At 39.9% G+C, this 72,089-nt stretch overlaps 2 protein-coding genes, 1 long non-coding RNA gene and 3 other non-coding genes across 6 annotated transcripts; 5 read left to right on the top strand and 1 right to left on the bottom strand.

Moving 5' to 3' along the window:
- The first annotated feature begins 36,614 nt into the window (after positions 1-36,614).
- Positions 36,615-54,152, top strand: LOC126354095 (tRNA N(3)-methylcytidine methyltransferase METTL6). Its single transcript, XM_050003483.1, has 6 exons — positions 36,615-38,166; positions 38,443-38,608; positions 44,282-46,574; positions 46,775-46,806; positions 47,111-47,137; positions 53,727-54,152. The coding sequence occupies exons 1-2, from the start codon at positions 37,493-37,495 to the stop codon at positions 38,603-38,605; spliced, it is 837 nt and encodes a 278-aa protein (XP_049859440.1). The 5' UTR covers positions 36,615-37,492; the 3' UTR covers positions 38,606-38,608; positions 44,282-46,574; positions 46,775-46,806; positions 47,111-47,137; positions 53,727-54,152.
- On the top strand, positions 46,399-46,479 carry LOC126357193 (small nucleolar RNA snR60/Z15/Z230/Z193/J17). The gene has a single exon (XR_007566160.1). It is a non-coding gene; the product is annotated as a small nucleolar RNA snR60/Z15/Z230/Z193/J17 (small nucleolar RNA).
- On the top strand, positions 46,627-46,709 carry LOC126357192 (small nucleolar RNA snR60/Z15/Z230/Z193/J17). Its single transcript, XR_007566159.1, has one exon. It is a non-coding gene; the product is annotated as a small nucleolar RNA snR60/Z15/Z230/Z193/J17 (small nucleolar RNA).
- LOC126357194 (small nucleolar RNA snR60/Z15/Z230/Z193/J17) lies at positions 46,963-47,045 on the top strand. The gene has a single exon (XR_007566161.1). It is a non-coding gene; the product is annotated as a small nucleolar RNA snR60/Z15/Z230/Z193/J17 (small nucleolar RNA).
- Positions 54,153-54,554: 402 nt separating the features above from the next.
- LOC126354096 (uncharacterized) lies at positions 54,555-66,906 on the top strand. Its single transcript, XR_007565264.1, has 2 exons — positions 54,555-54,922; positions 66,598-66,906. It is a non-coding gene; the product is annotated as an uncharacterized LOC126354096 (long non-coding RNA).
- LOC126354094 (uncharacterized) lies at positions 64,446-65,559 on the bottom strand. Its single transcript, XM_050003482.1, has one exon. It carries the CDS (start codon positions 65,540-65,542, stop codon positions 64,514-64,516), a length of 1,029 nt encoding a protein of 342 aa, XP_049859439.1. The 5' UTR covers positions 65,543-65,559; the 3' UTR covers positions 64,446-64,513.
- Positions 66,907-72,089: the final 5,183 nt, after the last annotated feature.

Genomic DNA, 72,089 nt, shown 5'->3' with positions numbered 1-72,089 from the left:
TGGTCCTCGCCGATACCTCAGGAGCAACAGTGTCCCTAATTTGCTGGGAAGTGGCGGAGCGGTCCCCTACGGCACTGCGTAGGATCCTACGGTCTTGGCGTGCATCCGTGCGTCGCTGCGGTCCGGTCCCAGGTCGACGGGCACGTGCACCTTCCGCCGACCACTGGCGACAACATCGATGTACTGTGGAGACCTCACGCCCCACGTGTTGAGCAATTCGGCGGTATGTCCACCCGGCCTCCCACATGCCCACTATATGCCCTCGCTCAAAGTCCGTCAACTGCACATATGGTTCACGTCCACACTGTCGCGGCATGCTACAAGTGTTAAAGACTGCGATGGAGCTCCGTATGCCACGGCAAACTGGCTGACACTGACGGCGGCGGTGCACGAATGCTGCACAGCTAGCGCCATTCGACGGCCAACACCACGGTTCCTGGTGTGTCCGCTGTGCCGTGCGTGTGATCATTGCTTGTACAGCCCTCTCGCAGGGGCCCTAGCAAGTATGGTGGATCTGACACACCGGTGTCAATGTGTTCTTTTTTCCATTTCCAGGAGTGTATTATATTTCACGTCTCTTTACAGCTGGTCAACATTGATGATCGTTGCCTTGATCAAGTACCAGGCAGGTGAGAAAGTGTATTTTAGTTAGTAGTGGCTACGTCTGCTGGATTTCTGTCCACATCCAGTACAAAACATTTCGTGTCATTTATAGTTCAAACGTGTGGGCAAATAATTCTTCATGAATAATTAGTACAGTGACGTTACTAATTATATTCCATTAATATTGCGGCTTCTATAGAGCGTTTTTTTAACTAGTTCCTTTAACGATCAATTTATGCAAAAACCAATCGTAACTCGGACATTTGGCAGATGCGGGAAAACCTTATAAGGAGGAAAAATACTTTGAACTGTCATAGACCTTTATTAGTCCGGACATTGTCTCAGAATATCTTGTTCATACAAACAGTTACTTTGTTTAAGGATTGCTACATAGTTTATGCGTCATAGTTGGTTGTTTCAGATTGTAATGAGATGGTAACGCTTTTGAAAATCATTGTAATCTGTACAAGAGTTAGGGATTAACTCATCTCTATTTACGTGTTTTTTCTAGTTTTTACAGTATCATGGTGTGATGTTACATTGTACTGATTTCCTTAAAGAACACTGTTGTCTAGTGGGCTCTCATGGTATCCATTTTGTATAGTCGAACGACTGTACCGAAAAGCGATTAGAGGATCCACTAGACAGCTACATTACGCTGGTTGCATGCAAATGAGGCAGATCACAATTCAGGTCGTTCGGATACCTTTGTACATGGTAGAACAGGGCTCAGGACATTCAGAATCCCCATCGTACTCTGTCATTGGTTCAGGTATTGTCAGTCCTTCCCCATTTAGAACTCGACATATGGCAGATGGAATGTTAGGATGGTTCACTGTCCACTTCTTCTTCTTAGATACTCCCTACTTTATAGGAGGAATCATAAGAAAGTAGCAGTCACTGACATGGTTAGTTCGCTCACTCCAGATCATGGGCACTGAAAAGGGCATTGAACGCCCTTTCCCATGCATCCAATTTCTAAGGTTGCTGGCACAAGGGTTGCAGATCACATGTGGAGCCCAGGGTTTACCCTTCTCACCTATTTTGCTCTCAAAATAACAACTGTAAGCTTTTTTAATCAGTGGAGTTATTTGCTGTTTTTGTGAAGAAACTGTCACTTCTCCACACATATAGCAAGAAATTTCAGTGCTGTTAACACAAACTTGTGGCATTTGTGTTAACGTCAGTAGCAGTCAACTTCAACAACTGGTAGTTAAACCAGAAACAAATGCACAAAAATTATTACATGCATTAATAAAGTCACTGAAGTTGATGAGGAGGGAGCCAAAAGAATCTCTAAAATTGGTATCAACATATTTATATCCAAGTAGACCAGGGAAAATAATATAATCCATTGTTACTAGTTATTATGACTTTGACAAACCATTATAATATTTGATTTTAAACTTAACATAAAAATCTGTATATAATTATCACACTGTAGTGAGATAGTGTAAAACGAAAACTAGAGAAAATTTTGAATTGTCTTTGTGATATTCGCGATCAGCACAATAGACTTGATAGGAATTGGCTATTTTCATTCAATTTACATTTTCATTGTTGCACAGTGTAATTAAATGATATAAAACATGTGGTATGACATTCTATTGTACTAATTGAGTTTTTTCGGTGAATGGAATTCTCCTGAGAGAAAACCAAGGTCAAACACCACACGGTATGCAAAAATTATAACTGGTTAACCAGAGTAATTGTTGCAAGAACATTTAAGAATGTCATCTCTAATGTAGGAAAGTACTCTAACTTATACCTCGCATGACTGCACTTGGTAACAGCTCGGTCAAAAGTAGTATCTGTACATTACCCTATCCAGTCATAAATTTGAAGCATTTTTTAAAGCTGTAGAGATTTGGGTTAACATTATTTTGATTTTTTGGATTGTGTATATAAAAATTACAAAGTGCAACAATAAGCTGAAATTCTGGCATGGACTACATCATGTACTGGCTGAGAAAATTCTCACAATTTCAAGATTAAAATTTAATTTTATTTCATATGTATAACTTTAAAATGGATTTACTAAATGGAATCAGTTAAAAGGGTTCTGCCTACTAATGAAAATAGTGTAGAGATATAAAATGTTGTCACGTGGGGTACACTGACAAATGATAGTGACACAGAAAATGTCATATCGACGACAGCTGGGGATATTACACAAATTCAGTTTATGATGACGACAATAATGTCTTACCTCATGATGCTACAATACTCATGGTAAAAGAGACTAATTCCGAAATCTCAAGCATTTTCTCTCAAGAAGGCAGAAAGACACGTTAGTGCGGAATTAGTAAATTTCAGTATCTCCATGTCATGAGAACTTGTTTCTAATATGATTGGAACAAGACACAGTAGGTACACAAGATGCTAATGCATCATCAGTGACTCAATGTACGACATGTACAAAGGCCACAATGCGTTAATGCAGAATTTATTTGATAATTTTTCTCCACAAATAGATACATACATTAATCCTTGTTCCATAGATCATGAATACGACATTTCCTAATCTTCCAGACTGTATCACTTTAACCCTTTCAGACCCTGTGGTTACAATTGTGTACATTAATTTTCACAACGTCTTAACTGCAATAGTAATATTTTTCCTCTCTTCGGAGCTGATGTACACATTTGTGAATGTTCATTCTTTTCACTGTGCACAAGTGCTGCCATCTGTTGTGCAGCGCTATAAAGATATCAACAGATTAATGTAGCAGTGCACAGCAGTTTGTGACTTTGAAAGTACCTGGTGGTCTTTAGTAAGCTATAACCCAAAATATAGTTGAGTACCAGTATTGTTGTTTTGCATGAACATTTATTTATTACAACAATCAATATTTCAAAATCATTTGTTTTAGTCAACAAAAAGAAGTGATGTTTTTCTGTGTGCACAATTGTAGCCATGAGGGCTCAAGAACATTGTTTTACATAACATTGAGTATCTACATCTACATCCATACTCCGCAAGCCACCTGACGGTGTGTGGCGGAGGGTACCTTGAGCACCTCTATCAGTTCTCCATTCTATTCCAGTCTCGTATTGTTCGTGGAAAGAAGGATTGTCGGTATGCTTCTGTGTGGGCTCTAATCTCTCTGATTTTATCCGCATGGTCTCTTCGCGAGATATGCGTAGGAGAGAGCAATATACTACTTGACTCCTCGGTGAAGGTATGTTCTCGAAACTTCAACAAAAGCCCATACTGAGCTACTGAGCGTCTCTTCTGCAGAGTCTTCCTCTGGAGTTTATCATCTCCGTAACGCTTTTGCGATTACTAAATGATCCTGTAATGAAGCACGCTGCTCTCTATGGGATCTTCTCTATCTCTTCTATGAACTCTATCTGGTATGGATGCCACACTGCTAAGTTGTATTGAAGCAGTGGGCGAACAAGCGTACTGTAAACTACTTCCTTAGTTTTCGGATTGCATTTCCTTAGGATTCTTCCAATGAATCTCAGTTTGGCATCTGCTTTACCGACGATTAACTTTATATGATCATTCCATTTTAAATCACTCCTAATGCGTACTCCCAGATAATTTATGGAATTAACTGCTTCCAGTTGCTGACCTGCTATATTGTTGCTAAATGATAAGGGATCTTTCTTTCTATGTATTCGCAGCACATTACACTTGTCTACATTGAGTTTCAATTGCCATTCCCTGTACCACACGTCAATTCGCTGCAGATCCTCCTGCATTTCAGTACAATTTTCCATTGTTACAACCTCTCGATATACCACAGCATCAACATGCTGTGTTCTGTTGTCTAGGAACTCTTCAATTCAATCACACAATTGGTCTGATAGTCCATATGCTCTTACTTTGTTTATTAAACGAGTGTGAGGAACTGTATCGAACGCCTTGCGGAAGTCAAGAAACACGGCATCTACCTGTGAACCCGTGTCTCTGGCCCTCTGACTCTCGTGGACGAATAGCGCGAGCTAGCTTTCACACGACCGTCTTTTTCGAAACCGATGCTGATTCCTACAGAGTAAATTTCTAGGCTCCAGAAAAGTCATTGTACTCGAAAATAACATGTGTTCCAAAATTCTACAACTGATCAACGTTAGAGACATAGGTCTATAGTTCTGCACATCTGTTCGACGTCCCTTCTTGAAAATGGGGATGACCTGTGCCCTTTTCCAATCTTTTGGAACGCTTTGCTCATCTAGAGACCTACCATACACCGCTGCAAGAAGGGGGGCAAGTTCCTTCGTGTTCTCAGTGTAAAATCGAACTGGTATCCCATCAGGTCCAGCGGCCTTTCCTCTTTTGGGCGATTTTAATTGTTTCTCTATCCCTCTGTCGTCTATTTCGATATCTACCATTTTGTCATCTGTGCGACAATCTAGAGAAGTAACTACAGTGCAGTCTTCCTCTGTGAAACAGCTTTGGAAAAAGGCATTTAGTATTTCGGCCTTTAGTCTGTCATCATCTGTTTCATTACCATTTTGGTCACAGAGTGTCTGGACATTTTGTTTTGATCTACCTACCACTTTGACATAAGACCAAAATTTCTTAGGATTTTCTGCCAAGTCAGTACGTAGAACTTTACTTTCGAATTCTTTGAAGGCTTCTCGCATAGCCCTCCTCACACTACATTTCGCTTCGCGTAATTTTTGTTTGTATGCAAGGCTTTGGCAATGTTTATGTTTGCTGTGAAGTTCCCTTTGCTTCCGCAGCAGTTTTCTAAGTCGGTTGTTGTACCACAGAGGCTCTTTTCCATCTCTTACGATCTTGCTTGGCACATACTCATCTAACACATATTGTACGATGGTTTTGAACTTTGTCCAGTAATCCTCAACACTATCTGTACTTGAGACAGAAGTATTGTGTTGAGCCATCAGGTACTCTGAAATCTGATTTTTGTCAGTTTTGCTTAACAGAAAAATCTTCCTCTTTTTTAATATTTCTTGTGTTTCCTTCACATGAAGTGGTTGTTGGAATAGATTCTTTTTATCCTGACCATTGTATGAATTTTGACTGGGATTTATTCAAGACATATGAAGTATGTTGTATTACTAGGTATTGTTATGAGCAACAGTTAGGAAAATAGATATAGCATCGAAGCTCCAGTTGATGACAATGTCGTTAGGTCTATGTAAATTATTATTTTAGGGAAATACCACTAGTGATATTTCAGTTCTCTTCATCATATTGAAGAAACAGTATTTCAACATTGAACGAGATGCAGATGCCATTTTAAGGATGCTGCTGAATGGAGAGGTGTCAGATTTCGACTTATCATCAGATGAAGAATCAGTTCCTGATGTAGAATTCTACTGTACTTCAAGAGAGAAGGAAGTGAGAGTGGGGGCTGACAAAATAAACAGAGGAGAAACCAGTGATGAGTCAACAGCAAATAATGAAAGTGGTGTGTGCAGTGACAATGATAACAACGATAGTGATATTCAAGACAGTGATCCACTTACCAACAATGAGCTAAGTGATTTAAATTCATTTTGTCAGAAAAAAAGGACATCAAGTGGCGTCATCATTCTCTCTCTATACTGGATTCATATTGCGAATGGGAACAATGTATTGAAGAACAGGAAATACTTTCTCCTTCAACTTATTTCAGCAAGTACATTACCAATGATCTGTTCAGTACTGTGGCTGATATGACAAACCTACTTGCCTTGCAGATTGGAACAATTAGCAATTTCTAACAAACTACACTAACGGAACTCCAAATCTTGTTTGGGCTTGATTTAATTATGGGAACTCTAAAATTTTCTAGAGTCCGAATGTATTGGGACACAACACTGAAAATGCAATTATTCTTGGACGGTATGCCCAGAAATAGATTCTTCCAACTCAGAACAAACTTACATCTTGTTAACAATATGGTTATACAATAAAGACAATTTCTATAAAGTTCAGCCTATATATACTGCCATCTGTAACAGATGTCTGTAGTTATCTGTGGAGGAAGAGCTTGTTGTTGATGAGGCAATGATCCCATTCATAGGGAAGCTGTCAGTAAAACAGTATGTGAAGGGAAAGCCTTCTCTGTGGGGTATCAAAATGTACATGTTATGTGCTAAGAGTGGACAAGCCTATGATTTTATTCTTTATCAGGTAGCATCGACTGAATTTCAGACACCTTTGTTGAAGGAATTTGGCCAAGGTCCGACAGTAGTTTTACAATTAACCTAGAGAATAAAAAACAAAATGGGTCATAAGATATATTTTGACCATTTCTTTTCTTCATACAAGCTTTTCCAAATGTTGAAACAAGAAAAAAATTGTGTGCTGCTGGAACTGTTAGAGTTAATCGTTTTGCAAAATCCTCCTCTAATACCAGATAAGGAGGCAATGAAGAAGAAAAGGGGATTTTCAGAACAAATTTGTCGCACAGATGACGTAACACCGGTAAAATGGGTTGACAACAAAACAGTTGTTCTCGGCTCTAATTTTATTGGAAAAGGAGAAATTGACAAAGTTGAACGCTGAGGCAAAAGGAAAGTAATTATGTTACTATCGATCGACCAGAGATTGTAAATTGCTAAAACCATGGCATGGGCGGAGTTGATCTTTTTGATCAATTGATGTCATACTACAGAATTTTTATAAAGCCAAAGAAATGGACACTCAGTACTATTTTCCATGCTGTAGATTTTGCCTTGGTACAGAGCTGGCTCGAATACAGGAAAAATGCCAATGCAGTGGGTCTGCCAATGAAGAAAATAATGGATCTCCTACAATTCTGTATGAAGCTGGTGGATGTTCTAGTGTTAAGTGGGATGGATACCTCAAATAGAAAATGAGGCCGAACATCTGCCACACTTCCAGATACACTTGTTCAAAGACGATGAAGAGAAACTAGGCCTCCTGAAGAGATTCAGCATGATGGAACACAACACTTGCCTCTTCATGAAAGTGGTGTACTGCCTACTAGGTGCAAATTTCCGGGATGCAAGGGACGTTCACGAATAAAATGTGAAAAATGTAACATACATCTTTGTTTGTGAAAGGAAAAAAACTGTTTCCGTTCATTTCATGTCAATTAGAACCACATAATGAACATCATTTCTAACTAATTTCATTTTTAATTAAAACTGTGGTGAATTTTGCATGTATTTTGTGTGTAAATGATTCAAATTTATGTGTAATGTTTAAATAAATTAGTTTTGTCTGCTATGATTTCAGTTTTGATTGAGACTCAGTGTTCACAAATGTGTACAAAATTTTTATAGAAGGTGGTAACATATCTTTTTATAAATGTGCTTCTATAATCATAAAAAAATCATCCAAGTCCATTACAGTATTTTAAAAAAATTCCCTCTTCTAGAAAAATTGAGGTCTGAAAGGGTTGACATAAGTTTTCTTTACACAAAATAATTAATTGTTATTTTTTTGCAGTTATTACTTCATATCTAAGAATTCATTTATGGAGTATAAGGAATTGTCATTCAGGAATTCCTTTAATTTGCTTTTAAATATTGTTTGGCTATCTCTGCCATACTTTTAATACTATTTGGCAATTGACCAAAGACTTTTGTGGCAGCATGATTCACCCCTTTCTGTGCCAAACTGAGATATAATCCAGAATAGTGAATATCATCTTTTCTTCTAGTGTTGTAGCAATGCACTTCGCTGTTATTTTTGAATTGGGATGTGTTTAATGACAAATTTCATAAGAGAATATGTGTATTATGAAGATACTGTGAATAACCCAAGTTACTTAAATAAATGCCTGCAAGGTGATCTTGGATGGGCTCCAGGTTTTATTCTCATTACACCCTTTTGCACAATGAATACTTTCTCTCTTAATGACGAATTGCCCCAGTATATGATACCATATGAAAGCAGTGAATGAATATAGGCATAGTAGGTTAATTTCCTGATATGTTTATCACCAAAATTTGCAATAACCTGAATAGCATAAGTAGTTGAACCTAACCATTTCAGCAGATCATGGATCTGTTTCTTCCAGTTGAATTTCTCATCAATGCACACATCCAGAAATTTTGAGTGTTCTAGCAACAGACTTCCGTTCTTAGTCGATATTTATCAATGGTGCTATGCCATTAACTATACAGATTTGAATAAACGGTGTTTTTTTCCAAATTTAGTGACAGTCTATGTCCAGGAAACCAGTTAATAAATTAATGAAAGACATTATTTGCAATTTTCTCATTTGGGTGTGATTACTATACTTGTATCATCAGCAAAAAGAACTAACCTTGCATCTTCATGAATATTGAGTGGCATGTCGTTAATATATATTAAGAACAATAAGGGACCTAAGACTAAACCCTGTGGGACACCATTCTTGATAACTCCCCAGTTAGAGAACTCTGCTGGTATTTTCGGACTACCTGTACTGTTAATTTCAACCTTCTGCATTCTTCCAATTAAGTATGAATTAAACCATTTGTCCACTGTCCCACTCATACCACAAACTTATCTAGAAGAATTTCATGACGCACACAATCAAAAGCCTTTGAGAGATCACAAAAGGTCCCAATGGGTAATGTTAGGTTGTTCAGTGCATTTAATATTTGATCAGTGAAAGCATATATTGCATTTTCTGTTGAAAAGCCTTTCTGAAACCCAAACTGACATTTTGTTAATACTTCATTTTTACAAAATTGTGATGCTACTCTTGAATACATTACTTTTTCAAGAATTTTGATTAAGTTGTGAAAAGTGAGATTGGGTGGTAGTTGTTATCATCAGATCTATCCCCTTTTTATTCAATGATTGAACAATAGCATATTTCAGGCTATTTGTAAAAATGCCCTGTTTCAGTGAGCTACTACACATGTGGCTGAGAATCCTACTTATTTGTTGGGAACACAACAAACTAAAAACGTGATGAAAAATTTCGTGATTTTAAAATTAGAAAAAAAATTTAATGTTTTTAAGAATGACCTATCACAGTGGTTCGATAATTTAAGTCAAAATCTGTGCATTGATCTTTCTAATGATTTAACACGAAAACTTGCAGATATGGGGAAGAAATCGTGGATAGAATTTTTCACTGATATGTCTCAGGAGATAAGGAACCTAGATCAAATTGTGTTATCTACAGACGAAGACAAGAGAAAACAGCAGGTGAGATGACGATCATGAGTGATATACAGACTCAGATACAAGAGACTCAGTTGGAAATATACAAAAATTTAGAAACTATGGCAGGCACTTTTAATGAGTTGCAATCTTTATGCAAGAATAATTGCAGGAGCTGTCGATAAAACTGAATTATTTAGATTTCCGCTCTAAGTTCATAAAGAAAGCTCAGGAAAAAATCGAAAAGTAGGTAAAGAAGAAGGACAGAGTCAAAGCAGGAATACCATATAAGGGCATGATCCTCTCACAGAATGTCATACAAAATCATAAAGCCTTTGCTGAAGTAGTTGAAGAGGTACCAAATGAAAAGGAAACCGATCTGATTGCTAGGACTGAGCTAGGCTTAAAGGCAGCAGAAGAGAAATTGCAGGGTAGTCTAATTGATGGTATAGATGTCACAAGACAGACGCCAATAGCAAGTAATCAGGTGCAATTGGGCAGGATAGATAGCAGTAATACTTATTTGCTACCAGCTGTTCAGATGGAGAAGAAAGGAATACCAATGTCAATACCAGTTGCGCAGATACCTCTGACGTGTACTAATGTGTGTCTGAATAGTACCACAGTGGCAGCGGACAATGCTGCATGTTTGTCCTCTTCATTAGTGGATGAAGGTCTGCTCCATTATATGCAAATTTACGTTTTTTCAACAGAGGGTAAGAGAACGAACCCCATAGTGATTATCAGAGTTTTTTTGCAACGTGTTACCCTGAAACTGGACAGAACTGCAGAAGATTGGGTTTGTTGTGGGGTACACATAGGGCAATATTTTGTTGTGGGCAACAGATTTGGCTGAGAGAAGCTGTACCTATGAGAAATTTGAACAGGATTACTTGGACAAATATTGGTCAACATCAGTTCAAGAGAGGTTATGTCGAGGGGTTTTCAACCCCCCACCATTTAGTAGTAACCATGGAGGATGGAGGAAGTATTTTGAAAAATACGTAGACAAAACCAGGTATTGGACAAACCTGGTTTCCCACATGGACATACTGACAATATCGAAAAGTCATGTGCCTGCTCATGTTAGGGAAGAGCTGATCACTATACTTGAAAATGATATAGAATATTTCTTATGCGTACTCCACTTGATTGACCTAATATATGAAGAGGGGCCATCGCAACCACAGAATATTAATACAGAGTGTGTGCCTCTGCAAGACAGTCAATAACAAAATGGCAATGGTGGAATAACCAACACAGTTGACACCCATATGCCCCATGCAACAGCAATAATACAAGAAATAATTATGCAACCAGCGAAACCAAAAATAAAAATAAAGTTTCAAAGGAAATCACAATCAGAATTACAATAGACCAGCTTATACTAAACAAATGGGTTGTGACCAACAAGTTCACAATGCACACACAGCAGGTGGTAATAACCAATAATATTAGTGGCAGGAACCAACCACAAATAGACCATCCATTAGCCCACAACCTGGCAGTTACAGGAGAATTTAATATATCCAATGGGTCAATGAGAATTTAATTCCAGGATAACATAGGACACGAGCTGGAGAGGTCAAACCCACAATGTGCAGGTGACTGAAGTTACTCACAATGAAGAGGCTAAAGCAGCGACTAACCAGGAAAACTCGAACAGGTCATGACAAGCCCCCATTTGCAGATCAATAAAAGGGGTGGGGCATGCAATTTACTCCAGATTAGTTTCTCAGATATGACCAAGGGTAGGTATGAAAGGAGAACTGTATTGAGAACGTGTAAGCAGCTTAGACAAGGATAATGAGGAGTCAGTGCAAGCTGTTATTAATGCCCGCAAATGTGATCTAGATACACCTGTAGTACTTGAAGAGGGTGTACTGATAAGGTCTGTTTAACAAGCTGCAAAGATGATGTCGTATACCAAATTTTCTGGTGGAAAATTGTCATGTTCTGGCTACAGTAGGGTACAAGTCAAAATCATTTAAACTTCAGACATTAATACCCATTAAAAATAGCAATTTTTCGCTAAAATTATTTTTCTAGTAGTGGAGAAACGTGCAGTAAAATGTCTTGTTGGAATGCATACCTTAAGGCAATAGGAAGTACTGATTGACATAGTGCATCGAAAATGTATATTTACAGACAACAAACAGACGTTATCAGTAAAGTTGATTAAAAGCCAGCACAAATGAAAGTGCACTCAGACTGAGTACAGATATCAGAGTACAATTGTCGTATCCAAACCTACTGTTTCGTGATACACAAAAGGGTGAGCAGGTGCCTGAAGAAGATATGAACCCAGAAACTGTCTAAACCAAGGTAAGTGAATTCGCTTGTTTGTTAGAGGATCAGTAGGAGGAGTTACAAGAAGTGATACTTTGCTACGTGCAAGTTTTTAAATGGCTCCTCAGGGTAACAAAGGGTTACGAGCATAAAATGGTCGTTTACCAGTATGGGACATTCTGCTTTTCCTTATATCCAATTCCTTGGTCAAAACGAGAACCTTTGAGGAAAGAAATTCAAAGGATGATAAATTTGAGGCTCATACATCCCTTCTATTCCCCTCCTGTTGTAGTCCTATTTTAGCTGTTGGCAATCCTGACGGTAGCATCAGGCCTGTGTTTGACACCCGAAGTAGAAACAAAATAATAAACGCCTCACAATAACTGATTTAAAAGTGCCGTACTGGCGAATAGCATTACATGAAGATTTAGGAAGTACACCTCCTTTCTGTGTGGGTGCAGGAAGTATGAATTTTGTGTTTTGCCATTTGTCTTGAACGTGAGCATGAATGTTTTCATTTCCACATTGGACAAAATTTTTCAACTAGAACTTCTCAGTAGAGTCATTTTCTTCGTTGATCTGTTGGTAGCTACTACTACATGGAAGGAACACGCGAGGCGTTTGGTACAGGTATTATACTGATTTGCAGAATATAGTATCACAGCTAATTTAATGAAGTCTGAGTTTAGAAAAGAAAAGGCAAAATTCCTCAGTTGTATTATCTCGTCACAGGGTATACTACATGATACGAGGAAACTAGAAGAAATCAAAAAATTTTCAGCATCACAGAATAGAAAACAACCCAAGGTATATTTGGTTTTGGTTCCATTTTTTAGGGAATTCATAATGATGAATTGCAGAATCTTTCGAGGAAAAACACTCTATGGGTATGGACCGATCAATCTCATGCAGACATTGACAAAATAAAGGAATGCTTACTGCATTCAAACATACTACACCGTCCCGACATGTCACAGGATTTTTGCTAGATTACAGATGCATCTCCAGAGTGACTAGGAGTATGCATATTTCAGATCATTGTAGGTGATAGGGAACTGACACCTAAGATAATCAATTTTCGTAGTTGAACACTTTCTGAATCCGAGCAGTTATGTTCCATGACAGAGTGTAGGGCTCTCAAGGTTATAGGGGCATTTAAAAAATTTGAGTACATCTTAGGGGCAAGCACACCAAAGTCTACTATGAACATCAAGTACTCTCCTTTCTGTTGACATACAAATTTTTACATCGAAGGTTATCCAGGTGCTGCATGTACTCGCAGGAGTTCAGTTTTGAAGTCATATACATTACAGGTGATTGAAACATTTGTTCTTCTTTGTGTCCACAGTACACGTAGCATCCTTCTCCAACACCACATTTTGATGGCATCAATGTGGCTCTCATCACTACCATTCATTGTCCAGGTCTTTCATCCATATAAAACTATAGAAAAAACCAATGCTTCTACCAAGTGAATTTTGTCAAAGTTAACCCAAGGCCTGAATGAATGCTTAGAATTAGCAGGACATAATTCTGAAATTAGGGTTCTGCTTTTGCAGGAAAAGACACAACAACCATATTAAGTAAAGATGTTTGAACCAGTGCAAGAGATTGAAACTGTTTGAAAATAACGACAAGAATTTGAAGAAGTTCTGTCCTATATACAGGGGAGTCCTGTTTCGTCAGTGTATACCAAATCAAGAACAGCGGTGTGTATGTTTACCAGAAAGTTATGTACATTATTTTATTTTGTATACTCACAATGTATGGGGTCGGTATGGGGTTTCCAAATGCAATAACAAGATAAATACGTTCTTTTATTTTCTCAACTTTCAGAGAAGAGTTCTTTAAGTAATTTGGAAATGCATTGCTCGCTTAAGGACAAAGCACTCGAATAGGTCCAAGTTGATTGAACTACATCCTCTCTCTCATTAGTCGTTTTACTCATTGCTGAGTGTCATGACCCTATTTCCTCATTCATTATTACGTAGTTGAAATTTCAGACAGATGCTTCCATCCACACCGATCTTCTGGCTTTCTTAATATGATGTGAAGAGGCAGGCTGGTAATTTTCTTTGCTTGATCTGGCCATCTGTTTGCTGCTCTCCCACATGGTCTTTTTCCCTGCATAATGGTCTTCTCTAAATTATCCCCTTTCCTTCTCAAGAAGTGCCCAAGAAGCTGAAGGTATCTTTGGCCTTCTTGTGATTTTGAGTTCTTCTGTTATTGAAACATTTGTTCTTTATTGTGTCCACAGTACACATAGCATCCTCCACTAACACCACATCTCTACGGCATCAATATGGCTCTTATCACTACCTTTCATGGTCCAGGTTTTGCATCCATATAAGAATATAGGGAACACCAATGCTTCTACCAAGTGCATCTTCGTTGTCTTGGTTATTGCCCAATTCAGAATTATCTTAGTGAATTTGACCATTGTGGCTCAGCAAAGAATTATTCGTCCTCTTATCTCTTTATCACACTTTCCTGTGCAACTGATCAGAGAGCCTAGATACACATAATCACTCACTATCTCCAGATTCCTTAAGCATCCTGTAAGTTGGTTTTGATCTATCCCTTGGCGATTTATAACAATTAGTTTTTTTCATGTTTATCTCTAGGCCAAGGTTTAGACTAATATCTTTCACTCTTGAGAACAGGCTACCAAGTTCTTCTCACTTCCTGCTATGAGTGTAGTATCACCTGCAAGACGTAAATTGTTGATTTTCCTGTAGACAGTTGAACTCCCACATTTTATAGAGCCCATAAAAACTTTACAATTAGTGTCCCTGGATGCTGTCAGACCCTATCCACAAGGCAATGTAGATGCAAAATATGTTTTCACAGAATGCGTTAAGTTGTATGCAGTGTGGTCTGTGACCACTGGTTCTATTATTAGTAGGACTCCAGAATATTATCTTACAAGAGTGGGAAAAGTGTGGATATTGTTAATGGACAATGCATCACACTTTGTAGCCGATAGACAGAAGGAACTTACTAACACAAACAAGATAAAACATATATTAGTATCCAGATTTCACCTCGAGGCAAGCCTAATAGAAACGATTGGAGAAGAATTTGATACTGATATTTATCGATCACACACATACACCGCTGTAGGTCTTGTCATATTATGAAACAAAAAAATTTTAAAACTAGCGTCTCTAAACAAATCAGACAGGCAATTAAAAACAAAAACAGAAACAAATCATACAGACCAAGATACAAATCATGCACATAACCAAGTAGATTCTAAGTTTATATTACATCTAGTATATCCAGTGGCACATGGCTTCATTCAACTTAAGTTATGCATGTCCATGAATTCATGAAATTCATGTACTCATAACACTGTAAAAGCTTTCACTTATAAGAATTTTCTTAATCTCATTTTTTAAAATGTGCAGCTTTGGTGTTTTTTAATTCTTAATGGAAGGGGACTAGAAAGAATTTTGGGATGATATATTGCACTTTCATGCTACTAGGCTTTCTTATGTACTTCTTTATAAAAGTCATTTCTGTGTCTAGTTTCATGATCATGATAATCATTTTTCAAAGAAAAGAACTAGGGATGCGATTTCAAAAAGCGCATTCTTTCATAGCTATATGTAGGTGGAAAAGTCATGAATTTCAGTTCTTTGAATATTTCCCTACATGACTCGCTAGGTGCCATCCCTTTTATAATTTTAATTGTATGTTTTTGCATACTAAAGGTGTGTTTTACTAGACTTGAAATACTCCTAAATAAGACACCATATCGCAGTGAATATACAAGAATACACAATATGCACTCATCAATGTTTCTTCATTTCTTTTTAGCATTCTAAATATGTAACATCGTGTACTTAATTTTTTATTGAGCCATTCTACGTTTTTATCCCATTCAAACTGCTCATCAGACCGAATTCCTAAAAATTTAGTATTCGAAACATATATTATTTCTTGTTCACACAACTTCACTATTATGTTAGTGTTCACTTTATCTGCTGTATGCCTGAAATTCATCCATAACGTTTTCGTCTCATTAACAAACAGACTGTTATCTCTAAACAATTTCACTGCTTCTTCAGATGTTATTTCTTCTTTTTATATAAGTCAGTCACATTCTGAGATTTAACAAAGAGACTAGTATCACTGGCAAAAACTAGAGCATCAGCTTGTGTCAAATAATTTGGTAAGTCATTTATGAATATCAAGAACAAGAGGAGTCTCAACACCTTTTTTTTTTTAAAAAAAAGCAGTATTTCACACAGCATTGTTTAAGAAATTTTCGAGAAACAAGACAACTTAGAAAAAGGTCTGTAGTTTTTTACATCATAAGGATAACTGTTATTATATAATGGTGTCTTCTTGCTAGCTTAGGTTCTCTAGGAACACTATCAGTGCTGAAAGAAGCATTATTTATATCAACAAGTAGAGGAACAATACATTTGCTGCATTTAATTACTTTATCTGAAATGCCATCTATACCATAGAACAATTTATTGTCGAGTTTGCTAATTGCATTCTCTACTTTTGTATCTTTACAAGCTATAAAAAGAGTGTTGTGATTTACTAATATATTATGATCTGCCTTCATATGACTCTTGGTTTTTATAACATTTTGTGCTATATTTGTATAGTGACTAATAAAGATAGTGACAATATGTAAAGGATCATTTGTAGTTTTGCCATCAGTTTTAATAACAATGTCGACTTTTTTCTTCTACTTCTGCCAAAGTTTGTATATGTCACATTCCAAAGTTATTTCCTTTTTTGTTACCCTTGTTTCTGTTGATCTATGAATCATTGATTAATTTTTTGATCATTTAATGACTTGCTTGTATAATTCTCCAAAACTGTTTACATACTATTTCACAGCTGGATTTTGTCTAGTTGATTTAATTAACTTGCTAAGTTGCTCTTAAGATTTTTCTCATTCTCAGTGTTATCCAATTGTTAGTTCTGCTTCTTACTGTAATTTTAGTAACAGGGAATGCCGATTCATAGTTTGTCTGTAACAAGCTAAAAGTGACTCAGGCATCATATATACATTGTCGTATTTATTCAAATGGGAGTCTGAATTTTTTAACACTGTATTAAATATTCCTAGCACCCTTGTTTATATGTCTTCTGTGGATATATTTCACACTTTTCCTGGAAATTATGCTGCATTCACTATTTACACTAAATCTTATTGCTTCATGATCTGAGAATCCACTGTCAATGACTTATGCATTATGATTAAAAGTTTGCAAGTCAAAAAATTGTAGTTTTAGAGGTCTTTCCTGGTCTAGTGTATTCATGGACAGTTAATGGTAAATTATGTGAATATACCAAATTGTTGAGTTTAGATACTTTTTCATAGATTATTTGATCTACAACTACAAAATATTTTCTTTAAAATTCCATAATTTACTCACGAGTGTTTGTATACTGTCTGAAAACGCCATAAGTTGTCTGATGGTGAAGAGTATATGCACACAATGATTATTTTGGGTTCTTTAAGTGTGCAAACACTTTTTCAATATTATTTATGTTATTGAACTTAATTCTTTGCATTCAGTTCATGCTTAACATGTATGCATGTTCCTCCAGCTATAAAAGGCCCTCTACAGAAACTACTAATAGTTTCAAATATTGTTACTCTAGCAGTATAAGCTTGGTTTTCCTTTAACCAATGTTTGCTCACACATAAATCTGAAATAGCCTTTAGCTGTTCAAGCAAAAGTACTTCTAATTCAGCTTTCTTAATTGTTACACCCTCAACAGGTTTATATGCACCTACACATCCCACAAGCACGTGGAAAAGTTTGCATTTGTCTCTCCATTTCAACAAATCATTAACAACATACCACACACTTCAACTGATTTTAAACTTACAAATTTTTTTTAGTAGGAGAGAAGTCGTTAATTGGGAAAAACTATTGCCCAAGATACCCAGGGAATAGGCGTCTTTGATTAATCTGCAGGAAAAGGCTGGTTGGACGTAAAAGTCGTATGAAAAAAAGATTAGCATGCACTGTACAATAACAAGTAGGAGAAAAAGCACTACTATGAATGCACCGTAAAACTATGAAATATGGGAAGCTCAGCTGTTAATTAATTAATTTATTTATTTCTCAATCCGTCAGTAGACGATTTTGATTGTATAGATGTGGTCACATTGTATACAGTTTCCATATATATGTTACAGTCAAAAACCATTTTTAGTTATAACACGTTCTTACTAGTTAAAACTAGTTTATACTGAGCCACTTTGTCTAAACATGTTTTGCCTTGTTGAAACTAGTTTTAACTGCCTCTCGCTTTTGACCATCAGTAAATTCTAGTTATAACTAAGGCTATCAGTATAAACCAGTAAAAACGCATTCTAACTAAACTAGACAGAACTAGTTTTCATTAAATTTATTTTGAGGCAAATATTAACTAAGAGCAACAAAATGTTGATTGAAATAAAAAACAGCATTTTTGTATTGTGCAGTGCAATATTTATCGAGAATATTGATCCTACACCTAAGTCACTAATATTAACTATAGCAATACGAAAATAACCATACACTGAAGAAACATTTTAAGGAAGATTACAGAGCCATATTAACAGTATTAGTTATGAAAGTGGGTACAAAATAATCATACAGTAAAAGTGTATTAATTACTCGCACATTTGACAAAAGTTGCTACAGTCTTAATAAAAGAGAAATGTAGCAAAAAAATTTAACAACTTCATTTTGATTTTTTTTTATTGCAAGGCCAACTGTCGTGACATTTTGAGTTACAAAGGTTTCCTTTTTTCCTACAAAAGCACCTTGTTGAAATGCATGCCTTCTTACACACACAGAAAACAAATCCTTGTCCTGATCCTAAGGCTGCCAGCTTGGCAGCAGTTCTTTATGATACCTTTATCTCTGGCATGTCTTCCAGCAGCAAGAATTTCTCTTTGGACACGTCGAATTCGGCTCTGGAAGAGAACATTTAACTATCTTGTTTGAAAAGCGATTATATGCTTAATACATATTATAAAATATACACTCCTGGAAATGGAAAAAAGAACACATTGACACCGGTGTGTCAGACCCACCATACTTGCTCCGGACACTGCGAGAGGGCTGTACAAGCAATGGCCGTCGAATGGCGCCAGCTGCGCAGCATTTGTGCACCGCCGCCGTCAGTGTCAGCCAGTTTGCCGTGGTATACGGAGCTCCATCGCAGTCTTCAACACTGGTAGCATGCCGCGACAGCGTGGACGTGAACCGTATGTGCAGTTGACGGACTTTGAGCGAGGGCGTATAGTGGGCATGCGGGAGGCCGGGTGGACGTATTACCGAATTGTTGAACACGTGGGGCGTGAGGTCTCCACAGTACATCGATGTTGTCGCCAGTGGTCGGCGGAAGGTGCACGTGTCCGTCGACCTGGAACCGGACCGCAGCGACGCACGGATGCACTCCAAGACCGTAGGATCCTACGCAGTGCCGTAGGGGACCGCACCCCCACTTCCCAGCAAATTAGGGACACTGTTGCTCCTGGGGTATCGGCGAGGACCATTCGCAAACGTCTCCATGAAGCTGGGCTACGGTCCCGCACACCGTTAGGCCGTCTTCCGCTCACGCCCCAACATCGTGCAGCCCGCCTCCAGTGGTGTCGCGACAGGCGTGAATGGAGGAACGAATGGAGACGTGTCGTCTTCAGCGATGAGAGTTGCTTCTGCCTTGGTGCCAATGATGGTCGTATGCGTGTTTGGCGCCATGCAGGTGAGCGCCACAATCAGGACTGCATACGACCGAGGCACACAGGGCCAACACCCGGCATCATAGTGTGGGGAGCGATCTCCTACACTAGCCATACACCTCTGGTGATCGTCGAGGGGACACTGAATAGTGCACGGTACATCCAAACCGTCATAGAACCCATCGATCTACCATTCCTAGACCGGCAAGGGAACTTGCTGTTCCAACAGGACAATGCACGTCCGCATGTATCCCGTGCCACCCAACGTTCTCTAGAAGGTGTAAGTCAACTACCCTGGCCAGCAAGATCTCCGGATCTGTCCCCCATTGAGCATGTTTGGGACTGGATGAAGCGTCGTCTCACGCGGTCTGCACATCCAGCACGAACGCTGGTCCAACTGAGGCGCCAGGTGGAAATGGCGTGGCAAGCCGTTCCACAGGACTACATCCAGCATCTCTACGATCGTCTCCATGGGAGAATAGCAGCCTGCATTGGTGCGAAAGGTGAATATACACTGTACTAGTGCCGACATTGTTCATGCTCTGTTGCCTGTGTCTATGTGCCTGTGGTTCTGTCAGTGTGATCATGTGATGTATCTGACCCCAGGAATGTGTCAATAAAGTTTCCCCTTCCTGGGACAATGAATTCACGGTGTTCTTATTTCAATTTCCAGGAGTGTATTACAATGTGAGTACTAAAACTTAAAATATTAATTATTTACTTGAATAGTTAGCCACATTTTCAGTGCATTAAATCAATGAAGTAACGAATATGTCTGACATTTCTCCTTAATTATTGAAATCAATTCAGAAATACATATATGCAATACAATTTGTCAAGTATTCCATATTTCGTTCCAATCTAGTGCAAGCTCTCTTCATCTTTGTGAAGAAAAACTTCAGTAACATTTGGGAGATCTGCTTTTCCTCTGTCGATAACAGGAATCGGTATAATTATATTGTCTGTGATTTCTAGAGTGGTGTGAATTGAATCTGAAGCCACCTTCATTCTTTTGGCCTGTTTCATCAGGTTTTCATAAGCGTTTTCTCTAGCTGTTCGTATTTGAGATTGTCGTTTCGCAATGGCTTCAGCTTCTGGATCTTCATGACAAGCTGGGGTTATTTGAGGCTCTGCACTTGTACTAGCTACGGTTTATGGACGTCTTGATTGGCTGCTGCTGTTGTTGGAGACTGTATAGTTCTACTGGGAAAGCTTCTGCATCTTCTTGTCTGGTTGCAGCTGTAATCTGTCCATTGCTACTAGAAATAACCAACATCTCCTCTGAGTCGTGTGATAATTCCAGTTCATAAGGTGTCTCATTTACTGTATCTATCACATTAATTTTATTTAAAGCCTTTTTAAGATCATCTTCATCTTGTATCTCCTTAATAACATCTATAGGCAAACTCGAAGTCATAAGCCCTACTCGTGGTTCTGTGCCTCTGTAAGGTCTTTGTTTGATACCAGAATAATATGCCCAATTTTTCATAAACATAAAGAGAAGACCGTTTGACCAGTTGGTAGTAATGTTGTCTTGCATCCATGAGGCCAATATTTTTTCAACGTATTGGTTGGCGTTTTAACAGAACCTTGGCTTTCGCTGTGCCTCGGTTTTCCATGAACCAGTTTACACTCAGTTCAAAATACAGCCAGCTCGTTTATGACGAATTCTCTGCCATTGTCAGAGTGCAAAATAAAAGGAGCACCAAATGTCAAAAATATATCTGCTAAATGATGTGGCACTTCCTCTGCCCCCTTGCTTTGCAGTGTGCATAACAAAACAAATTTTGTCAAGCGGTCCTTATACACCATTATATACTTAAACCCACAATCTTCTTGAGTTTGCATGTCGATCAGATCAACTTGGCAACGACTGTCCATTTCTGAATGAAGTATATGTTTCGAAACATACCCCCTTTTCTTAATGCTCCTTTTGTGCTGACAAGTTTCACACATAAATAAATATTTATCATCTTCACTGTTATGTATGCATAATTTCTTGAAGGTTCAACCTTTAATCTGTCTCGACCTTTATGACCAGCTGCCTGATGAGCTGCTTCAATAATTCGAATATTCCTTCGACACATAAGTAGTACATTACAGGCACTTTTCTTGTCACTAACTTCCTGGTCCCACAAATATCAATAACCTTGAATCGATTTAATCTTCTTTACTGTTTCTGTGTCTTTTTCTCACCTGTTTGTGTTTCTTCAATTTCGTCCACTAATTTATCATGTGATTCTTTTGTCACAACATTATAGCGGTTTTCTCTTTTGTCATGTTCTTCAATCTGTAACATCCTTCTTACAAATTCTTCTTTCCATCGCCTTTCTTGATTTAGATCTGCTTTGATAAATACATACAAGCTGATCTGCATGTGCTTAACCACTCGACCGTGTTGTTTGTTGTGGCGAAAAGCGCACAGTGGCGGGCCATTATCGGCAGCTGCAGCACTGCTGAGGCGTGGAGTTTCGGTGCCAAGAACTGTTCCTGCATGTGTAATTCTTTCCTCGCCTCTATCGCTTATTGTAGTGGCTCGTATTTGACACACTTACGTGCGATTGTTGTGGGGGCAAGTGATTATCTAACAACTGAATAGCTAACAATTCGAAGGTTTTCACAGTAGTAACCCTGCTGCAGAATTAAGAATTATTTATTATTAATTTTTATTCAGTGAGGAACGGTTTTAGTGGTAGATCTAAAGGAAACACAGTTTCTTGAAGAATATTTATTAGAAATGACTTTGTATGGTATAGCTCAAAGCATGGTATTGCACACAAACCAACATCGCAGTCTTCACAATACACATGTGTTTCTCTTCTTATGTTTTTCCCATTGTCATCCAGTTTGCAGCAACATTCGCCATTTTCGTGTCAGCCCCTTCTTGTTTTCACTATCTGGAATGTGTTTGGCTGTATGATCAATATTCCAATAAATATTGCATTGCACAATACAAAACTGCTGTTTATTATTTCAATCAACACATATTTGCTCTCAATTTCAATATTTACACCTAAATAAATTTAGTGGAAACTACTTCTGTCTAGTTTAGTTAGAACGCGTTCTTACTAGTTGAAACTAGTTGATACTGATAGCCTTAGTTACAACTAGAATTTACTGCTGGTCAAAATGGAAAGTAAATTAAAACTAGTTTTAACTAGACAAAACGCATTCTAACTAAAAACAGGTTTTGACTGTAACTTATACACATATACAACATACACCCACATTATATATATATAAGCATGGGTATATATATATATATATATATATATATATATATATATATATATGCGTGTGTGTGTGTGTGTGTGTGTGTGTGTGTGTGTGTGTGTGTGAGTGTGTGTGAGTGTGTGTGAGTGTGTGTGTGTGTGTGTGAGTGTGTGTGAGTGTGAGTGTGAGTGTGAGTGTGAGTGTGAGTGTGAGTGTGAGTGTGAGTGTGAGTGTGTGTGTGTGTGTGTGTGTGTGTGTGTGTGTGTGTGTGTGTGTGTGTGTGTGTGTGTGTGTGTGTGTGTGTGTGTGTGTGTGTGTGTACTGATACAAGTACACCATATGACATACATAAGACGCAATATGTAAATTATTACTCTATTTTAAATACCCATCACAAAAAAGTCTTTAACATTAACACTTTCATGACAAAACAGTGATCACAATCTCATCTTCACATTTTCACAATATTATGCTTACAGCATCACACTTCAGTAGTCTACACCACACATTGAGTAATCTCCACCATCTTACAGTCTAACAACTTCAATTTATAGCAACATGCCTTTCAAGGCCTCTGTGATGAGCAAAAATGGCTCTGAGCACTATGGGACGTAACATCTATGGTCATCAGTCCCCTAGAACTTAGAACTACTTAAACCTAACTAACCTAAGGACATCACACAACACCCAGCCATCATGTGGCAGAGAAAATCCCTGACCCCGCCGGGAATCGAACCTGGGAACCCGGGCGTGGGAAGCAAGAACGCTACCGCACGACCATGTGATGAGCAAAAAAGGGCTAGCAGCAGCAGGGTCATTCTTATATAATAAGACATTACATATATTGTACATTTGTTCTTACTGGTTTAAGGAAACATTTATGAAGGCCTGTGTGCTTGAACAAGATCCTCTCTCCTGTACAGCTTCTAAATATGCATTTAAACTACATAGGGTTAAGGTGCCTAAATGACCATTTAATTTATTTATGAAAACAGATGTCTGTTCAGTGCTTTTTATTCTGAATGGTATTTATTGTGTAAAATGCGCCCATCAGTTAAGGGACGTTTTTTAGGTAACTTGAGTCGCTTCCTGTGTAGATGATAATCATCCCTTCTTCTCATATTGTAATTGTCGATATCTCTGTTCACCTGGATACTACTACTTGCATTCACATGCATACTTTCAAATATATATATTGAAGGGAATGTCATGATATTGCGCTCTTTGGATTTATTCCTGCAGGATTGCCTTGGGGTCAGATTTGCACCGCATCTAACAGCCTTCTTTCGAAGCTTCACTAACTTATGGATATGCATATGTGCAGCATTTCCCCAGACTAAAGTGCAGTATAATAAGTGGGTGTAGACTAAGTCATACAACATTGTTAATATTATGCCTGTGTTTACTGTCCAAGACATCTTCCTGATTAAGAATATGTTGGTGCTTACTTTTGAGCATACTTTGCTGATATTGTCCTCCCATGTCAAATGCTTGGCAATGATGACTCCCAAGAATTCGTAATTCTTTACTTCTTTGAGAACTGCATTACCCAGTTCAAGGGAAATATTATCAGCCTCTGCAGGTTTATTCACTTGTATAAATATTAACTTATTCACATTTACAAACGTATTATTTGCGCTGGAATGTTTGTAAGCCTCACTCAGATTTGCAGAAGCATTTGAGTTTAGTTGTTTTCTATGAGTGAAGTGTCATCTGCAAACACTACTACATTGTCACCTTCTGTTGATATTATATCATTTACGTACAGAATGAAAAGAAGGGGGCCCAAATCTGATCTCTGAGGTACATCACAAATAACTGCCACAAAATTAGGGTGTGTGTTCATAGTAGCGCCACTCGTTTTGTGTTTGGCTTCTACACACTGCTCTCTGTTTTCCACAAATGATTGCTTACCCCTGATACCATAATAGTTGAGTTTGCGAATTAGTTTGCAGTGTCACACACAATCATGCCTTTGAGAAGTCAGGGAAAATGCCACAGGCTTTTCTTTGTTGAGCTAATGCTCCAATAACTTAGCCTACAAAGCTAGTTGTGGCTGTAGTATTAGACCTACATCTTTTAAAACCATGCTGTGCCTAGTTTACAATGTTATTCTTCTCTATAGAATTTAATATTCTGCTTTTCAAGACTGTTTTCATACTTTTAGAAAAGACAGGTGTGATAATAAATGGCCTTTAGTTTGCAGGATTTTACTTATCACCACCCTATAAATGGGCACTACCTTTCTCGTTTTCAGAAATTTAGGAAATATTACATTTTCGACAGTTGAGTTTATTACATCAGTCAGAGGTCTCACTAATCACTGAGAACAGTACTTTCCTACTCCAGTAGGTAACCCAGCAAGACCGTCTCTGATTTTGGTCTTCAGAGTGTTCATTATTTTTGCCAACTCTGTTTCACTTGTTGTCATCAGAATACTACAGTCTGCAATATTGAATATGTTATACATATTACTTGGCTTTTGGGAGCTATCGTTATTCTTTATAAGTTTTTCTACTACTTCAACATAATGTAGGTTAAAAATATTGCTGACATCATTTGAATCCCTACTTTCCAAACCATGTTTCTCAAAAATTAAATTACTATCTTAGCAAACAAGGTCTTTCCTGTAACCATTTAGGAATGTCCATACAGTCTTGGACATGTTTTTAGAAGTTGAAATTTGGTTCTGGTAAAATTTTGATTTAGTTTCTCTTATAATTCTACTGCAGGCTCTCTTCTTGTCCTTATATGTGTCAGTGTTAGCCTTAGTGTTGATTATCTGGTAATTTTCATATGCCATTTTCAGATCCTCACTTGATTTTATAATATCTGAGGTGATTCATGTCTTAATAACTCCCATATTAAGACATCTTGATACAATGGGACAAGCAACATATATGTAATAGCTTAGTTTTGAGCAAAAAATACTCACTTCTCTCCTCAACATTATTTATTGAGTCTGTTTCCTTCTGGGCTTCATCCTTTCATAATGTTTGTAGGCTACTGAAATTTTTTGATTTTAGCCATCTAGATTGTAGCAGAATTTTTTCACAGTTAACTTGTATTCCTGACATTTCTAGGTCTCGTCCATAGCAGACTGAGATAGCAGTGTTTGTTACTTGATCTGTTTGTCTGCTCTGACAAATATTAGTAATTATATGATCTGTCAGTGTTTGAGAGGTCTGGCAGCATCTTGTTGGGCTTTGTACATGTAACTGGCAGGTTTTGTACACTGGACCATTTGTAGTTACTAAAAGGACATATCCAGGTGCATATAGATTAGCCTACCCTAATACTGGAAACGAACAAAGGACTTTATCCACACAAGGCTCTAAGAGGATTTGTATACTAAAAGGATTGAACAAAAGTCAAACCTTACTTGAAGTATTGTAAATGAACAAATGAAGTATTTCATTGTAATATGTATATAACAATTGATCACTTAGTTTTAAGAGAAAATTTTCATTATATTTATTTAAATGTTTTTAAATGGAAGCAAGGTAAATTATAGTAATTTAAGATTTTGTTTAACGTCAAAAGGCTATAATAAGGCTAAAACTCAAACATGATTGCAGTGGTGCTGGATTATTCTAAAATATCTACATTTCAGAAATACAATGTTGTAATGCACATGAGACATGTGAAGTAGCCTTATGAGAGGGAGACAATGTGCAGGCATAGTAGGAGCTAACACATAGGTCAGCAACCTCAGCACATGAGCAGAAATAGTTCAGTCCAACATGCCACATAAAACACTGGATGCAATGCAAACTTGGCACCTAGCTGCCAAATAAGCTACATTCTGTAGGTTTTAATGTATGTTAATTTTATTAAAATGAAGGAGACTACACTATGAGGATAAAACTGATACAGTAAGGATGTTTAAAATAAGAGTAGATTTACAGAGGGAGAAAGACTTGCTAACTACTGAAATGTATTTAGAAACTACTCTACTATTTACAGTATATACAAATTTACACAATAGTTATATACACAATGGATAAAACAATGCAAGGAAAGTATCTATATACAATGAAAGAAAGAGTAATTTAAAATATGATCATGTTCTGGACAAAGTACGAAAGATAATGAGATTGTGCTCGTCTATAATAATACTTATTAATTGCAGGTGTAACCATAGTATAAATATGGAAGGAATTAAAAACAAACGTCAAAATGATGACCATGCTCTGAACATTTGTGATCTTATAAAAGAAGGAGTGGTTTTGAGAATTAGAAAGGAGTTCATGTACTGTATTTATATATCCATGTACTTAAAGTAAAAAGATATGAGGCTGAGGACAAAAATCATTCGTTAGTTAGACATTGACCGACTACATTCATACTTTATAAGTTGTTATTAAGTTTCTCTTCCAGGTAACGATGCATGGACATTCCCTGGCAAAGGCAGGGAGGAGAATTTAGTATCTCGTACCAAAGAAAATGGTCCACATTGCAATGTTAGTAATTACATTCATATAAATATGTGTATGAATGTGGCGGTGTGGATACGTAGTCATTACAGTACGTAGAATGTTGTTAAATGAAGTTTAGTTCTATTACTACAAAGGCAAAAAGGGGCCAGACCGCAATTAAAAAGTGCAAGCTACTCATATAAGCATCAAATATGAGTATACATGGTGCATTTACACAGGGTCACAACTTATTCGAACGTTCTTCTCAATATTTTTTCGGCACAACCTTCATAGTGACGTATTTAAGTATATTATATCCACAAGTGTGGTATCCTGAAGATTAGGTAGATTAAATTACACTCACTACAGGTACTTTCAAACAAGTAATATTAATAGTTTATATGACACCCCACTGTCAGAATTCTACAGTTAGTTCAGCAAACACTAAGTGAATAGTTTCACAAAGGTACAAAAAGTATGAACAAAGAGTTTACTCAGTTATTCTATGCTGTGTAGACGGCAGATGCCGGCAGCAGACAAAAAATGCTTCTTTAAATTCTCTGTCACCTTTCCTTGTAGATCAGTAGATGCTTCTGTAGCAGATTTGACAGAAGTGATTCAAAGCAAAGTTGTGTTGGGTTGTGTTGGTTAATGTGTAATGAAGATTTCTTCTCTTTCATTTGCAGTTTAGATTTACAGGTGCATGAGTCAAATGAAATGCGAGGAGAGTGGTTCATGTAAATCATCAAACAGTGTATATGTACACTGTGCTTTCAACCTTGAAAGCGAAAAAACGATTTTAGTTGGCACTCTGTGTCAGGTAATACTATTGCATCAAGATTAAAAGAGTTATCTGCTCATGATACATCAGTAAGAGACAAGCAGCCTTCGAATGGTTAGAGAAAATTTCAAGTATTGTGTATTTCAAATTTTATAAGATGTTGTTATGTGCGTTCTAAGGGTGAAAGTAAAATCTTAGGGGACATACAGTGGTACTGCGATATTGTGTTCTGCATAAGATATAAATGTTGTAATGAATCTAGATGTGAATATGTAGAAATTATACCATACATGTACTCGACACATCAGCAACATTTAGATGTACGCTTATGTATGCTTAGGTTAAATAAAATGATGTTGAACGGTAATCCTTATGTTGTATGTGTTATGTAGAACTATATGTGTATCGAAACTTCATAGCAGATTAAAACTGTGTGCCAGATTGAGACTCGAGCTCCGGACATTTGCCTTTCACAGGCAAGTGCTCTACTGTCTGAGCTAACCAAGCAAGAATCATGACCTATCCTCACAGGTTCAGTTCATCCACTACCTCGTCTCCTACCTTCCAAACTTCACAGAAGCTCTCCTGCAGATCTTGCAGAACTAGTATTCCTGTAAGAAATGAGGAGTGCTAGTTCTGCATGGTGTGCAAAAAAGTTCTGTGAACTTTCGAAGGAGGGAGACGAGGTACTGGCGGAACTGAACCTGTGAGGACGGGTTGTGAGGCGTACTTGAGTAGCTCAGATGGTAGAGCACATGCCTGCGATATCCAAAGGTCCCGAGTTCGAGTCTCGGTCAGCCACACAGTTTTAATCTACCAGGAAATTTCATTTGAGCGCACACTCCGCTGCAGAGTAAATATTGCATTTTATATACATGTATTGACAAAACAGATATCAAGATGAACTATTCAATTATCAAACACTTGACGTGTGCTATAAAAAGGTGTTATAGTGAGTGAAGGTGTGGGTGCCTGCAATGACCGAAATGTTTTCGGTTCGTTTGTAATGGCGATGGACGCGACACTTTGCTACAAGGGACCATATAAGATAAAAACGTTTATGGAGCTACTTGAAATTTAGTGAGATCTCGACATGATGCTGAATAAACAGGCTGGCCTCAGACATTGAAATATGTGACACACGATATGGTTCCAGTACCACAGCTCTATGTGTATTTTGATGACATGTACTCTGAAGTGCCAAAGAAACTGGTATGTGCATTTATATTCAAATGTAGAGATATGTAAACAGCCAGAATAAGGCGCTGCGGTCGGTAACGCCCATATAAGAGATAAACCGTCCAGTGCAGTTGTCAGACCGGATACTGTTGTTACAATGGCCGATTATCAAGATTTAAATTAGTTTGGACGTGGTATTGTAGTCAGCTCACAAGCGATGGGACACAGGATCTCTGAGGTAGCAATGAAGTGTGGATTTTCCTGTACAATCATTTCAAGAGCGTACTGTGAATATCAGGAACCTGGTAAAACATGAAATCTCTGACATCACTGCGACCGCAAAGAGATCCTGCAAGAACAGGACCAACGACTACTGAAGAGAATCGTTCAACGTGACAGAATTGCAACCCTTCTGCAAATTGCTGCAGATAACAATATTGGGTCATCAACAAGTGTCAGTGTGGAACCATTAAATGAAACATCATCGATAAGGGCTTTTGGAGCAAAAGGCCCACTTGTGTACCCTTGATGAATGCACGACACAAGGCATTACACCTGGGCGCATCGACACTGACTTTGGACTCTTGATTACTGGAAACATGTTGCCTGGTTGGACAAGTCTCATTTCAAATTGCTCACAGGTATGGAGACAACCTCATGAATCAATGGACCCTGCATATCAGCAGGGGACTATTCAAGCTCGTGGAGGCTTGTAATGGCGTGGGGCATGTGCAGTTGGAGTGATTTGGAGCACTGATACGTCTAGATACGACTGGCACAGGTGAAATATACGTAAGCATCCCATCTTATAGCCTAAATCAATTCACGTCCATTGTTCGTTCCAACGGGCTTGGGAAATTCCAGCAGGACAACGCGACACTCCACATTTAGAATTTCTGCAGAGTGGCTCCATGAACACTCTTCTGAGTTTAAATCTTAAGCTGGCCACCAAAGTCCCCAGACATGAACATCATTGAGCATATCTGGGATGCCTTGCAATGTGCTGTTCAGAAGGGATCTCCAGCCCCTCGTACACTTACCGATTTATGGACAGCCTTGTTGGATTCACAGTGTCAGTTATTTCCAACACTACTTCAGACATCAGTCGAGTCCATGCCATGTCGTGTTGTGGCACTTCTGCATGCTTGCAGGGGCCCCTATATGATATTAAGCAGGTGTACCAGTTTCTTTGGCTCTTCAGTGTAATTCGACATTATGTAAAAATTGTAAAAACATACTGTACTGCCTAGCCATGTTCCATCAACGGACTTGTAAGGCACACATGAGACAAACATTGCTTAACATGTGTGACTATAGCACTGTGATAGGCATGTAACGGTTGCTCCACAATGATAGAGAGCCAGAGACTTAAACTTCGAACATGTGCTTTGTCGTGGCATGGACATGGAAAAGTAAACTTTCAGCATATTTAACTAAAATTGTAAAATAAGAGCGAGCTGGCACATCCAGGGTATACAATAAAATAAGTTCGACCATCAATAAAGATATTTTAAATCCTGGTCAGGCCAAAGATACAATGTAAGTTATGGTTTTTTTGTAATGTGTTATGATTTTATGTAGAAAGCTCACCGCAACTGTATTCTGTCATCCAGTAATCGTGGACCACGCCATTAAACAGTAGGGTGGGGGCGAGGGGGGGGAGGGAAGATGGGCAGTTATATTGGATCTTATGTTGGTTTATCTATATATGTTTTGTTTATTTTTATCCATTCATTTGCTTGAGTAGTTTATGGGAAGGATTAAAACGTGGTATGCCCATAACAATTACACCTATGGAGCAAGTAAGAAATGATGAAGAACATTAATTTTCTTATGTTTGTAAAAACTTGTATCGGAGTTTCATCAATCTTGTACTGTCTTTCTTTTCCTGTCTATGACAGAGTGAGGATGTGGATTTCTGCTTAGTTCACTAAAAATGAAAAATTCATTAATTACATTAGTACAAAGTGAAGTTCATTTACTAGTTCCTTATTTCAGCTAATCTAGCTGTGTTACCAGTATCTGTAATACTTTGAAGAAGCAAGAAATTTATGCAGAGCAAGCTGGGAACCATAACTTCGTCTTCAAATAAGAAAATGTGGTAAATAGCATCAAGGCTCGAAGAACTATCATCTAACAATCCAATATTATACGCTGCAGATTTTGCACGTATACGAAAAATCATCAGCCTGACTGTCTGGAGTGTGAGTCACTATGGGTCAATTAGCTGAGACGCACAGTTCCGAGCACACTCACTATTGGTGCGCCTCTTGTTCTGCTCCAGGAAATTTCCATCACAATTATTATTCCTAAAATTATTAATTAATCAGTAGAGACTCTTGTACTATTCTGTAGTAAACATTTAATCAACGTTGGTGCAGTCGGCTTCAGGTGTTAACAATGGAGATAGAACTGAATTAATTTTATTTAAGACATTTTGGTACATTTTGTAAATGACATCTACCTTTGTGCAGGTTCCAGAGTTTTGCAGTAATATGAAACCCAATTAACGTTTTCAAACTTGCAAACATGCAATATGAAAAATGTGGTGTGCAATCAAAATCACCTACTTCTCCTGAAGACCTTCGTATATGTCATTTATTAATTAATACTTGGATGTTCATTCTGTTGAGTCGATATTTCGTTAGAAATTGTGGAAGAATCAGAAGAAACAGGAAATAACTTAGGCGATTCCGTGAATTGTGTTTGACACGATGATTATTGCCCTAATTGAAGTCCAGAACAAGAACAAAATACCTCCCAAGACCAAAGAAAGTATGTACAGTAATAGCTTTGAGTTAGAAGGAAAAGGCTGTGAAATGTAAATTTTTTGGTTAAACGAAGGAGGAAGAAAACGCTGAAACCTAAGCAGTGCGCAAAGCCAGTTTGATTTATAAAATATCATTATGAATTGTATAAATGGAAGAAAGGTTTACATCAAGTACATCATATTTGCCAAAACAAAATTCACAGAAGTATGAAAAAAATACTACACAAAAGATTTGGAACTGGTCGTGAGAGAAAAGCATCACTACCAAGAGAGATCTACGAAAGTGGGTACTCTGAATACCAGATGGGATGAATATTACTGATATCCAGGCTTTAACAGATTTGGGAAATTATATGGAAAAAGGAAGTCGAAAAATTACGAAGTTTACCTGAAGTAAATGTCTGGAGGAGATGTCATTGCTAGGTAATACTACAGAGAAATTTATGGCTGACATAAAACGAAGCTTCTTGTTACATATAAAATGCTGTGTATAAAGTCAATGAGTCAGGTTTGGTGAAAACCGCAATTTACCATTTCAAGTGAAAAAAGACAGAGTCGCTTGAGCAGTCAATGAGTGCTATGACAGATTGATATACAACAATGCCAGCGATAACATCAGTGGATTAAAATTTCCACAGTTTTGTCTCTGTCTTCAGGTAAATGGAGGCAAATAGGTACCAAAAATTTTTTTCTTAAAAGATTACTGTTCACTTGCAAAAAGCCTTATAATCGATGTAGAAAAATCTGGAAAAATTGGTGACCATAATGGTCAGTGTTACATCTGTAGTGATCTTTTAGCATTTTCAGAAAAAAATGCATTTCTTCTATTGAACGCTTCAACTGGATACAACAACACTTTTGTCATTAGGAAGAAGACGAAATCTGTATAATTTAGATTCCACCCAGAAATAGTAATATGAATCAGTTCTTCAATAACGAAGTTTTTTCTGCAGTGTGAAGCATTTTTCAGAAAATTGGCGGACAGTACAATTTCCAACAACTGTTTGTCATTTCGTGTTTATCTGTGGTGCTGTATTGTTAAATTACAGTCATTTCTGAATTGTTGGTTTGCTACACCACATTTTACAGGATTAAGAATAGTTTTGAACTCTAAAGTCACAAATAAATTACCATGTCATGGTAATATTCACTCAAAAACTAAAGGAAAAAATTATCGTTACACCGCAATAAAGAGATATACTTACAGCTCTAACTGTTCTGTGGTAATACAAACCTGAGCCCAGCTCACAATCTCAGTTTTAATACTTTTTGATGCATTTTGTCACTTCAAACGATGGTGTATTATTTTGTTGCAAATAATTGGTTATTAGACGTTGCTGTTGCTAGAATGATATTCCTATCAACTGTTTAGGAACATTTTCTCATTTTGTAAAGTATCTATTTACTTAGTTGAAGACTAAACCCTTTATTCTGGCATGCTGCTAAATTTCTAAAATAAACAAACGATCCAGATCTGTGTTGTCGAACAAAACAGAGCAGAATGACAGTGGAGCCACCTATCGGCATTTGCCTAAGTTCTTCGGCATTGGTGGGAGGAAACAACATCACGCAACAAAGAGTAGAGCGCCTTTCAACTTTCATAGCTTTTACATATGATGTGATCGAGTGCAAGTTGGCAGCTTCCGCGTGTAAGTGAGTAGTCGCGTGGGGAGGGGGGGGGGGGGGTAGGTTGATGATGTTCCTAGGTTCATTTGAGCAGTTGCCAGTGGGCTCCTGCGCATGCACAGAGTTGAATTCGCGTATGAGCAGTGCTTCTCCCATTTCTGCCTACTTTAAGCATGGCTGTTTGCAGTATGAGCAGTAACAGCAAGCAGCCAGATGCTACCCGGAAAAATTTTACCGGCGCGCCCAAGCTGCCAGATTCTGGCATGCGCAGAGCAATCTGTTATAGTGGGGAGGGGTGGTGGGGGTCGTTCTCCACGTGACCTGTGTAGATGTTTCGTCATATTGCCGTCCTGTCTTCATTTACAGCTCCCACATCAAATGAAAGCAAAACAGATTTCTGTGGCCGGGAACCATCAATTTATATTCTCATAATCATGAAAGACCAAAATAAATTAGTAGTTTCAATTTTCTGATTTTATGTTACTTTCGTGTTCTTAGCAATCAACCATTAATGTCTTAATGAAGTTATTTGTGTCAGTTTTGTAGAGAAATTTGATTCTATTAGTTTTATGCGCTGAGGCAGTTTATTTGAAACGAAGTGTTTCATTCTGCACTATTGGCTACTTTCAACTTCGTTCAATTTCAAGCGCAAATTTTCATTTCCTGGGACGAATGACATTGTACCATAATAAGGAACCAAAAATGAGAATACAGTACTGGGCTGTCAAGAAAATTGGTATCACAAAAACCACATTGAAAAGCTGAATATCAGGGACTTCAGAGCGCATCTGGACATAGAACTGTGCAATTAGAGTGCAAAGAAGCATTTTAATATGCTTTATGAAATTCTGATGGTGTTAGAGTAGTCTGATGTCCTGTTACTTTTATGACACTGTAAGATCTCTTAAAACTATATACGTATGAAGATGTGTGAACAAAGGCTTGAAGCTGATTAAGTAGGTAAATTTGGTCAGTAGTTTTGAACTAAATATTGTTTCAAATATATTTACAGTTGTAGCAGAATTTTATATATTTGCCTTCTGTAAAACAGTGTTTTTCGATCACAAGACACTTGTTTAGTACTTCCTCTAGGCCTGAAGTGATTTCTTAATTTGTTTTTACATCTTAAATTCATAGAATGTCATTCTATGCTAAATTGTAGAGTGGCACATACTGTGTTTTATCGCTTTAACTCCCCACATGGCTTTTTTTGAAGTAGAATATAAACTGTCAATTGCACGGTTTCTTGCCTCACAGACAACCTTGTTAATTTTTTTTACGCATTTTGAAACAGTCATAAAATTTATTGTCCTTTATTCTGGTGTAAGCTACACAAGAAACTTTCTTTTTCTGCAAGAAATTTGTATTCCATCTTACTGGCTTTTTGCAGTGCTGTGTAGATGTAAACCTGATTGGAAACGCTACATAGCAGTATTGCAGAGTACAAAAAAAATCTGTTGAAGTAGCCACTTAGGACAGGTTGTACAACGCCTGGTTAACTCCAAGGTCAGCTAACCACAGTATAAATTGGACAGCGCCGTATACGATGCCATTTTATTCTCTGGTTAGATAACACTGGAATAGCGATCTCGTTCAGTTAAGTTGGTAACAGCAGGAGAGTACTCTCGGTATTTTAACGCGATTTTTAAGTTTATTTTCGTCTCGCCGTCTGCAAAAAGAGCTCAATTAAAATGAGTGAAAATCGATCGAGAGCCCAAGACTATTCTCTGGAAGATGTATTAAAGCTTGTCGATATCGTGAACGATTTCACTAGCGTAATGCCCTTTTACAGTTACTCAGATACTATCTTGAAATAAAGCATTAATTTGACATTAGGCATCACTATTGACTATATAGGCAAAATCAAAGCCCGTTTAATGCAGTTATTAAAAATTAACGTCTGGAAGTCATATGAAGAATATACAGATAAACTGAAGAAGAGGTCAAGGTGTTTTCAGATGTGCTGGTGTGGATAATACTAATGTTGAGAAACAACACCTATGTTCCATAGTTACCTGATAATCTTACTGTGTTAAACTTGGCTTGAGTAAGCACAAATAGTTCACAGCCCTCAGTGAAGGATGGTGGGATACAATTTTGTTGCTCTGAAGCAAAAATGGGCCTCTCATCCAAATATATTCACTAAAGGCTGAAGTTCTTATTAGCTTATAAAGGTAACTGTCAACACCTGTTGTGTATTTGAAACAATTTTCTTGCCATCAGCTGTACATTGTAACTTTATTCTCTACCAGTTCTGGTGTTTTTAACCATCTCAAGGAAGAATACCCATGGATGGTTCAAAAATACATTGTGTAATTACTGCATTATTATTATAAAATCAGCAGTTGTCAAACAGCTGATCATCAAGATTAACGAACACTGCAGATTTTATAACAGTAATTACACAATGTATTTATTAAAAAAAAATGAAGTTCTGAGACTACTGTGGTGTTTACAAAAAGGATAATTTCCAATAGAAAACACTGTATCAATACTGACGTCATGTGTCTGAAATTGGGACACTACTGTTTTATCAAAGTGTTTTGCAACATGAGAATTCACGTGTTTGTTAAAACTGCCATACAAATAGTACCCATAACTGGTGTGGATTTTCGATTTCGTTATTTCTATTGTGGGACTGTCTTCTAAATAAAACGAGTCAATCGTTTCTACTATTGCAACAACTATAACACATGCCAGATACGCAAGTCTATTTTGAACGAATCGCCGTTTTAATATGCCTAATTGACAGAAATAACAAGGAAATACATTTTATACAATTTAACAGTATTACCATAGAAAACAGAGATAGTTTCACCTGTCCGCCCTATGTTCCAATTTCTGATGTACAAGATTGAAAAGACGAAGCACAGCTTCCTTTGACAAGCGATATCTGCATATAAATTCTGAGGCGTCGAATTCATCAAAATAATTCGTGCGGCGTCTCACTTTCTTCTCCTTCCTCATTTTTTTTTTAACACTTCAGCCAAATACTCGACTCCGCTGTCTGAATCTATGAGTATTCCTGACATACTTAAAACTTATTCCGTGGTTAAGCTCGCTAACCGGCCAGAAATCGCCGGCTAAGCTATTCCCGAGCTTATTCTCCGGTTAGGCGTTAGCCTGGGTTCGTACAACGCTTTTCTCGCGCTATTCCGGGGTTAGAGCTTAACCGGCTGCTAACTGGGCGTTGTACAACCGGCCCATAGCAAAATGTTACGGTACTTTGAACTAGGGAGTCTAGTTTTGAAATGAATAATATGCCAAGAACTGCTACCTTATTTGCATTCCTCATCTGGGTAGAACTGATAAAACAATTGCTCCAGGTACAACTCCCTTGGTCCTCTCAACAACATGCCGCACGGCAGCACATGGTCACGTGATGCCCCACCATGCACGAAATTCCATAGAGAAATGCGACGAAAAGCGTATGAGCAGAGCAGGCAGAAGCACGGGCTGCCTTCGTTATCTTTGTTGCGCATGCGCAGCACAGCCCGTTGTCTGGCCCTGTCTGCCAATCCAAACGAACCTTCTGTGAGAAAAATCGTGCCTGTGGAAACTTCATGGCGCCACTGCAGTTTGAGCGACATTCAGTGGCGCCATTTTAGTTGCTCTTGGAATCCGGACCGGAACAGGAAGTTTGGTGTGTTGCAGTCTACTGTTCTGGTGCATAGTGCTCAGGAGTTCATTTGGATTATGGTGCGCTGAGGGGTAGGTGTGTGGGATGTTCCGTGTTGGTTGCAAAGTTATTTCCTTTGTAAGAAAAAAAAATACTTGTTCTTACAGAAGCATTAATATTCTATGAGCTGTAATCTGTAAAACAGTTCCAGGAAACAGACTATTTAGTTAGGACGGGTGTGTTCATTTTGAAATGATAGACATGGACGCCCACGTGGAAGAGCGCGGCGGTGAAAGGTTAGTGGAAAGAACGTTGACAGCAGATGAACGTAGCAAATTAGAGAGTCAAAATAGCAGACTAGTTCCTCAGTTTCTGGCAACGAAATTAGAATTAGAAGCAAAGAAGAATTGGGATCTGTTTTATAAACGAAACGACACGCGGTTTTTTAAGGATAGACATTGGACTGTTAGAGAATTCAGTGAATTATCAGAGTGTTCGGCTAGTGAAACTTCTAAAGTTCTTTTAGAAGTAGGTTGCGGAGTGGGAAACTTCGTTTACCCATTAATTGAGGAGAAATTGAATTTGTTCATTTATGCATGCGATTTCTCGCCGAGAGCTATAGAATACGTGAAGTCGCATTCGTTGTACGATGAGACGAGGATAAAAGCGTTTCAGGTGGACATAACAACTGATGAAATATTTCATTTTTTGCAATGTGGATCAGTCGATATTGTAACATTGGTCTTCGTACTTTCTGCTGTTCATCCAGATAAGTTCTTGCAAACATTGAGGACATTATTTAAATTGTTGAAGCCAGGAGGAATTCTGCTGTTTAGAGATTATGGTCTTTACGACATGGCACAACTCAGGTTTAAAGCCGGAAATAAAATAGCGGAAAATTTTTATATGAGGCAGGATGGTACAAGGTAAGCACATTTTACATTGGTTGATAGTGTTTATTTAATGCTAACAAATCTAATAATTAATATCATGGCTGGAGGCCATTGAACAAGGTTGTATTACCAAGCGCGTTACATTACTAAAACTAGTTTACGGTAATGTTGTATTCATACAGTACATTTGATGAGCGTGATTAAACTGCTTAGGCAGCTGTAAAATTAATTTGACTCGTTTTCTATTGTAACTGTTGTATAACACCGAGTACTTCAATTTCTATGAAATTTATAACTTATCATTTACAGGAGCTATTACTTTTCGGTTGAAGAAGTTCACAAGTTAGTGGAAGATGCTGGATTTCAAGTCATCGCTAATTCATACATTCACAGGAGAACAGTTAACAAAAAGGAAGAGATTAATGTACCCAGAATTTTTATTCAAGGAAAATACAGAAAAGTTCCTCGATAATAGGTAAAGTATTAGTTTTATGATTTATTGGGAGGAAGGTATTCTTTTTGGTTCGGAGACTGTAGTAACAGGTGGTATTAAAATTCACTTCTGTATACTCAACAGGTGTGCTCCATTTAGTACAAGTTTCCTAGATCAAAATGGTTTAATACCTCAAGTTGTATTTAAGGTCTGTCCAGAAATCTGGGATTTGGGGCAAGCACTACACAGAACCTTTCCTTCACATTGTGTAAAAAGGTGGGCGAAATAATGTTAACACCACTACTTTCTTGGTAGTGGTTTATTAAGGGTTTGGACCCCCAATTCGCCTGTAATACAGCTGCAATTCTATTTCGGATACTGGTGTATAATCATATAGTCTGCAGTGGAATGTTATGCCACTGTTCGATAAGATCCCAACTTCTGTAGTGGCTAGGTGGAAATATACTGTGGGGTCTGCACTGTAATAATGCCCATATGGGTTTGATAATGTTAGTCTGGTGACTGACTGCTGGCCAGGGAAGACGCTGTGGTTCAATTCAATGCTGCTCATGATTATACTGTCTTGGCTGTGTGAATGGGTGCATTATTGTCCTGAAATGACATTGTCGGGAACAACATTTGAATCATGGGGTGCACTTGATGACCTATAATGTTCACATTATCGTTGGATGTAAGACAGCTTTTGAGAATGATGGGAACAGCAGAATACCATGACATGGCTGCCCACACCATCCTACTTCCACTTTCATACTTGGAATCAGGCAGTCAGGATTGTAGGTTTCTTTTGGCATTCTCTATGTGTAAACCTGGCCCGACATAGGAAATAACAAAAACATTGACTTGTCGTCCATATGATTATTCCACTGATCAGCCGTCCAGGATTTATGCTCCTGACACCATGTTTGCAACTTCTTCGCATTGGCTGTTGTTACTAATGGTCTCTCTATAACAGCTCTTTCTTGAATATTCATTTGCTTTATGGAATTCCCTGCAGGCAGTTTCTGTACAGATGGGGTATCAAAGTTCATTACTGGGCTCTGCAGTCATTTGAGTGGCTGTAGTTTTGTACTGTTTTGACACAATTCCCCTTTTAGCATATGACTGTCATTTAGTTTATATTTTCGCCCAGTATTACATTTAAATTAGTGTCTTCCCATGTTTTGTGTATACCATGACTGTTCAAACAGCCTCTTGACAAGTTCAGTAAGTTGGCTGTCTTGGTTACTGATGCTCCAGCTAATCGGGCCCCCACAATTTGCTGTTTTAAGAGTGCTGTTGGGTCATTCACTGCACATTGTTGGCCTCTGAATGCAAATATGAAGTGTAAACAACTTGCATTGATTGTTAGTCCAGACTGAATGCATACAGCCCAGTGTAACACGTCTTACCTGTGTTGTTGACTTGTCACACAACCACCCCAATCTTACCACTGTTCACATTATTTTGCCTATCCTTTTAAGTTGGCATTGATGATTGCATAGCCAGAGGATAGTTCTGGATAGCCTGTGAGAAGTTAGTTGACAGTATATTTTCAGTGCTTAAATTGGCTCACCATTGCAGTTTATTTTTTGAGGTGCCTTAAAGGGTAAACACAAGCGTCTGATTCCGCCCATCTGCTTTGACCCATGATGTAAGGGTGTTTTGTATGACATTGCAGTGTTGAGTTTGGGTTGGTTATGTTTGTGTGTGTGTGTGTGTGTGTGTGTGTGTGTGTGTGTGTGTGTGTGTGTGATGGCCAGCCTACTTTGCAGTGCCAAAATTTGCCAGTGGTAAGTAATTCTCCCCCCCCCCCCCCCTCGAGTTGTTTTGTGTATTGGGTGTGTTTTATTTTACGTGGGGATGTTTGACTTTCGACTTTTTGAGTGGTGTAGTTGTTTTGGGTGTCTTTTTTTGTATTAATAGTTATGGTTGACCTATATAGGCCAAGGGAAATGACTGATACAAATTTTCATAGTTCTATATGTAGGTATTTGTGTTTTCGTTTGATCAGCTATGGTCGAGGGAAATGTCTGATTCGAATTTTCGTTTCTTTTGCTGCTTTGGTGTTATTGGCTGTGGTTGACCTACATAGGTCAAGGGAAGTGTCAGATTGCTGTAGATTTTGTAATTGTGGTTTGTTCATTTTGTGTTTCTTTTATTGTTATATTTTTGTCCCCTAAAGGTTTCCTGCAGTTGTCCCATAAGATTGTTTTTTTGGGGGGGGGGAGGGTGGATATTGTCTTATGGATACGTATTATCATGTTTGTTGCCGTGTGTATTGTAATAACATAGGTGCCATATTGGAGATGCATAGAATAGCCATTTCCACAATATTGATATCATGGGTCAAAGCAGACGGGTGGAATTGGACATTTGTTATCCCCTTTAAAGCTGTGATGTCCATTACAAGAAACTTAAGTGATTACACGTGGCACAATGTGAAGATTTGTATGAAAAACAAAGATGTAACCAATTGTTAGCAAGATTATTTGTTATGGACCATGGTTTGCAGGCTATATGGGTGGGAACAAGTGTAACTAGTATCTGACAATTTGTTTACCATGAGATATGCTTTAATGGAAAATAGCTCTGTAAGGGATATGGAGCTTTGAAATACATTGTCAGCATACAAGTGTGTGGTGAGTGGTTCTACTTAATTCTCTTAAACACCCCCGCCCCTCCCCCTCTCCTTGCTTGATCTACACAGCTTTTGATCTTTGCTTTGTTCCAGCACAATTGGTGCCATTCATGATCATGGTCAAAGCAGAAGTTGTGTATGGGGAGAGTAGGTGCCTCCCCCCCCCCTACCCATTTCTAGTTGTTTTTGTATCTGACACTCTAAGTGCAATGACGAGTGGTGATTTCTAGCTCCTAAACTAGTCACAGGAAGTTATATCCAAAGAGTAAAGGCAGCAAAGTTAAATGTTTAGGGTCATTTGGGTATAAAGAAACATTAAAATGGCTTTGTACTTCGTGAATTAACTGCCCTTGTTCCTGGAGTTTGTCATTTAAATGAGCTGTGATGTCAGCCAGATATGCTAAATTAAGTCCATTGGTATCATTTATTTCAATGATTTTCCTTTCATAGCAATGAAATCTATTTCTTATTGAAGACCTTAGAAACGTTTTAGCATTTTGCCCTTACTCGGCAATCTAGCTTCGCAAACGTAAGATGAATCTTCATGTTTGGAGCACAGGTCACCCAAATTATCTTTGGATTGGCGATGATTTAATGCCTGGGACTTAAAGAAAATTGACACTCGTGGTAACCATGTCCATGAAGCCTTTATTAGTTATAAAACAGTTGCAGGAAGTACATTGAAGTAGGAAGTTTTAAAAGGCCAAAACAGTGTTCAGAAATGCTTGTAACTGGTATTATTGTCTAACAGGTGAATGGGTCATCCATGTCCGATCACCAAGTAATTCTAGGATTTGTAACCATCTCAGGTGAACTTTTTATATTTGTTTACATCTACAATGTAAAAAAACTTCTGGAAATTCTTTTTAGTGTCAAATTACTTTATATTGGATTTTCAGTGTAGTGCTGTTCTGATAATTTTGCTCTGTGAGAATGTCTATGCAATGTGGTACTTACATACAGAAATACTCTTAATTCAGGTGTATATGAAGCTTTTGATTTGGAGTTTTTTTAAGGAGTTAAATAGTTAAAAAAAACATGCATTTATTAAAGCAGTGAAGTTACAAAGAAAAGACAAAAAATAATGTGCGTTTCCAATTTCTGGAAATATTACCACGGACATTGTACACTTACATCACATTTCACCAAACTACTGTGAACCTAATATTGGCATTAAAAATCCTAACATGGTAAGCTTTCTAATAAAGTAAAAATATTGATTTTTCTGTGAATGGACACAAATCTGAAATTAAAATCCAATTATGTTCAGCCAGGTATAGCACACACTGCCCCAGATACAGCAGTCTCAAATTAACATCTAAATATCATTTATTCTAGGCATGCAAACTAATCATAAGCATTAAAAAATTATTTCACTTTAATAAGAATGTCACATTTGTCTGTGCAGCCAGCCATGAGCTCACAGTGATACACTTCCATGCAACGATCAATCCATGTGGCCCCAGTTGCTCTTTGTTTGACCCAGTCATTTATTTCTGGTGCAGCTGTCTTATCATTAAATTTGTAAATCAATGCTTTTAACTGGAGTATTGTTCCATTACTTGGAATGGAAAATATGAATGCATGTAGTGTAGGAAAATTACCTAAACACCATGTCATTTGATGACCTACACCTCATTAGAAATGCTAAACATTTTCAGAGCTCAGTGGAGGCTGATTTGTTAGTGTTATGGCCCAATTTAAACTTTCCAGATGATGCAAGAGCTGTATATGGTCACCAGTTACTATCACTTACAGGTTTTGGAAAGTCATCAAATAACTTTTAATCCTTTCAAATACATGGGCAGACTTAATGGTTGAGGTCAGTAAATTTGGCTTTGTCTGAATCATTAAGTGCTAGGAGGATCGATTATGGATTTGTGAATGCATATTATACAGACGGTCATGTTGTAAATGAAGTACATACTTGGAGCAAGGAAAATGAAATTAAATTAAGGCTGTTGTAAAGCAACCCAACGAGTAAAAGATAAATGATGTTCACAATACTTAGTAAACTTTTGTGATTGTATCTCATTGACTAATACAATTACATAAGAGGAAAATTACTGCTATTAACCAATCAGTTGCTCACAGAGGCCACACCAGTACTTAGGCAATTAGTGTCAGAACTTTTGGGTTCACTGAGGTTGGTGGCAATTTGAAATGGAGGTAGGTGGAAACAAAATGTTCAGTGGTGCCAGCTTTTAACAGTAGCCAGCATATCATGCTCTTCCTATGGCTAGTCTATTGTCTTATAATGTACTAAATTAATAAGTTCACATGCAGCCTGAGGTATGTCCTACAGTGCCATTATTGGCTCTTAAGCAAGAAAGTCTGACCACTGCTAGTGATCACATGGTTTACAATTAAATGGGGCAAGGTTGTGCATTGTTGTTTAGATGCATGGACAGAAATTGGAAACTTATTCTTTATCTACATGAGGCCTAAGTGTGTAATTCATGTTCATAAGTTCTTTTAATTAATCACTTCTTTGTGAGCTCTTATTGGTGCAACAGGTTGCTCACTGCACAGTTTGAACTTAGAGGTTGGACAGTGGATTTGGTTATCTTAAATGACTTCCAACAAAATGTCATACATTGTGCAGTATTTGCAACAGGTTACTGACTGCTGCTTTTTTCTGAAGTTTCACATCTTGAAGTAATTTCAGGGTTGGGATATTAGGGATTTCCTTCACATTATTATGAATCTATTGTTGGTTATGGATAAGTATGCTTCTGATGCATATCATCTTCACACACACACACACACACACACACACACACACACACACACACACACACACACAGAGAGAGAGAGAGAGAGAGAGAGAGAGAGAGAGAGAGAGAGAGAGAGAGAGAGAGAGCGCTATTTAGTTATGAGAAACATATAGCAGCACTAATGTGTTAATGCTTAACAATGAATTTGTCTCCTAGACTTGGGTGTAATATTCAGTTCTGTGATGTGAAAGAGAAGCGGCTGATTATTGTTGCTGACTTTAGCTCTATCTGAGTGTTTTATGATAGAGAAGCTGAAGAATAACGGTATATACATGTTTTACAGTGTATTTCTCATTACAGGGTAGAGAGTAACAGTGGCAAAATAGGAGTGCTGCAAACAAGTTACTTAGAATGATGAATTTTGCTGTACCTTATGGCACTCCAGGGAAGAATTTGGGTTTGGCAAATGCCTGATGAATGTTACGTGCCATATCCACTATTAGATGCCTGGAGACTTGTGATCAGGAAATGTAAATACATTACGTATGTGGTGTAGAAGAAAAGGCCATAACATTTTGACAAAGAATACGAATGTATGGCTAGACTGCTATCTGTACTGTTTGGATAGTGAATTTTGTGTGTGCCAGCTGGTCTCTATGGCAATTTAATTTACACTAAAGGTAAGCATTTATAAATTACTACATTTGAGTTTTGGAGAAATTTTGTCTCAGTTGGTGGTTTAAATTTGCTGGTTCATGCTAATAATGGGTTGCTGGTTTAAATTTGCTGGTTTGTTGTAATGGGGTTCAGAATACAGAAATTCTTACCAGTGTGTATAGTGGTGTCCATATAATTAGATGGATGGAGCAGTGTGTAATGCAAGCAGCAATGTACCAATTGCTCCAGCTAGTATTGTAATTATGCCTTGACTATTTGTGGGTGACCTCAGATGTTAAGTCCCATATTGCTTAAAGCCATTTGAACCATTTTGACCATTTGTGGGCTTTGGAATGTGCATAGAACACCAAACATTAATTTTAATATTACATTAGGAGTGGTGAGGGTACTTAGACTCTATAGTGATTAGTGTTGCAGTACAAAGTTAAGATTGCCAACTGTCCCATGAAGTAAGGTATTTTCTGTATTTACGCTTGCAAAAATTATCCCATATCAAGCTTAAAATAATTGATTTAATATTTTTATTTTGATGTACATCATCTGTTACTCACTACTTCACTATTAGGTGTAGCCTGTTCACTGCATTGACATACTGAAGTATCAATTATTCTTACTTCTTTTTCAGAACAGGATATGGTACATTGCATTATTGATTCATTGTTAGACAATGCATTTGTTCACATCAGCTTTATTTAAATTGAAGTTACAAAAGGTGACAACTTTGAATGTGGTTATATTTAAATGGGGCAATACTAACTGCAGGTCTGAAACAATAGAAGCTACATGTAGACATTAGACATTGTTAGTGGTTGATGTTTGACATTAGTTGCATGTGAATACAATTAACACCAAAGTAGTAATGTATTAATTTACCTTTTAAGTCAGTGTGTTTGAGAAAAATTGGAAAAGACATGTCCCTCCCCAGCATGTCAAAAATAATTTGTTCAAGGTAAAATGCACAAGATATAACGTAAGTGTGGCAGGAATTTTTTGTGAAATCCCTAAAAATAACTGTTCATTACAGAAACGAAATAGGCACAAGTGTACTCCAGAATACGACCAGTGGCATACTTACATGTTTCGGTAGGAATGTTGTTAGTGCTTGCCATAGGCAAAAACTATAATTATCCTTCAAAAAAGAGTTGAATTCTTGAACAATTTCACACAATTGGCTTTCCAGGTGCAAAGTCAAAGTGCTTGACAGAACATGTATTCAACCAGATAACCTATGAAGTGTTGTATGTACAATAGTGAAATTTATAATCAGGATTGTCCGATTTGCAGTTGCTGCAATTTAAGCTGTACTTGTAGGATTCTGCATAACCACACCCTTGGAAAAAGTGGCAAAAATTTCCTATTTGTGTTTTTGCTTCTAAGTGGTGTTGCTATTGGACTACATAGCATGGCCTACGATCTGACTGTCTGTCATTGCTTGGTGGATCATGTGATATGGCTGACTAAAGTGCACCATGCAGCAGTCTTGATTTCAGTGCTTTGGAAACTACTATGCTGTATTTAATGGAATTTATACTTCATCTTGCATAATAAAAAAATATGCAATAGGCCTATACATGTTGCCCTGCATCAAAGATCTTTCCAAAACATTGATAAGCTTAACAACTCTGAGGGACAGTATGTTGTAACTTAGCAAGGTGGAAAAAATTTAGACATCTGAGAAAGTGTATTTTCACCCAGTAAAAAGCCTTTCTGCTGGAAATTTTTTTCTTACCTGTATATACTCCCAGATCTTACACGTCTTGTATTGTAGTATGAATTGTATCAAAATTTGCCAAAATAGTTGTCTGCAATGATGATATAATAGTTCAGATGAACAACTGTGATATATTTTCATGTCTTTCGCTCCTATCTGACTGTTGCGTGTAAGCTGTAATAATTGCTGAAAATATTATTGATGATAATGCCTATTATTCATTTTCTGTTTCAGATGAAGTGAATTGGGTGCAATGAATTAAAGGTAAGTTTTGGTGATTGGGGAAGTGGCTCAAGCTGAGATTTTCATATTTTAGTTGGATTATGTGATGATATAATAGTTCAGATGAATTACTTTGATATGTAGTCCTATGTCTTTCGCTCCTATCTGATTAGCATGTTAAATTATTGGATATTTAAACAATAACTTCAAACAGTAAAACCACCAATCTCGTCTTGTTTCAGATGAAATGCTGCGGCAGTTGCAGTAATTTAAGGTAAGGTGGACATGTTCTACTTCATAAAGCAGGAGTAAATTGATGTGTTGTTGGAGATCTGTTGTAGTGTGGGTGACAATGTAAGGAGAGTTATAAAAATAATTGGGCAGTGAATATTTTAAAATATACAGTTCATGAGCTTAAGTTTTATTAAACACGCAAACTATGATGAAATAATAGTTCAGATGAACAGCTGTGATATATATTCCTATGTCTTTCGCTCCTAACTGATGCTGTGTGTGAAGTGCAGAATAATTTTGGAAAAAATATTTGATTGTAATTTCTCACTTTACTTTCCTTTCAGGTGAATGCTGTGCCAGTAAGATGAAGGGTAAGTAATCATGGTTTCCAAAAAGTAGTGCTCTTTCATAGTTTGAGACAATGATTGCTATTGATAGCAGTGGAGCTCAATGTAATTACTACTTGCATACTCAGTTGCCAATAACAGTTACAACATACATGTTGTTTCTGTGTGCAAATTTATTCATACTTACAAATGCTTACATAACAGCTTAAATTGCGAAGAAATGTTTGATATCTAGTATGCTGAAATGCAAATATTAGTACTATTGTACAATAGTGAGTCAAATATAAACAAGATTTTTTAATAAGTCTATTTAAGCTTGAAAAAATTATGTGCATCAACTTACTTTTATATAATTGTCTCCTGAATGGGTAACAATTTCTTTCTCAGTTGATAGACAATTGGTTCATCCCATTTTAGTCAAATGACTGGTTGTGACAACAGCCAGTTGAGCACAAATACATACACAGCACCATCTTCAAATGTGTCTCTTAGTGGTCCAAACAAATGAAAATAGTTATTGGACTGTAGGGAGCATGTTCTGGTGTGGGCAAGAACAGTTCCTGTATATTTTTTTTGTAGGATTTGGGTAGATCTGTTGGGTTAGGGCTGTCACATTCACAGTAAGTCTGTGGAAGTAATAAATTTGAACAACTTGCTTAAAATAAGGAAACTTGTAAAAACCTTTCCTGAGGAGACAGTTTTTGGCTTTGTGTGTAGATTTGGCCTTGTGCCACTCTGCTACCCTTTTTTCCTCTGGGATATAATGGTCCACCCATGTTTCATTGCAGGTTACAACACAGTGCAAAAAATTTTCCCCTTCAGTTTAGTAGCGTCAGTAGTGACGAGATGAACCACCCACCTTGTGAACACTTCTTGAAATTCAGGTTTGTTACAAATGTTCACCTGAGCACTAAAATAGCTTATGCCAACCTCAGCAGCAAGCCCCTTGCAGGTTTGGGATTAGAATAGGTCTGAGGTATTCCTGCCTGTCATAAGAGGCAACTAAAAGGAGTCTTGCACTTGTCAATGTAATAAATTTTGCTCCCCCGTTCAGGGTCTGACCTACACATCTTTCAAAGTTATCCGAAGCGAGGACCATTTGGGGAAGGATGCCTTATGTGGTTCACCATGTATCCAGTGTGATTAGATGTCCTGCAACTCATATTGACCTGGATATCCAGTTCTGCCTGCAATCCTGTTATCTGGGTACATCATCTACTTACATAGTCAGCAGTCCTCTTCCACCCCTATGACAATATAGGATTTATTGGCACCCAATATCCATTATGTTAGCCAGTCTGTTATGGTGTGACTGTCATGTTCCTGTTTGCTGATTGTCTCGTGGCAACACAGGAATAGTATTGTTGATGCCTGAGACACACCACCTGCGGGTTCAGGGATTAGAATAGGCCCTAGGGATTCCTGCATGTTGTAAGAGGTGACTAAAAGGTGTCTCCCACTTTCTGGCTTAACAAGTTCTATTCCACTTCAAAGGTTTCTCCTCCCCCTTTCAAAATTCTACAGAAGTGCGGGCCATTTGGGGAAAAAACTTTTGTGGTGCATAAGGTATACGTTGTGCCATTAGATATGACTCCATGCACTGTTTTGCTGTTTTGGAAAGGATGCCTTCTGGGTTATGTCACTTTCTGTTCTCCATTGTCCCCTTTTTTCCCCCCACAACAATACTGAATTTCTGTGCACCCCATATCCAGCACAGTAGCCAGTCCTTTGTGGTGGGGCCGTCGTATACTCATTTGTGGTACCCCCTGTCAATACAGGGATTGCACTACTAATGCCCGATGTCAAGGAGTAGATATCCATCTTCTTGGGGCATCAGGACTCCTGGCAACGGCCATTGTGCCAGGTGGCTGTTGCTGTGGCTGGGTGGCACCCGGGGGAGGGAAGGCCCCTGATCGGAGTGGGTGGCATCAGGGTAGGTGACCCTTCATGAAGCACAGTCATTTCATTTGGGTGACTGGATTGCACCAGCAGCCTCTTAAGAATGGAAAGATAGAATACAATGCTGACAGGTATGACCCAAAATTTATCCCCTCGCTTGCTACATTATAGGTGGAATGCGGGGCTACAGAAAGAAGAGCCATATTTGCCTCAGTATTAGGTCAGCAGAACAGATGGGTACTCCTTTTTGACTGCAATGCCTCAGTTTTTGTTGAACATCTAGAGGACAAGTTTCGGGAAGTGACAGCCCTGTCGAAAATGAGAAATGGCTCAGTCTTGATTCAAGCAGCATCCACAGCCCAGTCCTGGGTGCTGCTCACCTGTAATCTACCACGTGATAGTCTCGTTTTTGTCACTCCCTATAACAGCCACAACTCTGTCCATGGGATTATTTTCCATCACGACTTCTTATAGTCTGACAATGTGCTCCACACCAATTTAGAATGACAGTGCATTCACTTCATCCAGCACTCTAGGGGACCCAAAGACAATATTGTTGTTACCAGTGCCTTCATCTTTGCCTTTGATTGATTTATTGCCTGAAAGGCACTGATGTGACGTAAAACCATACATCCCTCCCCTATGCTGAGCTTGAAGTGCTGGAAATTGATACCTCTTCCTACTGCCATTCCAGTGCCACCTGTCGAGGTTGTGGACATCAGCTGCATTCGAATACTCCATGTCTGCCTCCTCCCACTTGTTTAAAATGTGGAGAGCACCACTTCCCTTATGGCCAGGCTGCACAGTACACCAAAAGGAGTGGAAAAATGACAGTGTACAACACAGATTTGCCGACTTGCTAACAGGCTAAATGTAAATTTGAACGGTTCCACCCCATTTGTTTGACGTCTAAGAGGGTTGACTGAAAAGTAATGCCTCCACCTTTGTAACTCAACAGTTGGCAGCATTGGTATGTGGCAGGTACTGACTTGATCCATAGCCTCTTCTCTACAGCCCCAGTTGGTGTGAAGCCTTAGTACGGACTCCCTCCCCCCTGCAGGTCCGGGGGTTAGAATAGGCCCGAGCTATTCCTGCCTGTCGTAAGAGGTGACTAAAAGGAATCTCAAACATTTCAACCTTTGTGTGATGGTCCACAGTAGGGTTTGACCTCCATTTTTCAAAATTTTCCCAAAGAACAAGCCAATTCAGGGACACCTTACATGGTGCATGGTGTCCATGCCCCAAGACCTCTCGCATCCTTTGTTGACATAGATCTGTGCTTCCACTCGTTCTCCAGCTGATGGGCAAGGTCACCCTCCTGGGCGTGTTTTCTTCCATCCTCTGTGCAGTATAGCTTTCTGCACTGTCGACGATAATGGACATCTAGCTTGTTTGCGCCTGATAACCAACATGGTAGCCAGTCCGTTGTGGTGGGGCTGCCATGTATCGTGTTGGTTGTAGCCCCATGACCACACAGGGATCCCTCTGCTGATGCCTGTGCTGTTAACTCCCCAAGTATGCCAATGAGTAGATGCCCCTCACCCTATCGCATCAAGACTCCTGCCGATGGCCAACCTGCCAGGTGGCTTTTGCTGTGGCTGGGTGGCCCCCGTGGGGAGGGCCTCAAGTAAGAGTGGGTGGCATCAGGGCAGACGACACGCCATGAAGCATAGTACACCATCTCTTGCTGGTGGTCAAACACCAGCAGTCTCCAAGCGGTCAAGAACTTCAGTGCTAAGAAATAAGACTACAAATAGTTCTACCCCCTGGCCACACCATCGGAGGAATGCCAGGCGAAGGGTGGCAGCGAAGCCTATTCACCCTGATACCTCATATGTACGAGAGTTGATGGTGAGTCTTTGTCAATGAAACCTCAGTTCTTTTGTGGAGTGCTTAGGGGACAAGTTTGGGTAGACAGGGCTTGTCCAAAAGTGCTGTCAGGGTCAGTCTTGATTAAAACTGAGGAATGGGTTTCTGTTTCCATCACACCCCATAAGAGCTTAAATATGGTCCAGGGTATCATATTTCACAGGGACCTTCTTTTGCAGTGTGATAATAAGCTGCGCACTAGTTTAGAGTGGCAAGGTGTTCATTTTGTCCAACACGTCCACTGGGGTCCGACGGATAATCAGGTTGCCACCAGTGCCTTCATCTTGGCTTACGGGGGTGACACTTTACTTGAGATGGTGAGGTGATGGTCTACCGCTGTGACGTAAAGCCGTATGTCCCTCCCCCCATGCGGTGCTTTAAGTGCTGGAAGTTCCTGCTGTACTTCCAGTGTCACCTGTTGGGATTGTGTACATCTTTCGCATCTCAACACTCCCTGCGCCTTGCCTCCCATTTGTGTTAACTGTGGAGAGCACCATTCGCATTGCTTGCCACACTGCAGGATTCTCCAAAAAGAAATAAAGAAAAATAAATGAGACCCTGGACCGACTGACCTACACTGAGGCTAAGAGAAAGTCTACATCCTGTGCTTATGTCAACCTACACTGCCATTACAACAGTGCTACCATCTTTCATTCTGCTGTGTTCAGTTGGCTCAGCCATCAGACTCCACCTGCCCCCATGATTGGAGGAGGGGGGGGGCGGCACATCCCTCCCTGTTGCTCCTGCACAACAACCTACTTCGGTGCAACACCCCCTAAAAGTTGGGGACATTAGTCCTCACTTCTCAGCCAGAAAAGTGTAAGTCTCCTTCAGTTCCTCTCACCAGGAAGGGATCCCTTGTCACTCTGTTCCCAGGTTCCTACCAGTGGCAAAGCTGATACCTGCCAGTGGCTGAAGCAACCACAGGTATCTGGTTGTAGGGCTTAAGTCCTCCTCAGTCCCTGAGACTGAATCGGTGAAGCCCTCCCACCTGTACAAAACTAAGGAGCAGTGAGAAACCTAAAAAGAAAATGACCCCGAAGAAATGAGTTACTGTGGTGGCACCCACACCACCACCACTACCTTCTGTGTCTGAGGATGAACTGGAGATTCTGGTGTCAGGTGAGGAGTTAGACCTCGCTGGGCCCTCAGGCACAATGGATGTTCTTCACACATGTACTCACTTGGTGGCAGCAGGTGACCCCGAGGCGTAGATTGCCTCTTTGAGTTTTTCATGCCTTCCCAGTCGCATGATCGCTTAATCCTCGCAGTGGTTTTTCCACCACCTGGCTGTGCTATGGCAACTGTTTAGCTTTACACCTGCTTTCTGCATTGCCCTCCAGGAAACCTTATTCCCAGCAATGCGGCCCCCTGCCCTCTGCGGCTGTAAGGGATATTACAGAAACTAGCGGCTGTAATAGTGTCCGGTGGAGTTGGCGTTAATGTCCTGAACTCGATATGTAGTGAATATGTGCACCTTCAAACCTCTCTTGAAGCTGTGGCTGTCAGGATGAGGACACTGCAGGAAACAAGTCTGCAATGTATATCTTTTTCCAGATGGTGCAGTACCCAGACTGTATTGGCTGCACTGATTAACTCCCTAAACCTTTCCTACTTTTGGGGATTTTAACATGCGTAACTCTGTGGGGTGGTGCCATGCTTACTGGCCAGGGTAGAGAGGTTGAAAATTTAATGGCAGTGTGGCACACGGCACATATCCAGCCATTGATCTCTTGGTTTGCAGTGCTGGCCTTCTAACATCTATCCACTGGAGAGCACATTACCTTTGTATTAGTGACCACTTCCACAGTCACTACCCCAGTGTCATGCCTATGGATGCCTACCCAGATGGGCTTTAAACAAGGCAGACTGGAAGTCTTCACCTGTGCTGTCACTGCTGAATCTCCCCCACATGGTGCTATTGATGTTTTTGCTGGGCAGGTCACTACTGCAGATAGTTTCTGCGGCGGAGAATGTAGTTCCTTGTATTTCAGGGTGCCCTTGGCAAGACAGTCCCTTTGTGGTTGTCAGAAGTTGCGGAGGCTATTAAACAGTGTTGCCTTCAAACAGCTCTGTGCCCAGGTGTGGCTGACTGAAGCAGGAGTGTTTGGGAAATTCTCCTTCATTGGAACACTAACCTCTGCTTTCCAGGTTTGGACCAAGTCCAACAACTTTACAGCTCTCAGACCTCTGCAGGAACTACTACATTCGGAGCTGTATCTGCCATTCCAGACATAATTAGTGTCTTGCTGAGCATTGTGCTCATATCTCTGCTTTCGTCTCCTCCAATAGCGGGTGGAATGAGAACCACCAGTTTTGCTCCATGCCTACCTTCAGTGAGTGGCAGTTTCTCAGTGCCTTTGGTAACTGTCCCGACACATCCCCTGGTCTGGACTGCATCTGTTCCCAAATATTTGCACATCTGTAAGTGCATTACCAGCACCACCACCACCTTGCCATCTTCAACTGTATGTGGAGTGGTGGTGAATTCCTGTTGCAATGATGGGGAAGTATCATCATTCCAGTGCTAAAGCCTGGTAAGAATCTGTTAGGTGTGGGTAGCTATCAGCCTTGCCACTGTTCTGTGCTAGCTGTTCAAACAGGGCAGTTTTTGCCAAGGGCACTCCACTAAGATGGAAATGTGCACATACACAAATGATTGCATCTATACTTTATTTGGTAATGTTATTTTTGATCATCAGTGCATTTACCTTCATGAAGTTATACTGGTGTAAATTATGTGCAAATACTCCCTTGTTTAGAAGTGTACTGTATGATGTATCTCTTGATATAGATGTTTCAAGCAGTGACAAAATGTATATTGAGAATATTGATTTATTTGCAGATAATGGAAATCTTGTTGGACCTAATGACAACTATATGGACTCTACTTCAGCTGACAACGAATCCTGCGAATCTTCACATCAGGCTGTATATGGTGACATCTGTGATGTGTCAATTGGATGAGAACACGTCATTAAGATATTACTTAGCCTATGTCATGAAAGTTTTGTGGAAACTACTCATTTTGATTATTGGAGAGTGAGAAGTGTTACTAGAAGCTGTGAAATCAGTGACGGTTGGCACTTCTCTGATGTTATTACCTTTTGAAATGTCTGAAGCATCTGCAATCTGTAGAGAACGGGATATATTCGTGCAACATGTTGGGAGAAATTGTATGATTGAAATGAGGATGATCACATCCACATCATTCGCGATGTCAGTTCTCATGCTGGTGCAGATTCAGATTTAGCCCACTGCTTTCTTCATCACAGCAATGTTGGATATTGTCTGGCTCAGTCTGCTTCTCTGTTCAGGAGGTATGGCAACAGAAAAATTTGGTTTAGAGGAAGCACCAGGGGATTACCTACTGAAGCTTTACAATGGGCCTCTAGCCTTGCAAGACATTGTCGTGTCCCACTGACGAGTCCTGAGAGGGAGAGGAAGGACTGCAATGATCGCGCGCCAATGACTTACTTGGCAGAAGATCCTTGACGTTGTGGGCCGCCCGCTTGCGATGCTCTGCTGCAAAGAAGGCTACCTGGTAGGTTAGAGTACGGAACTCGGCAGGGATAACAGAGGATATTGACTTCAACCATGACACAGGGAGTAAGGTTACTATTACTGGAAGTACCCCTGGCACATCCTAGCTATCTATAAAGTATATGTTATGCTGAAAGTCTGCCCCGAAATGCAAGTGTTCATTGCTAGTCGGCTTTAAATCCCAACTGAGGCGGACGCACCAGGCTAAGTGTTGACTACATAGGAATAATTCTAAGTCCCGTAAAGGCGACTTGATACTGCCCTATAGTTCTCACAGTCTCTTCCAAATACTAATTCGTAATGTGTCCAACATTCTGCGCCTACATCTCCCTTGCGGTAGTACGTCGCCTGGCACTCTCGTAGCACACCACTTCCACTCTTCACTTCTTACCCCCCTGGCACTCTGTGACTAGCCCTTTTATAGTGAGTGGTGCGCCTGTCACCACTCCTTATCGGCGACTCAGTCAGTAGTGCACACGGTACAAATTGTTCTAGAATGTTCTAGAAGCATCTAGAACGATGTGTGTGGGCGTTGGCTGGGCCCGCGGCAGCCGCGGTGCCTACGTGCCAGTCTCGCCGTCCACCACTATGTTTGCTATGTCCAAGGGTTACTGCCTCCGGCGGGTCACATGTTCGGTGGCGGCGCTAAGTCCGCTGCCCAAGCAAACACTATGCCAGTACACATCTGTTCTAGTTATAAGAGTAAATATTAAACAGAAGTTCTGTCCCTGCACGTCTGCCTCGGTGATCTGGTGGCTACAATTTACTAGCCTGCATCGTAAATGATTTTAGCCCTAATTTTTAGCATTCGCGACACCTCCCTTCCCCAGGGGAAAATTTTGTAAGCTCAGACCCTTGAGGTTACAAAATTTTCGATTCCTACCTTCGGTGCCAGTGAAACTTGCCAGGATTTATTTCTAATTCATGGGTTTACATCATACATTTCATTACCTGGACATTTAAAAATTCTTTAGAAAACACAATGTAAATATAGCATTTAGTTAATAGCTGTACACGCCTGCTTGTTGTGGTTACTGTACAGTTCACGTATGTGTCACTTACTTTCAGTGTTCGTAGTTCACACAACTGTACACAATTTAAAATCCAGTGTACCAAAGTTTGTACACCGTGTTACCATTATATCTTATTACATAATTCTTGGTTTCACTTTTACATGTTTCATACACAATACACAACAAGAGAAAATTGTAAAGAGAAATAAACATTTTACAACATAAATCATCAGCTTAATCACAATAAGGTGGTCATAATTCTTAATTTCTGTTTTTATCTCCTATCTGTTTTGTGCGCCAACGACTCCATTGCTTTTGCGCTGGATTCAATTTGTTTGGCGAGTCGTGGCGTCTGGTCGTGCTCTCTCCACTGCATTCTATCAGCGAGAGGAGTACGTCGTATGTACCTTAATTCACATTCTCCACTCTCTTCCTCTTCTCCACATTGTTCAGACTGGCGAGAAGGGGTGTACCGTATTTTTCTTTCACAACGGCTATCGGTTACCACTGTGTTTGTTACACACACTTTGGTACAACAATTCCCTCCTGCTTTACACAATTGTTTGCAACATCTCCGACAACATTTACAATAGATACATGAACAACACAACACAATACAATCACTATAACTAATGCTACTGAACTTGTATATCCCCACACGGAATATATACCTTTTGACCATCCCCTGAAGGTCGTACGTTGCTGGTATTCTATTTCACGTTGTAGTTCATCGACCTTGTGACTTGCTATCTTTAGGTCATCTAAGTGTCTTACAATATGCTCTAAGGGTAGAACTACTGGTATACTTGTGACGTTTTGCTTCTCATCCTCTATGATACAGCAGTCTATATCTAAATTTAGCGTAGGGACTATGTCATTCTTACTTACATTAGTACTAATTATATGATCAGCCTGTAGCATGACCTGTGCACCATGTCCCTTGCACTGGCTGGTAAAAGTAAACTTCCCCGTACCTCTTATGATAATATCATTAGGGGGTAACCCATTACACAATATCGTTAATCCTTCGTCCTTAGGAGCGACATACAACCACTCATTATCTTGTATCTGCGTCCAGATACTTTAGTTCAATATTATATACTTCAGATTGCAATCTTTGGGAACTTCCCTAATAGGCTGCAGCATACGAGCTTCACATCGCTCGTGGTCATAAGTGGACATTAAGACAAACCTCTGCTTACAGATCTGTCTTTTCGGCGTGACCGTTTTACAGTTCATCTGGTCACGGGACAGTAGCGCGTACTGTCGTTTCGCATCATCAATTAGTAAATAACTTTTCTCAGGCTCTATAAGCGAACAGTTTCTTTGCCTGATCATACTCCGCGGGTAATGGCCATATTTTATATAATGTATATACACTACTATCAACTAATGGTACATTTAATACATAACTTAATCTAGTGCCGGCAAGAACTACATCTATATCTAATATACGAAGTAACAGGTATCCTTGGTCCTCCGTGAGTTCCACTGGGAACTTTTTATCCCTTAAATCATCTTTTATGAGTTCTAAGTACTTGACCACCTGTACGGGGTTAATTAGGTGTGGTTCCAACAGGCCTTTCTGTGCATTTACTATTGCCGAGACTAATAATTCGTACTCTCTTTCGAGTTCATGAAACATACTGGTAATTTGCATTAGTTGTTCCGTAATAGTTAGGAGAATTAGGGCATGTTGTATTCATCCATTAGTACTATTCTCGTAATCCTCTACATGCCTACTCAATTTTTCTATTCCTTTTGCGATTATCTGCGTATTCTTAGTTACTACATTAAGAGTTTGATTTACCCCTGTCAGTGACGCTCTCACAATGGTCACTTGTTCTTTGGACAACCGTAACAACTCTCTCTGTTCCTCTAGCACGTCTATTTTGGCCTTGAAAAATTCCGCATCATCTGCGTCTAATGTCCCAAACAATACCTTACTTGCTTCCCCTATGAAATTTAATATTCCCCTCTTGACTCTTGGTCGCTCATGCCTAACCAGTTGATCAATCAATTCTTTTGATTTGGAAATTTTTCCCACATGCCACTTTACTGTTTGTTGTACACTTTCGCACTCCCCGGTGCTTAACCCTTTCGCGGCTGGAAGGCTGAGCGTCCTGCCTGCCTGGCCGGGTGACAGGGACGAGCGCACTGCGCGCCTGGCCGGCGGCGGCTGTCGCAGCCCTGTGGCCGCTGCAGGCTACGGCCGCCGCAGGCTTCCCGCGTGTTGCCGCGTGCACAGAACCACTGTTCAGCAGCGCCTTAAAAAAACACTATACTCTGTATGGTCACTTTGGTTATAGTTTCTGATAACAACGAAAGAGAGCTTCGAAAATAGCCAACACTTTCAGTTATATGTTTATTATGGGCTGAAAAATGGTTGGTTTAGAAAAATGATAGGAACTTTTTTAATAGTAATTCCAAAATCCTCTAACTAGAGATTTACACCGTCGATGTATGTGCCTAAAACATAATAAAATTCCACTATCATCACATGAATGTATTTCAAGATATATAGTTTTAAATAGAGTTGTGCGTAGCGAAAACGCCCAAATCTCGAACAATATTCTTACTACGGTCTTAAATAGATAATAATTACAGAAATTTAAAACCTAATTTTGTCATGCAATCGGACTAAAAGTTAAACAAGGAATATATCTGCATAACTCATTTTGTGATAGGCCCTTGCCTTTGTTTGTAATTAAAACCTAAAGTCGATTCTCCACAGTAAGAAATTGGATAGTAAACGCCTACCTTCTTCTAGCTCGCTGTCTTCTTTTTCAGCCCGTCACGTTCAGTACGGTTTACTTTAATGGTTTCCCATCCTCATTTTCGACGCAGGCTTTGGACTGCCGCTGGCTGAGTTAAAAACCATTTTTTTACTTTTATCTGCTTTTTTTTGTCCGCAGCTCGTGGTCTCGCGGTAGCGTTCTCGCTTCCCGAGCACGGGGTCCCGGGTTCGATTCCCGGCGGGGTCAGGGATTTTTCACCTGCCTCGTGATGACTGGGTGTTTGTGTCGTCTTCATCATCATCATCAATCATCCCCATTACGGTCGGAGGAAGGCAATGGCAAACCACCTCCACTAGGACCTTGCCTAGTATGGCGGCGCGGGTCTCCCGCGTCGCTCCCCTACGCTCGGTAAACGGAGTATGGGACTCATCATCATCATCTGCTTTTTATTTTTATTTTTTTATTTTTTACTTTTATCTATTTGAAACGTACAAAGTTACTAAAACGTGCTAATATTTCTTTAGCGTGTGGTAATTTTCGAAACATGGCACCATGCAGAGAGCCACATCGCACTTTTTGCATCTTATGCGTGTCATTTTTCGTTGTGAATGAGCAGTGCATACTACACAGCGTCTCTGGGGAATCTCCTTTTTCTCCGTTGCTACGAGGAACCCTGGATAATGTCCCTCTTTATTCTGCAGTCGGAAAGGCCTTTCTTCTTTGGTTGTCCGTGGGATCGCACTTTTACACGTTTGACTATGAAATCTGTCAAGCAATTGACGGATTAGCTCCAAGTGGTATTTCGCTAGTGGTATCTTCTGTTGCTTTTGTATTTCAAAAACAGTTTTTGCGTTCAGCACACACAAGTCAGTCAAATGAAAGAATACTTTCTTGTACCACTTCAGTGTCTTTCGGATGCACTGTACAGAAGATAATAGCATGTCTGTCTTATCCACTGCACCCATTGACTTATTATAGCTGATGACACAGGTGGGTTTCAATTTGTTTTGGCCTGTTCTATGTTCTTTCTTCTGTGTCTCCACAAACTCTGGTCCATTTACGGTCGAAAGCATCCACACTTCTTTCTTGTCCATCCATTTTAGTGCCATTAATGTTCCACAAGATTTGAACTGTACTTCCCCTTTTTTCAGCTTGTCTGGTAACGGTGGTAGATGTTTCCTGTTTTTTCGTACTGTTCCGACGGCATTTGTACATTTTTTGTGGAGCCATAGAAATAATTCTCGGCTCGAGTACCAATTGTCCAAATGAATGGTATGACCTTTGTTGAGGTATGGCAATAACAAACTCACAACAACATCGCCTGATTTTCCCCAATCAGAATTTCCAGATTCTATTTCCGTGGCAGCACCAGTGTAGATAATATAATCCAGAATATAATTCGTTTCTACGTCACAAAGGACGAAAATTTTAATGCCAAAACGACTACGTTTATTTGGTATGTACTGCTTGAATCGGAGCCTTCCCTTGAAAAGTAGCAAACTTTCGTCGATCACTAGGTTTTCAAAGGGTACTACTGCCTCGCGGAATTTATTTCTTGTGTGACCTACAATGAGACGTATCTTTACAAGAATATCTTGAGACGCGGTGGAATTGTCACAGAAGTGCAATAAACGCAGAATCAATTTGTACCGGTCTCTGGCCATTATGTTAGAAAATATTGGTGTCTGAAGCAAAGAATCTGTCGACCAATATTCATTCACTTCTTTTTACTTCTAGGCATAAGCAGAGAACATGCTAGGAAACAATAAAATTCTGATGGCTCTATATGCTTCCAGCGTGCTAATCTACTGGGCACTGTCGTCATTTTTTCAGTAATAAATTTATAATAATTATTGATCTGTGTACAAATGGCAGAAACAAATTCCATGGACATGAAGTACAAAAAGAAATCTAAATGACTTGCTGACTCTTCGAAGTCCACCTTTAACCCGCTAAATGTGTTCACAAAACAGTGTCGTTTCGTCACAGGATGATTCTCCGTCCAGTCATACTTTCTTTTTCCTGACGAAGTTTCACTTACTCTATCTTCTTTTCCGTCTTCAGAGGAAGAATCTTCTGTTCGTGATACCGAGGATTCAGCAATAAGTCCAGGAGCATCCAACTCTTCATCGGAAGAAAGCTCCGAAGTATCACTACAATCTTCGTCACTGCTATTCATGAGGATATCCATGATTTCCTTGTCCGATAAACTGTGTCCCGACATGGCAAAGTCTACACACGTGAACGCTGTCGTCTCACCAGAAGCGAAAAACGGACTGGCCGATTGTTAGACTCGTAAGCAGAAAGTGTGCAGGGGAGGGGAAAACTAAAGTGCTTTCTCACTTTACAAAGAAGACCAGACAATGAAAGTGTTGTCTGAAAAGTGGACAACAGCCAGCAGCCGCTCTATTGTGAACGTTCACCTGTTCCCGAGCCCGGGCGTATATGTATGCCATTAGCCGTCTGGTATTCCCGCCTGCCGGGCGTAGATGTATGCCCGTAGCCGCCTGGACTTCCCGCCGGCTGGGCATACATCTACGCCCGTAGCCGTCTGGTCTTCTAACTGCCGGGCATACATGTATGCCCGTAGCCGCGAAAGGGTTAACTTCGCCTGGTTCAGCCTAGTCATGCAATGTGTCACTGCTCTATTAGCAACCACTTGCGTCTCCTCGAATTTGTCATGCAGTTCCTTAAGGTTAAAATAACTCACCACTCTCCAGGTGGTACTATACAAACTCACGCTACCCTGGTTGTCGTAGTAAATGCCTGGTGCAGACTGGAATCGTTGCACCCGTACATCTTGCGGCGCTGCTTCTCGTCGAGCAAGGCTAATCTGCGATATAGTCCCGATTATTGCTGTCACCCACAGTGCCCTCATCCTTGGCATCTGTAATAGAAAGTAATTATTACTCTTCTGCTTTCTAGTTGCCTGCAGTGATTCCGTCATCCTTATGGCCCTCTAATAATATGCCCACCTCTTTACTCAGTAAAATTCTTTCAGCCTGTTAGCGTGTACTTTTATACATTTCTTGCCTTTTAGCCTGATTATTACGTTTGGTCCTGACACATCAACTACGGTAAATGGCCCTCGCCACTGGCTGTCTAATTTCTTCGATCGTCCCCGACGTACGCCCTCGTCATATAATACACGATCATGTTTTCTGAACTCCCTCGGGTTCTGCGTTCTGTCGTAGTTGCTTTTATTTCTTTCCTTGCTCTCTTGCGTTGCCTTACGGGCATCCTGGTGTAACATTTGCAGTCGCTGTCGAATCTCTGTTACGTAATGGTCATAATTGTATATTACGTTCGCGGGTTTCTTTTGTAACCATCCAGGCAGGTTGCACTTTCTGCCGAAGAACAATTCGAACGGGGTGTATCTCGTGGTACTGTGAGGAGTAGTGTTGTACACGAAATTCGCGAATGGAACCCATTCGTTCCAATCAGTCTGATCCTTATTCACATAGTGACGTAACATCTCGGTTAACGTACGATGTGTACGTTCTAGTGCCCCATTGGTCTGTGGATGGTACGCTGTTGTTTGTAGCTTATCTATTCCTAGTAATTTGCAGACTCGTTTCATGGTTTCGCCTATAAAATTGCTCCCCATATCGCTCAACAGAGCGGTTGGGATCCCAAATTTTAGAATGATGTTTTCCACCAGCTTCCGTGCAATCGTATCGGCATCTTGCCGAGCTATTGGTTCGGCCATTACATATTTCGTGAGAGAGTCTTGAAATGTCAAATGTATCTGTGTCCAGACCGGGTAACGGGTAGTGGGCCTACTACATCAACATCGCAGCGTTCAAATATAAATTCCGGAGTAGGAGTCAGTTCTAGTGGCTGCTTAGTCTTTGCTTGCGTTATCTTGTTCTTCTGACAGCTTTCACAGGTTTTTATGAACTTTTCTACATCCCCTTTCATGCCTGGCCATGTATGGTACTGTTTTATTCGCTCATACGTTCTTCCCATTCCCTGGTGGCCTCCGATGGGAGATACGTGCATCTGCTTTAAAATTGCCAATTTTTCCTCCGTGCTCATTACGTCCTCGTCCTGTATTTGTGCTACGCTACTCTCTCCGCTTATCTCTGTCCCGTCAGCTGTCTCTCCAGGGGACGTTATCTTCGCTGACGACTCGGCCTCTGTTATCACTTCACTATCCGCGTCCTTGCTCTCGTCCTTGGGTGTTGCGCCTCCTTGCGTGTTTCCGTGCGCGTTGATATCGATTGTGCCCTTCTGCTGTGTTGGCGTGTCGCTGTCCCGAACAGTGCGAATGCGTGACAGCGCATCGGCTACGCGGTTTTGCTTCCCTTCCTTGTACATGATTTGGTAATCATACTCTTCCAATTTTAACCGAAGTTTCATTAATCTGGATGATGGGTCCGTAATGCTACCTAACCACATCAGTGGTTTGTGGTCCGTGAGTATTTTGAACGTCCTTCCAAAAAGATACGGTCGGAAGTACTTTACAGCCCATGTTATGGCAAGTAGTTCCCTCTCTATTGTGCTATAATTTAACTCTGCCTTGTTGAGAGTGCGGGATATGTATGCAATTGGTAAGTCCTTCCCTATAGGACCTTGGCTCAGATATGCTCCTATCGCGTACTGGCTGGCGTCAGTTGTTAACAGAAATTTTTTATTAAAGTCTGGGTACTGTAGTATTGGTGGCTGGATTAACTTTCCTTTCAATGTCTGAAATGCCTCCTCTTGCGCTGCACCCCAAATATACGGAACTCCTTTCTTCAGTAGTTCGTGTAAGGGTTTGGCAATTTTGCTAAAATTACTCAAAAATCGCCTATAATATCCGATCATTCCGAGGTAGCATTTTAACTCAGTCGTTGTCTTAGGCTGCGGGTACTTTTCTATCGCTGCCACTTTAGTAGGATCGGGTTTCAGACCCTCTGCTGTCAAAACGTGTCCCAAAAACGTAACTTCTGTTCGTAGAAATTCACATTTATCGACTTGCAATTTTAGATTTGCTTTTCGTAACCGATCAAATACTTCCTCCAGTCGCGCATTATGGTCCTCCAGTGACGCACCCACAATGACAATGTCGTCTAGGTAGATAAACACTTGATTTCCCTGTACACCAGTCAAGACGGTATTCATTAGCCGCTGAAATGTGGATGGAGCCGTCTTCAGGCCCATCGCCATCCTATTGTATTCATAGTGGCCCGTCGGTGTACTAAATGCCGTTTTCTGCTTATCCTGTTCGTCTATCAATACTTGATAATATCCTTTTGCTAGATCTAGGGTCGAGAAATACTTCGCCTTCCCTAAGCTATCTAGTATCTCATCGATTCTGGGTAGTGGATAGACCATATTCAAAGATATATCATTTAATTTTCGGTAATCTACCACCACTCTCCACTTCTGTTTCCCGCTGGCATCTAACTTTTTAGGCAATAGTAACAAAGGAAAATTAAACGGACTGGTACTTGGTGAGATGATACCGTCGTTCAGCATGCCATTTATTTCTTGTTGCAACGCTTCCTGCTGCGCTTGGGGGATTCGATAAGGCCTCTGATTTATAACCGTTCCTTCTGCCTCGGTTACTAGTGGAATCTGATGCTTCACTACAGTGGTGTAGGTGAGCACGTCTCCTGGCAAATGAAAGACATCACTGTATGCGAGACACAATTCCTGTATGGCTTCTTGCCCCTCTCGGTTTACGTGCTCTATCCGCAAGTTTTCTTTTAACAAACTCTGCCGCGTTTTTCTCCCGTCTTTCCGCTCCTGCGGCGCGCGTCGTATTTTGTAGCTACTTGGTGGCGGAATTCCTTCTGCTAATACTTCTGGTACACTAAGACGGATCTCTTGTTCCCTAGTGTTCATCACGCTTGTTATGCCTACCCCGTTTCGGACAGTCACTATGGCTTCCGGTATATAGACCCCCGGTCTAATTTCTTGTTTCGGAATCACCACTTCTGTTCCTAGTTTTCGTGCTATGCGAATTTTTATAAACCTTTCTTCTCGTGGGCCGATTCTTATTTCTTCTGCTCTCTCCGGGGATGGAGATACGTTCCTCCTATTCGTCATGCCAGTGCATGGATACTTCGCTTCTCGTGGTGACCGCGTTCTTTGCTCACTTTCTGTTCCTTCTTGTTTCGTACAGTCCCGTTTGGACGGCGCAGGTGGCGGCCGGCTCGCGCGCCTCGCCTGGTATTTGCCTTGACTAGTACGCCCGCTCTCAACGCAAAGTGGGCCCTTATCTTTCGTTTGCGTCGTGGCTACTGTCTCCGTGCCTTTCACATCCTTGCTTTTAACGCATATATAATCATTCTTACCTGTGCAGTCAGCAGCTCTTATTATTCCAGACGCAGCGTAATGGAACTGCGGCATTACGCTCGCTGCTCGTTTCCCTGCCCCTTTTTCCTACGTATGTTAGTCCACTTGCTTTCACGACAATCACGCGCATAGTGTCCGGGTTGGTGACACGTGAAGCATGTCACTGGTTTTGCTTTGTTACACGGGGGCGAGTGACCCGTTAGATTGCATACCGTGCACCTTACTGGTGGGGGACACTGTGCTCGCGATCCGTTCCCTTTGAATTCGCGAACATCTATTTCGGTTATAGGCAGCCGCTTATGGCCTGTCTTCTGGGGAATTTCTTTTACCAGGTCTGTCCTTCTGACAGTGTACCTTTTCCTACACTCTCGCGATAAATGTCCCTCTTTACCGCAGTTAAAACATTTCATATTACTTTTCTTTTCTGACCGGGTTACAGTTGCTACGCGGCGCTTATCTCTTTCTGAGGTGATTGCACACTCCTCGGTAGCTGCTAAGTCAATAGCTTCGGACAGGGTGATCCGTTCGCCTTGGGCCCGGATTACGGTTTTTATTCGTTCGTCATACAATCCCTGTATAAACACGGCCCGTCCTAACTTCCCTATTAAGGCGTTGCTGCCTGCAATTTCTTCGTCCTCCATAACCCTCTTCATCGCTTCGCGGAAATGGAATTGCATAGAATCCACCCGAGAACCCCATTGAGCCACACTTTCCCCTTTTTCTTGCCTACTATTGAACATGGTGCACGCATAGTAGTCAATGGTGCGCTTGCTCTCATAGTTTTCCAACAAAATAGACCTCACGGCAGACCAAGTTTCTGTGTGATCTCTAACTAAGAGCTTACTACGGGCAGAACCGGTTATTTGCCCAATGATAACTTTTAAAAAGACTTGCTTATAATTAGGATCCACTAAGTTGTAAGCATTGTCGCAATTATCGATAAATTCTGACAGTTTATCTCTATCTCCATCAAACTTATGTGGCACTAGTTTTGTGGCTTCACTGTAATTTAAGTACAATCTACCTTCACTGGCGTTGTCTTGCAAGCCCCCGCTTGATTCTGCAGCATCAGAATTTCCCATCTTCACTAACCTTCTTTCTTGAGTGCTGTGCGGCGAACTCTGCGCTCGCGGTGGCGGTGCGTGGACCTGGCCGCGATGAGTGCGGTGTGAGAAGGTTCAGCTGCTGCGATGTCGCGGACCTGCGCCTCTCCGACCACTGCGCTGGCGCGGTGCGACGACCCCCTGGGTGTGCGTTGGCGCGACGCGATGACCCTCTGGCTCTGCGCTGGCGCGATGCGACGACCCTCCGGAAGTGCGTCGGCGCGAGACGCGGTGCGACGACCCTCTGGATGTGCGTTGGCGTGATGCTACGACCCTCTGGCGTTTTAATGGTGCTATCTACCGCCCCTCTGCCTATTCCTGTACCCTATACTGCCGATCCTCTACCAGGATATAACCCCACATCTGACACCAGAAAAAGTCTCTCCTGTCGTGTCCCACTGACGAGTCCTGAGAGGGAGAGGAAGGACTGCAATGATTGCGCGCCAATGACTTACTTGGCAGAAGATCCTTGACGTTGTGGGCCGCCTGCTTGCGATGCTCTGCTGCAAAGAAGGCTACCTGGTAGGTTAGAGTACGGAACTCGGCAGGGATAACAGAGGATATTGACTTCAACCATGACACAGGGAGTAAGGTTACTATTACTGGAAGTACCCCTGGCACATCCTAGCTATCTATAAAGTATATAAGTTATGCTGAAAGTCTGCCCCGAAATGCAAGTGTTCATTGCTAGTCGGCTTTAAATCCCAACAACTGAGGCGGACGCACCAGGCTAAGTGTTGACTACATAGGAATAATTCTAAGTCCCGTAAAGGCGACTTGATACTGCCCTATAGTTCTCACAGTCTCTTCCAAATACTAATTCGTAATGTGTCCAACATTCTGCGCCTACATCTCCCTCGCGGTAGTACGTCGCCTGGCACTCTCGTAGCACACCACTTCCACTCTTCACTTCTTACCCCCCTGGCACTCTGTGACTAGCCCTTTTATAGTGAGTGGTGCGCCTGTCACCACTCCTTATCGGCGACTCAGTCAGTAGTGCACACGGTACAAATTGTTCTAGAATGTTCTAGAAGCATCTAGAACGATGTGTGTGGGCGTTGGCTGGGCCCGCGGCAGCCGCGGTGCCTACGTGCCGGTCTCGCCGTCCACCACTATGTTTGCTATGTCCAAGGGTTACTGCCTCCGGCGGGTCACATGTTCGGTGGCGCCGCTAAGTCCGCTGCCCAAGCAAACACTATGCCAGTACACATCTGTTCTAGTTATCAGAGTAAATATTAAACAGAAGTTCTGTCCCTGCACGTCTGCCTCGGTGATCTGGTGGCTACAATTTACTAGCCTGCATCGTAAATGATTTTAGCCCTAATTTTTAGCATTCGCGACAACATTTCACAGTATTGGAAGGGGAAGAAAGCCGAGCTATTTCTAAACGTATCAAAGAAGTCCAAAATAATGGAATTGGTTTACAGCCTCATAGCAGAAGCTAACCAATTTCTTCCGGGGAAAGGGAACAACCCTAAAGCAATCGTGAGAAAGGTCTTATCCATTCTTTTAAAATATAACTTTCATCTGAAAAATTGTCATAATTGCACATGATCATACCATTATTTTGATCCAAAATTTACCCAATTTTTTTATAAATGGGGTTAGAATTATATAACAAAATTATCAATGATTTGAATTTGAGAGGTACAGAACATATTGTCATATAGATCGGAAGAAAATGTATTTTATAACATGAGGAATTACTGTTATCTTTTTGGGGATTCACTTTTATTGCTAAATAAATTGCTCTTCGTTCAATGTGATGACTATACTGATCAGGTACACCAATTTCTGACAAATTCAGTTAGCTCAATAAAAAAGGATGGTATCAATGAAAAAAGGGGATAATGTTGATGTATATGTACCACATGCAAAATTAAATACATTGTCGTTGGTAGTCCAAACAGTAGTAAAAATTGGTTCTTTGACAGTGCTACATCTCTTGCATTAAATATTGGCCATATAGAAAGGTGTAATAACAAAACTAATGAAGTGGCATTACAAGATGCTGCAAATGGAATGCTAATTACTGATAATGAAATATCAACTGAAGATGGTGCTCTAGAAGATTTTAAAGTGTGTGAAGGAATTGCTTGTAATGTCAGAATGAAGTTTACAGGTGACCAAATTTTATGATGCACACCTGTTTTACTTATTGGTTATTCAGAACCAATCAGGATTTCAGAAGTATTCATGTTACATATAAACAGAAAAGGTATGATAATTTAAAACATGTTTGTAAAAAGCTATATCCAATGGCAAGCTTCCAGTTACTAGAAATGTGTAATGTATCTTATTAAATGGATTTGGTATTTGGGAATGGAAATGAAAACATTGTATTTTGAGTAACAATAAATATTTATTCACAAAACTTGTTTTAAATCATTGGATATGATATTGATCTCTATACAAACTTCAAATTTCATTACGAACTAAAGCATTAGGGTATTAGGTATGTAAATGATGTCAAACGAGTCACAATTTGGAACATTAGCCCTTGGGTAGTGTGTTTGTAATCCATCAAAATGAATAGTATATTCTGCAATAACTTCAAACATAATTTGAGTGTCAGTGTACTTGTATGTGTAACTTCGTCCACCTGGAGTCTGCCACTCGATCAGCCTTCTCCTAGTGACACCACCTTACTGCTGCCTTCCTTGACCTGACAAAGGCCTACAATACCCCTTGACGAAACCATATCCTCACTGCTCTGCGCGTGTGGGGTCTCTGGGACCCCTCTTGATTTTTATGCAGAACTTGTGAACTTTCAGAGTCAATTGCCATCAATGGTCTTGTACTAACAGTAGGGTCCTCAGCATCTTCCCTTCCATGTGCTGATAATTTTTCTATGTCCAGCTCTTCTATTGGTGTTGCTGAATGCTGGCTGAAGGGAGCCATGCAGGAAGTGCAGTTGTGGGCCCTCACAGCTTTCAGTTAAAAGTTGCCAAGACTTGACATGCACTTCTGTTGTACTGTTCACCCATGTCCAGAACTTTACCTTGATGACCAAATAGTTAATGCTACTTTTGGGACTGGTCTTAAAAGCCCACATAACTTGGTTTCCCCATCTTCATAAGCTTAAGGACAAGTGTTGGCAGCATCTTAATATTTGATGACTGGAGTGCTGATCGTCTGACACTGGTGCAGCTGTACAAAACCCTGGAGTCCCATATTGATGATTGGAGCTTGGTGTATGGTTTGGCATGGCCCTCTGTGCTGTGTGCTGGATCCTATCCACCACTGTGAAGTTCAGCTTGTAATGGGAAATTTCTGGACAGGCCCAGTGAACAGCCTCACTGCAGATGCTAGAGCTCGTCCTTTGTGGCTCCAGTGGCAACTACTGCTTGCAAATTATACTGTCCCCACACACAGTTTGCCTTGCCATCGAAAGTACCGTCTCCTTTTCCCTGTTCGCTTCTTACTGAATTCGATGCTTTCCCCTCTACCACCTTTCCTGTGTGTCCACTTAATGTACACCTCCAGGCTGTGCGTCTCTGCCACAGCTTTGTCTGGATCTTTTTCAAGGCTCAGTTCCAGGTAGGCCCTCTGCTGGCAATTTTCTCTTCTCAGCGAGTTCAGGGCTCAGAAATAGTCCACACCAATGTACCAATGGTTCACGGTCTTGTTGGCTTCACTTATGCTCATATTGGACGTAATGTTTTCACTGCAGAGTTCATAGTTATCTGTCGCACTCTTTGAGCATATCTGCTGCTGCTGTGCCGGTGTGTCCTTTGGCTCCTGTAGTGACTGAGTAAGCAATGTATGAGGTCTCAAACAGTACTTCCTTTGATAATGACTATTTAGGAGTCTGTTTACATCCTCAGCAGCAATGGATGTTAAGTGACCTTCATTTGGCGCCCAGGAGATGTCGAGATACCAGACAATGAACTTTCTGACGGTCTATCCAAACAGGCTATCGGTAAACCAATTCTGGAGAACGGCCTGCAGGAGACTGATCTTCGATCTTCCACCATGCCATAAAGTTTTTGTGATCTGAGGTACTGAATGGCGCAGCCTTGGTACACCCAATAACAAATCTGTGAGCCACTTGCAAGAGCCTCTGTTGTCCTTTGCTGATTCAGCAATGACTGTACTTAACTAACACATGGTAACCTCAATTGCAATGACCTACCTCTGTCACTGCGACTCTCATATGACTGTCACCCACATCTTGTTAGACTGCCCAATTTTAGCCGCTCTGTGGTGCACTTTGTTTCCCAGCACCCTGTTTATGGTATTGGGTGAAAATCTAATTACTGGTGTAGTTTTAAGTTTTATTCGTGAGGGGTTTTTTATTGTACAATTTAAGGGTGGGTATCTGGCCTCCACCTTCCCTCCATTTTACATCACCACTACTTTTTGCATTGATTGTCTTTTCCCTGTATCTGTTCATCTCATCATGTCTTTTAAGCTGGAGATTTTGTTCCTGAGTGGCTGGCTCATCCTCTTATTCTTGTGATCAGCCAGCTCAGGTCATTTGCTATGTGATTTTAATACTTCCCTTTGTAAGCTTTTCCGTTGTGGTTCACTTCTTTGGTTTTCTCTTTGGGTGTGGTTCCCATTCAGTTTTACCCCCTTTTATTTTTCCCAACCCCTTTTGGGAATTGTTTTACCTTGAGACTTCGTTGTGTGACAAAAAGGAATGAGACCCTGTAGTTTGTCCCTTTATATCCTAAACAGACCAATCAACCTCAGTATGAGTTTCAGCAACCATTATTCACTGATTGTCTTCAGCAAACTGGCTAATAATGTGTACTACCTCATCAGTAATGTTGGTCTTCAGGTGAGCTGTAGTCTAGATTATCTTAACCTTGTGAAAACTGTTTGTGCCATGCCAAACTGTGCAGTCTTCAAAATGTGCAACAGGTCTCTTGCTTTGACATTGCTATTCTGACTAAAGAAATGATAAATTGATGTTCTAGCTGTGGAAAATGTTCACTGGAAAAGGAAGCAACAATGAGCAGCTTTGCAAAAAGGTGCAATAAACAAAAATTATGGTTCAGCCTCATTTTAGTGTTAAGATTGTTTTAACTGATAAGTATTCTCATTATTAACGTTTCACTGGTGAGGAACAAAATAATCCCTCATGTGTTAACCGTTATAACCAAGGGAAAGTCAGTGATCTTTTGAATTCCTTAAAGGATGACTGTCATGGTAATACGAAAAACTGTAGCCACAATACTGCCATATTCTGATTTCTTAGGCACTGCTCAAACCATTTCTTCTCCCTCTCAGGTGAATGATCTATATTCCCACAGTCTTCAACAATAGCGTAGTTGTTGGCTGCCCTCATATTAAACCTCTAGTGTTCACTATACTTCTTAGTGTTCCTGTCACTTCAATTGTGGCTTCCACATACTTCAGTAAACATTTTATTTGCTGCAGTGTATTGTTTTATTTGTGCTATGCATCATAAGTTGCAGTTAAATGACATTTATTCAGAGGTAGCTGAGCAGATGGCTTGAATCTTAAGCTTTATCACTGACATGAATTGTAAATTGTGGTTTCATTTGTGCCACAATTTCAAGCAATTCATTCTTCAAATCATCTCTTTGAGATCCACAGCCTACATTTTCAGCCACTGAATAATTTCTTCTTTCCTCATTGCCAAAGTTGCAGCTTTGTTGCCAGTCTCATTACAATCTACGTTTACTGTTCTTTCCCAATGTTATCACAGTTGTTGGTTGCTTATCTTCAAAGCTGTTACCATGATCATTCCAACCTGATCAGTAGTAACAAGATCCCCCAAGTTGTTTGATTGGGAAAATTCCCTCTCCTCACTGAACACTTTGCTGGCTGGACTGTTCAGGGTTCTTTTTCCATTTCACTTTACGTGTTGGACTTGCACCACTGCTAGCTACGCTGGACATTGAAATGAAATAGGAGTGAAGAAACACTGAGAACACCAAAAATTAAAGTACAAAGCAAATTTCTATTCAAGCAAAGCAAAAGAAAAAAAGTTGCTCACAAGGGTACACTAAAGATTCGCACTCACTCCGATCTGTGCAATGTAACAATATGGCTCATCTAACAGTTCAGCTGTCTGACTGGCTTCATTTTGTTGCTAGGTAGTAAAACAGTGCTGCTGAACTGTCAGTACCCAAAAACTGATTTTCCAGATTGCTGCTAGCAAACGTGCGTTGTCTAAAAGATGTTTAGTATGTACAGAATGTAAAATGATATAATAGTTCAGGTGAACTGCTGTGATTTGTTCCAGTTCTTTTGCTCTTACCTGACTGCAACCCGAACTGTCATTCTTCTTTAATGAGTGTTCTAAGTGAATATTTTTGTTTGGCAATTGATAGCATATGTGAGTAATAAGATTATTTAATTCATGCCAATGGAGTCTTCCAAACATTATCCTGGGATGAAAGAAATTATATATTGGAGTAGAAAAGATACAGGAGGACCTGAGGTTTTACTGTACATACATGTATATGATGTACACATTCTGCTATTTTTGGAGTACATGTAATACAGTGTTGGCTTGTGCAGCATATAATGAATGTGCTAAGATACTAAA

The sequence above is a fragment of the Schistocerca gregaria genome, chromosome 3, assembly GCF_023897955.1.
Source record: "Schistocerca gregaria isolate iqSchGreg1 chromosome 3, iqSchGreg1.2, whole genome shotgun sequence".
Taxonomy (NCBI): domain Eukaryota; kingdom Metazoa; phylum Arthropoda; class Insecta; order Orthoptera; family Acrididae; genus Schistocerca; species Schistocerca gregaria.
Note: the sequence above shows the minus strand (reverse complement) of the source record. Positions and strands in the feature narration are given on the sequence as shown.

Excerpts from the sequence above, each read along its gene's own strand:
- LOC126354095 (XM_050003483.1), top strand. The coding sequence starts at position 37,493 with ATGATAGACATGGACGCCCACGTGGAAGAGCGCGGCGGTGAAAGGTTA. Across the intron at positions 38,167-38,442 it reads ATGAGGCAGGATGGTACAAG|GAGCTATTACTTTTCGGTTG; the intron begins GTAAGCACATTT and ends TATCATTTACAG.
- LOC126354094 (XM_050003482.1), bottom strand. The coding sequence starts at position 65,542 with ATGGGAAATTCTGATGCTGCAGAATCAAGCGGGGGCTTGCAAGACAAC.